This window comes from Amphiura filiformis, chromosome 18 (assembly GCF_039555335.1).
Source record: "Amphiura filiformis chromosome 18, Afil_fr2py, whole genome shotgun sequence".
Taxonomy (NCBI): Eukaryota; Metazoa; Echinodermata; class Ophiuroidea; order Amphilepidida; family Amphiuridae; genus Amphiura; species Amphiura filiformis.
The window spans coordinates 6782520-6852718 of NC_092645.1; the positions used below are offsets into that span (position 1 = coordinate 6782520).

Below are 70199 nucleotides of genomic sequence, written 5' to 3' on the forward strand. Positions count from 1 at the left end.
TCAAAACTATTAAACAGGTCGGAAGAAAATGGCCATGCGTGGCTGTGGATTCAACCTACCATGGCGATTTCTGCCATGAAGATATCGGGGCGATGACACTGTGAATCATTCCGAACCGATCTGCTTCCATTGGAACATAAGCGGAAGCATTCTAAAACTTATCCGCATCACCTTCCCAACCTTCTTCTAGTCGAAACACGCAAAATTTTTATCCCTCTTCAAAATCTATTGCTCGCGATTGCTTGGTACTCTGGTTCCAGGGTTATTGGTACTTTTAATCGAGAATTTATTTCAAGCTATAAGGAAATGATGTTTTGTAAAATTTATACTGAAAGGTACCAAAAGCTTAAGTTTCATTGAGATTCATTACAATGGAACAATAAACAATGCCATAATTTGATGTTTTTGAGGCCCAGCATTGTTTCATGAAAAAAGTGAAATGTTTTATCATCTGTGCAAGGATCTTGTGTGCGTTCTCACAGATTTTTTGTCCTGGGTGCCAAATGTTGGGCGTTGAAAGTGAAGGAAATCCAAGAAGCTGTCCCTTGATAGTGCATTTTGCTGTTGTGTCAGTTGGACAACTGCTTTTTTACTGACATGTTTTTTGAGTAGAGTATTAAGGTAATCCTGTGTGTAATTTTGGTTCATTTTGATTGACAGTATTTTAAGATATGACCTGGTGATTCACAAGTTGTAAAAATTATAAGTTTCTTTTTGAGCTCAGTTTACTTTTTATGATCAATAATCCCAGATGTACAGTTTTGTATGGTTTGATCAACATTTGACCAAAAATAAAATCTAATCAATTGGAAATTTGACCCTTGTGTGACCCTGTATAACTCCCTTTGGAGCAAGATCCATAAAGTTGTTCTGGTATTTCAATATTTTCAGCAGAGTTATAACGTAGTTCCCAGCCTTAATCACAAAAATTACACGACATATGAAAACTATACATTTTGCAACTGGACTACAACATTTAAATGCGAAAGTTTCTCATATTATTTGTTTTCCAGATATTTTTATTTCAAAAACCAATGCTAACAGGTGTTACATCGGGCAAGCCATTGATCCTGCCACCAACGTTGTCAAGTGGGGCATATCCTTTCCCAATTCTGTCTGTGAATGTACGGACATCATCCAAGGAGGAGGTGTGGCTGTGATAGATTCTAGGAAAGTTCGTAACTACTTCTGGTTTGATGATGGCATAGCATTTTTGTCAGCGGATCCTGACAGGGAACACATTTGGCGCCAAGATTGCGGTAATTTGAAACCTTCTCCGATAACTTAACCCTAACCCAACTAGGTCGCCAAAAAAAGACGGGTAGGGTTAGTGTTAATATGCATGTTTTTCCTAGATTTAGGCCTCCTTAACTCGAACCCAACTAGGTCTCACTAAAGCTCACTATTAAGGGTAGACGAGGTATTGTTGATCGAAGCAACCAAAAAAAATCGATTTTCATTATCTAAATCAATATATTATTGAAAAATAACACTTTGATCTTTTGCAAAAGTTCATTCTACAAATCATATACTTTGAAAACTTGCTTAACTTATTGCTGCTAATGAGTTATCTACGTTTTACAAAAGTGTTGTTGTTTCAGCCCTTTTTACAACATAACTCAAGAACCACAGGCCCTACAAAAGTATATCTGTGATATTTCGATTCTTCTACAAGCTCGCTATGAATTGAGCAATGCAATTTTTGCCAAAGGTCACTACCATTCGGAAGATGCTGTGAACTACCAAATCAGTTTAAAGTTGTTGCTAACCTTAAAACCACTCTGCGTGCATGCATTCCACGTGACTTGATGACGCGATCAGCCTAAGTCACATATACCCAGGGAATTGCTACCAGGGGCAGCCAAACTTCGGTAGCTACATGTCGGTCATCGTATGCGTGGCATGCGAGGGGTACCAAGTGGCTTCTTTCTTCATCTTCTCTCCTTTTCGTTTCTTCTTTCCCTTCCGATAGCCAAAAAAACACGGGTAGGGTTAGGGTTACTCTTTATAATTTTATTACTCGATCCAAGTTGTGTTTTAATTATTGAATGTAATTATGATAATGATGATAATAAGATGAAAGATGATGACAAGAACTCAAATTAAAACCCGTTTCACCAGCTGGGATCAGGTAATTATTACTGATCGTAATTATTGAACTATAAACACAAGCGTTCGTAGCCAAAAATAGACCCTATTCAATAAACCAATCAGAACGGTATAATAATTATATTGGCAGCCATGTTGGGAACAGGTTTATAGATCGATTCTACAAACATTCACACATACTACCCACTCAAAACGCTACTGACTACCCTCTATTGGTATGCATAGTCGTGCTGGAAGTCAATCGATACATATTGAAATCAACACAATTCTGATATACGCCTTTTTGCTTTGAAATTTATTTTCTCAGTCAAATAAAAACAATAATTATAATTTTTTCAGTAGTGTCAGATAACACCTTTTTAAAAATATCCCGGTGTTAATATTTCACCAGCTGGTGAAACGGGTTTTAATATTTATTAATCCAAAAAAATTATTATTATTATAAATCCAAAATTTATTATAAATCCAAAATTTATTAAAATTTATTTATTAATATTAGCAATGATAGTGTCCTTTAGTGTAAAAGTTTTGAATTTTACAGACCTGAACTTGGCCCGTGAGTTGTTTTTTTTTTTGGGGGGGGGGGGGTAGGGGTGAGGGGGCTATTTAGGGTTCCAAACTAATATAGTTACCCAAAGAAAGATTTTCCCAAAAAGCGCATCATACCGGCCTAAATGCTATAGTTTGTCAGAATTTATATTGTTGTATGCAGAATCATCAATCCATGGGCATATTCATGTGTTGATTTTGAAAAATTTGTAGTTCGAAGTGAAAATGGTGCAATCAAAACGGGTATTCAGACAAAACTATACTTTAATCAGCTCGTAATCGACGGAAATTATTGACGAAAAGTAGACCGACGTTAAGAATGGTATAGTTGACCTGTATGTTCTTCTATATCGTGCGTGTTAAAGAATTTTAGACAAAGTATAGGACTTCAATTAATAATGCTTCTGGCGAGATGTCACGATAAAATGTTTTTATATTAATCCGCGATGTTATAAGGCCCGCCGATAACGAGCTGATCAAACTATATGATATATAGCCCCATATGTGCTTTTTTATAATTGAGGTCTTTTTGAGATTGATGCGTACCTTCAATACGTCGGCTTTCCCTCCCAGCTACATACACTCTAAGTACATATCATTAAGGAGGATTTCGTGATCCTAACATCCTCTTTTTATGACATTTTCAAGTAGATATCCACGAAAAAATATATTGTGTTTTTAATTTTAGTGTTTTTATTGCAATCTTCTGTTTTCTGGAAATTTCTAATTGCTAAAACAAGTTGGACTTTCGTTTGTTAGGTGTTTGTTATCAATTTGCGTATTTACTTTTTTTCTGCAAATATCCAGACACAGAAGCGCCAACGATTGTTTCGTGTCCTGCAGATCAAGAATTGGAGACAAACCCAGGCAAAGCCACCGCCATGGTTGTATACCAGACTCCTACTGCTACTGATAACTCTGGTGAAGTGAGCGTAGTATGCGATCAACCATCTGGATCTGAGTTTAATGTAGGACAAACACATGTTACATGTGTAGCACGAGATAGCAGTGGCAATAGCGCTACGTGCGCCTTTCAAGTAAAAATTGAAGGCAAGTCTAGTCCAATTAATTTACAGTATCTTTTACCAAATCCAGTCATAAAGAACGTGTTTTTAAGAAGAACGTGTGTACTTTTTCCAGTCACATCACATTTCACCGAATCATTAATTTATTGATCACATTATTTTCTACACAAGTACTACATCATACTGCATGCAGCTAACAAAATTTCTCTCACATCCATTGCAATTTGATTGAAGACCGAATTAAAAAGATTAGTTTGCGTATGACGTCCTGTCAACCAGACCAAATTTGCCGTTCTGCGAAGATCACTAACCTATCACGCCGCGCCTTTTTCCGGTCTTCAATATAATTCGCAATCGAGTGACGATGTAACATTATAAATTATCATAGCCATATATGAATACAATTATTGAATAAATTACCCCGCATTACAACGTTCACGCGGTACCTATGTATTGAACGATAAATGTGAAAGAAATGTTGATCACTCTGTAAGATTGGTATCTTTGAATAAAGCGGCATTGTATTCAATATATGATTGTAGACATGCACAGGTGATGAGTGCAACCTGCTTGTAGTGCAGGGCGATATATTCAAAAATTGTATTCATTTATTCTTATGGTAGTTAATCCGATTACTACATAACTTCGACAGCGAATTGCTTTCAAAATGCATGAAAGTTTCATGAAGAATTGGATGCATATATGTTTTTTAAAAAATCCGTCTAATATCGTAAGATGACCTTTTTTGACCACTAGTGACCTTGAATTGACATCCATCATATCAGCATCACTAATTTGTCACGGGTATCAATTTTCATTCAAATTAAGTTAGTTTTAGAATGTTACTCCATTTGACCCTAAGTCGCACCACATTTAATTTTTTTACACAAGTGCAACATACTGAAGGTAACCATGGTAACAATGATATCCTCATGTTCATTTCAATTTCACTTCCTTGAATTATGTTCAACGTTATAAATACTAAAACAAGTTGAACTTTCGTTCGTTAAAGGCACACATAAAAATAACAGAGGTGAACATAGGAGTATAAACTGACCAGTAGATACCAGTTGTAGTCCTAATAATTCATGGCGTATTGGATGACCTGGGGGAAAGTTAGCCCATATTTGCAAGACTATCCTTGCCTTCAAGGTGAAAGAAACCTACTCATGTTACCCTCAGGCCATGGTCTGGTCTGCACTCAGATCTTACCCAGGGAAAGATGATATTCCAATATATGCCTTTAAGTTTTATTATTAATTTACCCTTCCCTCGATATTGCATTGTGTATTGTGTATTTAAGTTTACGTGTTTAATTGCAATCTTGTTTTTTCTGCAAATATCCAGACACAGAAGCGCCAATGATTGTTTCGTGCCCTGCAGATCGACAATCGGAGACAAACCCAGGCAAAGCCACCGCCATGGTTGTATATCAGACTCCTAATGCTACTGATAACTCTGGTGAAGTGAGAGTAGTATGTGATCAACCATCTGGATCTGCGTTTCCTGTAGGACAAACAAATGTCACTTGCGAAACACGAGATAGCAGTGGGAATAGCGCGACGTGCTCCTTTCAAGTCAAAATTGAAGGCAAGTCCAAATTTAATGGGCCGTATGGCACATTAACAATCTTGTTTTCAGTGACCAGTTTGGTATGGTTAACATAGTTTTTAGTGATCCGTTTGGTCGCGGTAATCCATGATTATCATAAAGCGCCAACCGTTATCTATAAACAGCAAATAAGTTATGAAAGCCATGTTTAAATTTCTGGACACGTTATTCAGTGGCCGGTCTTTCACAGGTCACTGTGTACAGTGAATGTTTCCTTACTAAAATAGAATGTGATCTGAAAAGAACTTACGCCAGGATCAGCTGACGTATCCTCTGGACTGTGTGTCGCACAATCCGATACCCTCGTTTTCTTTAGATTTCGTACTCCCAAGATAAAATTCGATTTAGATACGGTGGGTGGCTAATCCTGACCGTACCAACAGTAGTGAGCCATTTCTGTACCTTAACAGAAGTAGCCCGTACCTAGCCTTGTGTCATTGTGTCTTGCTGTTGATCATTTTTGGTTCTACTGCCGCCACACATACATCCGTTATGTTGCCCGCTGATGACTATTTTATACCCTTAACTGGAGGTAAAATATCTTTTAGCAGAAGCTGCATAATGGATATCCAGTGGCCGGTGGTATTTCTTCTCGTACGCCCTTTGCCGTTAGAAAATAATTTCTCCTCTGCCAAGGCAATGTACAATACCGAACTGACTTACTCCAAGGATATAAAGATAGCTAAAGATACAGGGTTTAGCATTTAGTTAAGTTGCTATCCATACTAGATCATATGGGGATACACATGAGACGTCGCCACTGAGGAGATCTGTGTGGGTGTGTGTGTGGGGGGGGGGCGCTCAACACAAATGACCATACGGGTATGTTCCCCCGGAAAGACCCCTCTTTTTGGATTTCGCATCTCCAAAACACCCCCTATATTTGACAAAAATAGAGCTCCGAAAGACTCTTGATTTTGATGATTTTAGCTCTTAAAGACCCACAAATTTTTCATTCCTCATATTCCTGGGGTTTTTTTTCAGGTGATTTTCAACCAAAAATCCAAGAAAGACCATTGATTTTTACTGTTCGCAGCCCCAAAAGACCCCCTTTTACCGGTACGCCGTCAGCTCCTAAAGACCCACCACCTCAAAATTCCGGGGGAACATACCCACCAAATTTTTTTTAATGTGCCCCCCCGGGTCTGTGTGTATGCACCCCCGGCATCGACGAAGTCTTGATTTTCACAAGTCTCAGGTGTCTCTACCCTACAAAATAATGAAGACAATGAGATAGCTTCGTAAAATTGTTAGATTTCAAGAAAGGTGTGACTAATTCCTCAACCATATCAAGTAAAGTATAGTTATGTTTGGTTTGGGCGTTACGTTTCTGACGATACAGTTCTTTAATGAACATATGTATTAATTTTTGCTGAAAATTGAACGTCTTCCTTGACTTGTAATGCTTGAAAAACAGCTTCTTTGACCCAAAATTACCATTGTTTTGGGGAGGACAGTTTTTATGGTCTACTGAGCTCAGCAATGCTTTGCTGTCTTCGATAGCGAATTGTATCGGAGAGGTACCTGGCTTTTATCAAAGCCCAAACCCATTAAAGCCTGTAGCAAACTCTTTTAGGCTCCGCTCAATTGACAACTCTGCTCCGATACAACGCATTGACCAAAATATCGATCGAATCAATTTTACGACCATGCTTGAATTAACAACCCCTTGAAACCTAATTACACCACTTTATGTAAACATAAACTTACACACATTATTTACTTTCTATTGACCGCAGACACGACCCGAGATATGCTTATTTAATGACCACTTGAGTAGTTGATGAGTGGGTCGTTATGTACTTACTGAACACAAAGGAAATTGATTTTGGTTTTACCATCGACCGTGTTTATAATCCTGCTGCTCTGCTGAACGCTCCGATAGATATCAGCAAACTCGTATACTGTTCGCTTGTTCCTATCGAACGCTCTAGCGTACATGAACCATTATCGAAGACAGCAAAGCATTGCTGAGCTAAGTAGACCATAAAAACTGTCCTCCCTTGGTCAATATGAGGATAATGGACATAGCCTATGCATTGCATTTTGAGATATTTCTAGCCCAAGAGGTACCGAAATACGCAATTTTAGGTCCATGGTGGACTCATGTATTATAGATGGTGCTCTATAATAGTTGGTGAATACTGGATTGTCATGAAACGTGGATATTGCCCGGGGATATTGTCAGGGGATGTGCAAAGTATCTTTTTATTTCTAAAAACCATATTTAACTAAACAAGAATGAAATTAAAGCCATATTATAACATTTTCATACAAAATAGATTAGCATTTCTTTGCCATAAAACGTTAACTCTTACTCTTAAGGCAAAGCAAAGAAAATGGGAATTTACTACCAGCGCCAATGTCGCCAATACGTATCACTCCTTCGGTCGTGTTTTCACACTGTTTTGGTACGATCCTTTGCTGTGTTGATCACCGTCTCGCACGCAATGTTCATGCTGTGTTATACACATTATGTATACGTTCAACTAATAATTCCATCGTAAAAATAAAATGACGGCTCCTGCGTTTTATTCAAAATCTCAGATTTGGACAAAATTAACTACAGCACAGAGAGTCTTGAATTTTTTGCAGGGTATGTTGGTTTAATCAAGTACAATATAATTGTGTAAAAATCAGCAAATGTTATATGGCTTTACGAGATGGAATTTTTGTTTGCCGGCTAAAAGTTTATGACACAATGGCAGATACTAGTATAAATGAATCATATCTTCCGATATGTAATTCACAGAGAAATATTGTTCAACGGGATGGGATATCATTGGATATCCTGATATTGATGTTGGCAGCTATATTATGGTATCACCTGATATGTACATCCTATGTAACGGTGTCGTCACTGAATGGCGGTTATATGCGAAAGCGGCTGGCATTCTCAAAGGTATTATACATTACATTGTAGATTAGTCTTAGACCCTTTATTTTGAGAAGTAATTCATTGGTAGAGCACCAGCGCAGTCACCTTCGGAGCCTTATTTCACCCTTATACATATGAGCACTCCATTATAATGCCTCTTTGAAGGTTTCTTGGGAAGTATTTCTTGATCTGCATATCGCCTTGTCTTGGGTAGGCATCAATCATTTCTCTCAGGTCTCTGGACTTAGGGCCAGACTCTGGTGGGTTAAACCGGTTTTAAGGGCCCAACCGTCCGGCTACCCTAGAAGCATATTCCAGTGCTGACATGAACTCCATCAGTCGAAATGATCCCGAGCACCTGCAAACACACAGGTGCAGCGAGCTCAAAAGGACATCCTCAGACGTTGTGTCCAAAATAACCAAAATAAACATTAAACAAATGTGAGCACCATATTGTTATCAACAACATGAACAAGGGGCAAAATTTTGATGACGTTAGTGTTAACTTGTTTAAAACTAAAACATATTACATGATAAATAACTTCATAGTAAATTGTGAAAATATTATCAATCATGTCAATATTCCTTTCTTGAATCAGAACAAACAATGCAATTTTGTTTATCATCGTTTGTGATATAGCCATAGTATGGAGACATAATCCAGGGGATTATTTTCAAGTGGTTGGTATCAATACTATCGGCATCTCAACAAATGAGATAAACCAGTCCGTAAGGTACCCAGTCGCTGAGAGTGAACGCATCCGAGTAAAGGCAGGAGATATGATTGGATGGGCTTCTCAGAATGGTATTCTGGCATGTGATTTCCATGGTGACGTCTTTGCTCGATGGATCTATTCTTCAGATGTTTCTTCTTTAGACGTTAATGTCCGCTATCGAATAGATGGAGGTAGTGGAATTCGTAATTACGCAATCCATGCTAATGTGAAGCCATTTGAAGGTTAGAATAAATTGACATTTTGACGATTTCTGCGAATCGTTTTTGATGTAATTAAAAAATTATATCATTCATAGGAATTATTAACTTTCTAACATATCATACAAGTGGATATTCATGCGTGGTGATAGAAAAAATGAATAAAGAATTTAACTTCGACAATACACTATTTTTTGCTGACATGGAACGTTTTCACTAGTTAGACTATCGTCTTCAACAGATAGTGGTGCTGGGCAGATATCTTGTCTACAATCGGGATATTCCTCACTGATGACTGCGCCGTGAACAAGGATTAGAAATAGATTCTATTTGGAGAAACCTGCTGATGCTCAGAGGGAGGCATCATGCAGTTATTGTTGCCTACATGTATGCACACAACACAGTGGCACTCACAATATGCAATTGACCCCTACTGGTAGCGCTGTGTTGTAGATATAGGAGATGAAGTATATATCAAAAAGTATAAAAGCTATGATTTTAGTACTTACTCTATGTTTCAATTACTTCTTCTTTTCAATATTCTGAATTTTTAACCCGGTACAAGTTTAATAACGGGGCACCATACATTTGTATGAGAAAAGAAAGAAATCTATCCCAACTCCCGTGTTATTCCAATACACATTTTGCTTCACCGGGCCGCCCTGACTTGGTCGCATTTGGAAGAGGGGTGTCACGAAACCGTAATAGGTACAAATTTAGTACTTTCTGTCAATCAAGCATGGTTTATTCTCTACATGTCAATTTTTAAATCGATAGCATAGTCCTTATAATTAGGGGGGGGGGCACCTTGATGAGTAAATGAAAGCAAACCAGTGAAAAATACCCAAAAACTCGGTCAGTGGAGCTCCGCCTGTACATGTCAATAGCATCATTATCGATTGGATTAGTCGACCGTAGCGGGCAATTCGATCGCTCATTGGATTAACATTATCACGTGGTAATAAATTTGCATTGGACAATCGATTACTATAATGGTTTAGTACTGCATAACTCGGTTTAATCTTCACTAAGCGGGTTTATGGCTGGAAAGGTCACGGTGAATTTGCCGTGGACATAACTGCACCATGGCACTACATCCTAACATCCTATGACGTCATACTGTGAATCACATGACCTCATCAGTGAGGAGTATCCTGATTGTAGACAAGATATCATCTCAGCACCACCATCTGCTGACGACGCTAATGAGTCGAACCAGTGAAAAAACTTTCCAGGTGAGCGAAGAATAGTGCAGTGTCGAAGTTAAACTCGTTATTCATTGAATTAATACAGTGTAATAAAAGAATGCATTTTTGATGTTGACTTGACCAGACGTCATCCCAAAAAAACTAAACATTAATATATTGACATAGACACTTGAATAAACTATAGGTTCATTTATATGAAGACGGGAAAATTATTAACTATGCCACCCAATGAAGTTTAACTCCCCCGGACCCCTCCAAAGCGCATTTGAGTGTCCTCCGCCTAACCCATGAGACGAATCACTGTATACGCCTCAACGGAACTGAAAAGCAAATATAATATGTGACCATCCAGCACAACTGAGCCCTGAAGTCGCCAATCATCATTTTTGAGATATTCAACCAAAATATTCTGCTTGAAATTAGCTTTAAAATGACGTATATCATGTCTATAGTACTTGACATTTAGGTAGTGAAAAATCAATAAAACAGTCAATAAATCCTTTGTTTCTTATTGTTTATTGTTAAGTTCAATGGAGCATATCTCAATAGTGGCACTGGCGACATCCGGGCTCAGTGGTGAATGGTCACATATGATAAAGATAATTTTGAATGCAATTGATACGTTTTCTGGTTTATACCATTTCATAACAAGCTACTTGCGAAAGTGATTGGGCGCTTTTTGGATATCATTGTTACCAAGCCACAATTGCAGACATAGATGCCGCGGAAGATGCATGTCAAAATCAGGGTGGCCATGCAGCGAGTATCCATAGCCGAGGCGAGCAGAAATTTATTGAAGGTAGGCCCAAAGTAGTTCTGAATATGATGATAATGATGCAGTCTAAATGATAATGATGTGCTTATAAATCACTTTGAAGAAATAATATTATATGAAGATTTCACTAATCAAATAGTTTAAATGAATGAAATGTATTTACATTATTTTTTTCTTTTATCAACTCATCTATGATACAACATGTAGTTTAAAATTGTGTTTAAAACTGAATGATTAATTGATTATTGAGTTATTTACTACAAATGTATGTATTTTCTTACAGGCCTTCACAACATCGCTGATAATTACTGGATTGGCTTCACAGATGCATTGAATGAAGGCACATTTGTATGGACTGATAATAGCACGGTAAGAGCAACAAAAACAGTCGTATATATGTTACTCATACAAAGATTCTTGTCATTGTATTGCCAATTATTATTTTGGAAGTGCCCGTTTCTATTAATCGTTATGTATTCTTCTCCTGTGCATTATTTTCGCGAACTACTTTATAATACGTGCACGCTCAAATACTAGAAATACTACTTTCATATTACTATAAAACTTATATAACTATGTTCGATATATATATACCACCAAAAAAGTACGAATATACATTCTGTGGTGTTAAAATAGTTATAGGGTATGGTATTTTTTCATGCGCACTTTGTAAATCATAGGTTACAAACTGTTCTATTGCAACTATCATTGCCATAAATTATGATTATTAATAATTAATTCTATTAATTAAAAAGGGCTAAAAACAGGCGGACCATAATTATACAAGATTATACACGCCCGGGAAACACACACTAGCGTATAATATCATGATCATGCTTTATAATACTGAACAAATTGAAAAATTCCACTGTCGTGTGTAGAGCAAATTGTAGAACTATAAAGTCCAGTTGATATTGATATAATTATAAGTTTATTCTCTCATCTCCATTCACCGTAGTACTACATGTAGTGGGACGTCAAAATCGATTGTTTCCAGGTCAACTGCTTCAGTGCTCTCTATGTTCGGAACCACGATATTAAATGATCACAACATAAAGTCAATTGGTTACAAATCATGCGTGAATAAGTTATTAAAGTTAAAGTATAACGTATGGCGCAATCGATACCAGTGATTGTTTTTCTTGACCAGTTACTAGTAAATGCTACCTGGTCAATAACCTGACGGTGTTTTTAAAATTTAAGATATTTTACCTAATATTCAAACTAATATAATGAATGCAGCAATTAATATTGCCTATTGTTTTAATACACTCAAAGTATATGACGGATAATGTACTCGTGCAAATGCATTCGTCAAGATAATCGCACTTGCCATGGAGTTATTGCATTTAGCTCGAGAGCCGATAGCAATAACTCCACGGCGCGTGCGATTATCTTGACTAATGCATTGCACTCAGTTCATTATCCTTATCATAATGCGCCGCTAGATAAGAAATCCATGTAGTAAGGCCGCATGATATTAACTGAATGTAAGTTATCTCTTTTGGATCTAGGCAAATAACATAATCGCATAACAATTACTAATCTGTTGTAGTCGGGGGATACCTTTATTCCTCTAGTATCACAATTCATAACCTTGATCATTTGTTATGCATCACATGTTTTAAAAAAGAGTTCAAATACCCCGGGCGTCATCTGTTGTTATGGCGGTCGTTAAGGACTGACGTAATAATTAGCTAATTAAGCACAGCGCCGCCACTTTTCCTATGGGGATTTGTACAGGAATTTCATGAGATCATAAGAAAGTTTGTTTCGTTATTTTCCAGCAATGTTTTGATGTTGAAAAGTTGATTAAAACTGATTAAAGGTATTACAGATGATATTGAATTAAATAAATAGGTTTCAAGTTAGTATTATTTACTAAAAATTCAACAATTGTTACTGCGGAAAGACATTTCGTCGGGAGAGTAGGTGCGGGATGTTGCTTCTAAAATAAATAGTATATTTTAGATATTTTCTTTATATGAGTTGTACAAAACAAAGATTGAATGTTTTTATTCGTTCAATGAAAATAATATTTTCATTCGGTTAAATATAAACTGTTCCATTCAACACGACAAAGTCTCGTTGAATGGAACAGTCCATATTTCACCTCATGAATATATTCTTACCATTGTACTCATAAACATTCCACACCGACATTTTCTCCTTATCTAGGGGTCTCTTCTATATACTAGGCAGTAGTCCTATCCTTCATTAGCGCGGCCACTTTGTTCCACCTGTTTCGCTTTATGTCCACGGAGTTCTGTTTGAGGGCGTGGTGATTCTCGATCCGCTAGTTCTGAGATTCAATTTGTTCTCATAACATTATCCGTATCGTACATGTAGCCTATAACGGAAATAATAATAATAATAAGACGTTAGGTGGGTGGGTGCGAGAGTTGTTGGGTGAGTTGAGTTGGGTAAAGGTCAATTCACATGTCTGACTGGAAGATGTCACTTTGCCGATTTGCATCCTATAATTATTATCTAAACTCCTCAACAAAAGTTTGGAAAGTTTTTTCAAGCATCTGTATCTCAATTTTTGTAACATATTCATATCGTGTTGCATATGAATGGATAGCTACAATACTCCCCTTTACAATGACACCCCATTTGAAACAATAGGTGCATTTGGATTTGAACTTGACACAGAAGAATTTTGTTCCAGTTGGTATATAATATGTGTGATTCTGAAATGATTGTGAATGTTCGTCAGTACAATATTTGTGATTCGAATATATCTTGAGTACATTATCATGATTATGCACATCAAATTACTCTGCTAATTATCGATGATTGATCATTCTGTAGGATCTCATCTGCCCGGCCATTTACGTATAAAAATTGGTCGATTGGTCATTTTAATCTGAGTCGCTGCTTTGTCTGAGACCAATTCTCAAGTCAATTTACAAATGTATCTACTTATATTACGTGCAACTGTCATCAAGTATTATGCAAATGTCGTTATTATCATGTACATGTATGAGGTTTTTTACAGTCCGATTTTCAAACTATTGTTGGTGATGATTCATTTGATTGATTATCGGAAACATGTGTCAGAAATGTAACCGTTTAGCCTGTTAAATTAAATTCAAATTTTATTTATTCACGTTTAGGCTATGTTCAGCCCTTGTGATCATCAGGAGAGCTATCATCTCGTCGGGCAGTGTTTATTTTCATCTTTATTTATTTATTTATTTATTTATAAAAAAAAAATTTAAAAAAAAATGTCTATGGCTCTTGATAGTCGGATTATGTTAGGATTTATTTTTGTCCATTTTTGGAGTGTGGTTTCAAATAAAATTGTATCTGTCCAAAAGTTACGTTAATTTTTTGTGTTGGTGGAGGCGGATAACGTTTATACTTCTAACAAATATTCATTTTGCAGCGCCAGTGCTATAATTAACGTATGTAGTTTAATTTTTTTTTTCTTTCTTTTTTTGATTTGTTTTGTTTTGTTCTGCTTTTTGGTAACGTATCATGTATTAGGCCTATACCGCATTATGCCAAATCGTAGTAACACCGTGCGTCAAAATTCTAGTTATGTTGATAGTGATATTTCAGCAAATGATGATATTGAGAATGCATTTAGTAATTTGGACCCCGAAAGTAACAACCACGAAAAAATATTGAAAGCAGCCTTGATGTATTGTTAGAAAAATATGATAAGATGGTCTTTAATCCACTTAAATACCAAATAAGCAGTGACGTGAACGAAATGAATACACCATTCCAATGCAATTATCTGACACCTCGTCAGCTAATGGAAACAAATCTACTTTCAAATGACAATTTCTCGATTATGAATTTGAACATCAGGAGCATGAGCAAAAACTTTGATAAATTTAACGAATGCTTGAAACAAATAAATCATCATTTTACTGTTATTGGACTATCTGAAACGCATTTAAAATCAAAGCCTAATAAATACTACAGTTTACCTGGCTATGATTTTGAATACACCAACAGAATAAACCGTGGTAAAGGTGGAGTGGGATTATACATATCCAATAAGGTAAATTATAAATCAAGAACAGACTTAAACAAAGGTACATTAAATTATGAATCTTGCTTTATAGAAATTGAAAGAGTCAATCAGAAAAATATATTAGTTGGGGTTATTTACAGAGCTCACACGCATATTGACCTTTTTATTGACGACATAAATCCAATAATTGATAAGATCATGTCAGAAAAAAAGGATACATATATTATGGGAGACTTTAACATTGATTTACTCAAAGACGAGGACCATAGACCAACTCATGACTATCTGAATATGATCTTATCCCATGCTTTGTTACCAACTATTACGAAACCTACAAGAATAACTGAGCACAGTGCAACTCTTATTGATAATATTTTGACTAACAAGTATGATGTTTCTTCTGGCATTTTGGTAACTGATATTAGTGATCATTTTCCAACAGTTATTTCAACAAAAAATAAAATAAAAAATAAAAAAGCGGGTGTTATAACTCATTCATACAAACGAAATTTCACAAATAGCAATGTAAATCATTTAAAAGAAAAGCTTGCAGAAGTGAATTGGTCTGAAGTTTTGCATGACCAAAATGTTAATGATGATTACAATAGGTTTGTATCAATACTGAATGATACTTTCCCTCATTTCAAATATATAGTTTTGGTTTCTCTTTTGTTCAGAAACCAAAAATCAAGGGATTAAAAAGTAGAGCTGATCTGATCTGCAATCATAACACTATTATGCTGGGAGGACACAGTATAGGGTATATAACCAGAAGTATACAATAGCCTATTGTGCTAACATAATTATTATCATGATTGATATCGGAAATCTATCCCGCGGACGACAGTTGATGCTCTCTGTCGAAGGTAGGTGGCATATTACACTCACGAGTTCTAGGCCTAGAAATCATATACATGCGAGTATACTGAAGGATGGGGTGGGGTGGGGGAATTTGTTTGTTTGTATGAAACATAAACGATGCATGGATATGATTTGATTATGAATTAGTTTATTATCCCCGGGAAGCACAACCCATACCTCTTTAAGAGGGGGCTCCCTCCCTATATAACCACCTCTTTCCTAAATTACCCCTTTCCCCCTCCTCCTCCCTACATTCGATATCTTCATCGCGAGCTCTCCTCCCCCTTCTCTTTCACTTCCAATGCTCTCTCTCATATGTTTCTCTCTCTCCCGGCCCATATCCCCCTTGCCCTCCACCCCCCCCCACCCCCACACACCCCAATCCCCCCTCCCCTCTCCCCCCCATCTTCTACTTTTTGCAGTAAAAATTGCTTCAGTAAAAGTCATTAGGTTATTAGAGGTCATATAATGGCCTTCCATCGATTCTGGTACATGGGATTAAGGACATGAATCGATTTTGTTTATAGCACCTATACAATTACAGTAGTGGCCCTTTTGTAATGTCGAATGCAAATATTTCGATGGTCTATATATTTTCACAGTGAAATCAGCTTAGGCTATTTCGTAGTCTCAAGCCAATGCTTTCAAACTAAATCAATGCTTTCAAATGTAGACTGTTTTGTTCGACTTCTCTGCTCGTGAATATTGCACTGCGAAATTTAAACATTTCTTTTGTATACTTAGATCAGGTACCTCGAAAATCCTGTAATTTTATTCGTCACGCCACTTATAAGAAACTGAAACCAAAACCGAAACTACCTGTCACAAATGTTTAGTTTTAAACAAAAGGTAGAAACAAAGAGTTCGATATCTTGTGATTCAAGTGGTTAGGCAGGACAATAGGAAACCACGTGACCAAAACCAAAACCAAAACTAAAACTATATATTTGAAATGAGGCAAAGGATGAGTGTATCCCATTAAGGAGAAATAAAATAAGCAATAAATCAGACCCACTCTCTCCATGGATATCAAGAGGCTTATTAAAATGCATAAATAATAAGAATAAGCTTTATAAAATTTATAAACATTCTCCTACTGACGAAAACCTACAAAAGTGTAAATCCTATAGAAACAAGCTGCATAATTTAATTCGTAACTCAAAACGGACATATTACGAACACAAATTTCATCAATCCAGGAACAATATGAAACTCACTTGGAGAAATATTAATGAAATTTTAGGACGTAACAGGCGAATGCAGAATCAGTCTAAATTTAAAACTAATACTGGTAATTATTGCACTGATAGTCAAACAATTTCAAATGACTTTAATGATTTTTTGTGAATATCGGTCCAAAATTGGCATCCGAAATGGATAATGGAGGCCTGAACTATCATGAATTCTTATCGAATCCACTGCCTTGTAATTTGTTCATGTCCCCTATATCTGAAAACGAAATTTTGAAAATAATTGGTAAATTGGATTCTAACAAAAGTCCTGGTCATGATGGCCTTAGCAACCTATTAATTAAAAGGATAGCCAATGAAGTATGCATACCTCTTACCAAGATATTTAATTTATCTACTATAACAGGTACTGTTCCAAAGGACTTAAAATTGGCTAAAGTCGTTCCTATTTTCAAAAAGGGCGATAGGGAATCATATTCGAACTATCGGCCTGTTTCAATTTTACCATGTTTGTCTAAAATTTTAGAACGTATCATATTCAACAGATGCCTATCATTTATGGATAAATATAAGATTTTAAATAGCAAGCAATTTGGTTTTAGATCAGGTTATTCAACTGAGATGGCAATTATTGAACTAGTGGACAATATTTACAGAGCAGTTGATAATAAGAAAACAACATTGGGTATTTACTTAGACCTATCAAAAGCTTTTGATACCATAAATCATAACATCCTACTACATAAACTGGAACATTATGGTTTTAGAGGAATCGTATTAGATTGGTTCAAAAGCTATTTAAGTGACAGAGCTCAATATGTATTATAATTGTTGTAAATCAAGTGTTAAGAGCATATCTTGCGGAGTACCTCAAGGCTCAATATTAGGGCCACTCCTTTTCTTACTATATGTTAATGATATCATCAACACTTCTTCTATCTTAAATTTTGTCTTGTTTGCGGACGACACAACAATTCTATTCGCACATGAGGACCTGGCTAGCAAAATTCAAATTGTAAACAATGAATTAATGAAAGTTACAAATTGGTTTAAAGCCAACAAGCTCTCCGTAAACGCGGTTAAAACAAATTACATGATCATGGGCACTCCACAGAAGACCTTTAAATTCAAAACCAATATTAACGTGATTCTAAACGGAATTTGTTTGTCTAGAGTAAACAAGACTAAATTTCTAGGAATAATTATTGACGAAAACCTATCTTTTAAACACCATGTTGAAGCTATTTCGAATACCATTTCCTGTACCATCGGTGTTCTAAATAAGCTTAAATATTTTGTGTCCAAAAGTAATCTTTTATGTATTTATAACTCTTTAATACAACCTTATATTTCTTACGGTATTTTGGCTTGGGGTAACTCTCATAATATTTATCTAGACAAAGTATTTAAACTTCAAAAAAGAGCAGTAAGAAATATAACATTGTCTCACTACAGATCTCATTCCAGTCCCCTTTTTAAAGATCTCAAGCTCTTTAAAATACAGGACATGTATAAATTTTATCTATGTGTATTTATGTGTAAGTATTCCATGGGAATGCTTCCATCTATATTCAGTAGCTATTTCAATCTAATGCAAAACATTCATAATTACAGCACTAGATATATCAATAATTACCAACTGGTTAGAAATAAAACCACTTTTTCATCCAAAGGTGTCAGAACCACTGGCCCTATTCATTGGAATAAACTTTTGTCTGATGCCAAAACTCTTAAATCTCTTAATATGTTCAAATCACACTTTAGAAATGCTATTATCATGTCTTACTAGATTTAATAGTCAGGGAAAGTACTTAGTATTTTTCGCGGGTCCATGCTTTTTATTTTCATGTTTATAATATTGCATTTTCAGTTGATTGGTTGATTATAATCAGTGATATCACTCTTTATTAGGCTTAAGGTATTATCTTTTTTCTCGTGTTTGTTGCAGAATTAATTTATAATGTAATGTAAGGTAATGTAACGTAACGTAACGTAGCGTAAGTAAGGGGGTCGTTCACTGCTGGCCTTTTGGCCTTTCGAACAGCTCCTCCATGTCATGATAAAAAAATAACTTGTACTATTTTTGTCTCATTCTTCATTAATATAATATAATTTAACCAATGTACTGACTTACATGTATAATGTTTATGTTTGTAATATGACATGGAAATAAATTTGATTTGATTTGATTTGATTTGATTCCAGAATAAGATTTGATTCAGAAATAAAAATAAAATACGGGATAATCAACTGTGACCTGATACATGACATTCATTTCATGCAAAGTAGTACGTAAACTTTGCATACGATTTTCATGTAAGCCCGTTGTATTCTGAATCAGATATTATCCAGGTATTTGTCTTCAGCGCTGAATGTCTAAGTACAATTTCGTCGTGTGGAATTGTTTCGGGAGGAACTGCGTCTTATTTCACAATGTTGGTGCATTGAAAACTGCAATTATATGAAGAAATTAATTCGTCTGTTATTTATATTGACATCCGTCATTAGTTATCGTCTAATTGCAAAAAGCAATTCTTATTACGTCATGTTTAAAATTTGATGGAAAACATGATCTGAATCACACCGACAAATTAAGTGTTAAGTTCATCACGCAAGTGTCAAGTTCAACGTCAAGATCAGCGTCAAGTACAGTGCAGCGAATGATTTCAAGTCAACAGCGCGCTGCGGCGGTGCAGCGGTGGATCTACTGGCCATGGATTCAGCGATTCAAGATTATGAACTCTAGGGTTAATTTAAGGTGTAGTTTAAGGTGTAGAGTAAGATCTTCGCACTTTCTGAAACACATGGAACTTGACATTGTAAATGCCCAGTTTGGGGATTGTGCAAGGTCTTGGTCGATGTCTTTCAGAATTGTGTTAGTTTGTCATCCCCTATTCCCTTTTTCCTTGTCTGCTGTACGAGCTTCAGAGTTTTAAAAGATGTTGTTTTAAAAAAATAATTTTCTTCCCATCCAATCGGGTTTTGGAGTTAAATGTTTCAGATTAAAAGATGCAGTTAATTATTAGTCATGCAGTTACTTGATGAAATGTTATGTCTGATGTTAAAGTTTGTGTTAAAAAGATATATATATTTTTAAATCATATGATGATCAATTCAAATTGCTATTTTAAAAAGTTATATTATTAAATTAGAATTGTCAGGCGCCAATTCAAGAAAGGCAGGGCGTGTGTTATGACGCTAGTTGCTTTCCATAGCTAATTTAAATATATCGCTCCGCGGCTCCCTCTCCTCAATTACTCTAGTCTATTATTCTGGGTAGTTTTCAGCCAGCCGCTGCGGAGAGAGGACGGGAGAATATTCAAATCATCTATATTATGTTGTGACCACTTGGTTGATGAGTAATTAAAGTTTATTTGTGAAGTTATATTTTGCTCTCCTTTTGTTTCTGTTTGAGTCTTTCCCCGTCTCAGATGGAAGATCCATTGGCCATGTATTTGGTTTAATTTCTAGTAATCAGATAACTGGCGAGTGGATCTTCACATCATTTTTGAGTCATATTAAAGGTGACTGTTCGCATCGCATTTGGGGGAGTTTTAGAAGTTTTGGTGGCTCTGAAACGAGCCGTTGATATGGTTTCATGAAAAGCGTCAAATAACATTCTTGAGGCCTTTAGAGTTGAATTCAGGTTCCAGTCATTGTATTCGGCCACCTCTTTTTCATAATTTATGATTCTTATTTCATTAATTGTTTTCTGCTTCCATGGAAAATGTAAAATATTATATATATAAAAAAGAACCACACATTTGAATGTACTTCGCATAACCGGAAGTGTGGCCTCCAAAATGAACAGGCCTCCTAAATAAAGAGGTAGCGTGTTCATTTTGGATACCCATAGAGTTTACACGTGGCATCCTGACCTCCCAAAGAATTGCATCTCGTTACTGGGTATATCGCATTTGGAAGGGGTTTTAGTAACTTTTGGTGGCTCTGAAAAGAGCCGTTTAATTATATCATAAAAAGGGATTTTTAACTGTACAATTATATCTATAGAGTAAGGTAGAGGTAGGGGTCATGTTAATTGCAGTCTTAACCCAATGTAAACATGGCAATACACTCGGAAGGATATTTTGAATCATCTTGAATTTGTTGTAGTTAATCTTTTGAATTGCTTAAATAATGAAATGAGGTGTGTGTCACTGCCAACAAAATCCTTTCAAAAGTCATTATATACACACCAGTATCTTGTGCGCCATATTGTATTAAAGACTCTGAAGAGTCGGGGGTTACGGGAGTTAGGGTTAAGGTTAGAGTTATGGTAAGAGGCTAGTAACCCCTGATCCTAATTAGCATATGGTGATGGTTGTCTTAAATGAGACATTTATCCCTAGCTCTGTCTGAATTTTGTGGAGCAAAATTCAAAAGTTGGCTAATTAGATTAGCTTAATGGCTAAACAGAGTGCACAGATAGCTGATCACAGTATTCACCGTAGAAGTGAGGATGTAACAAGATTAACTACCATAGCAATAGGGTAAAATAATTTTTGAATATATCGCCATGCACTTGAAGCAGGTTGCACTCATCACCTGTGTATGTCTGCAATCGTAGATTGAATATAATACCGCTCTTTTCAAAGATACTAATCTTACAGGTGTGAGTGATCAGCATGATATTGATATTCCATAGAATTACGATCCAGGTCTCTATCTTTGTTCTTTGACATCGGTTCAATGCAGAGGTACCACGTGAACGACCTAGTCCAATGCGACACATTCAAAAATTGTTTTAATGTATTCTTATGGTAGTTCATCCTGTTACATCATTATTTCTACGGGGAATTGAATCGCGTGTTCTACGCATTTATGCCATTGTGTCTTAAATTGGGACCCTTAAAAGGAAGGCTGTCGGCCTGACATTTTTCTTTAAAAAATCGAAGGATTATGATATTTTTTAATAAAGATGAATACTTACACCCTTCATATTAGTCTTGTTTTGTTTTAGAACCACTGCGCTATAGTAGTGTGGCGTAACATGGTGATGGGTGTGTGGACTTTACTTCTTGTTATTTTTCTATTAAAGGAGTATTTCGTGATCCTAGCATCCTCTATTTATGTCATTTTTCATTAGATATCCACGAAAAAACCTATTTCCAAAATTTCAGTTGATTCCGATTTTGCGTTCGCGAGTTATGCATGATTATGTGTATTACACTGCTCTATAGACAATGCGTTGTAATTTCGTTCTGGTGCACCAGAACGAAATTCAAATTTCACGATATGTTTGCTAAACGAATTAATCTGCAAGAAATATTTTGTACATAAACATTATGTAGCCAGAGGTTTCCAGTGATATAAAAATCTCAACTTTTTTTGAGATAAGTGGGGGGATGAGGCTGTGGATCACGAAATGCCCTTTTAAGTTAGATTTAGAGAATGAAGGTATTGTTTTTAGCCGCTGTCGTGTATCGATGCATATAACAGTTGCCGAAGCCGAGTTGTTTTACGCAAAAAATATATGATGTCGTGTATTATATGAAACGATAGATGCGCGACAGCGGTTAAAAACAATACATTGATTACCATTCTTAAACACTTCAATTCAAATAATATATCAATCATAAGTATATCAAATTTTAATCAAATTAAATACTACATTTTACAAGGAATTACCCAGGGATTAAAGCATTTTCCACCCGGATGTGGCAGTGACGTCAAAGCATTGATGCAGCTGTTTACCGCGTGGGCATCTATGCGGTGTCTTTAAGCACGTGCGTATATGTTTGAGCGAACACTGGCGTTACTGCTATAGCGCGCACCAGTGTCTCGTTGACGATATCACACGACTAAGAAGAATAAGATTGCCGGAACTTTCTTAAGTGTTTAAGAATTATTGGTAAAGTACAGAGTGTCTGTTAGTTCGATAAAAACATCAACAATAAAACAATAACAGAGACGTGTACCAGAAGCAGTTTCACATTCATTTATGCTTATTGACATTTAACGCCATAAAGTCAAATTCCTGTCAAATTTCTTTACCACAAATTACCAAAAATGATGAAATACCATACGTAGTAACTGCCATGAAAGGTTTCTGTCCGTTTTAAGCCGAAATAATGAGGTAAAATAAATATAAATATAGACTATTTGGCTGATACCAATTACAAATTATGGTGAAACCTAGGTATCGATAATGAATCGAGCTAATAACACAGTGACAAGTTGTCACTTACGAAGTGTTGCATTGAACGTTTACCAGCAGAATATGAAATAATACCAAACACAAGATACTAATCGTGAGTATGATAGCAACCGCAGTGCACGGCTCTTGTTTGGCCTTCTTACGTGTCCAATTTCGTGGCGAGAAGTTGAATAGTTAATCTTATAATCAAGGAATTTATGCTCAAAAATCAATTCCGTAGATATGTCATGTATGAGCAGAACTCAGCACTAAATTTGAAGATGTTAACAGGAAACATGTACTGATTGCATGAAAAAGTGATTTTCCTCGCTGGCTGAGTGGTTGGAGAAGTCTTTTTCGTGGGACAATTTGGGAATTTTGATTGACAAAATAGCAAGTACGGTAGTAGGCGTTTCCAAGCTTGCAAAATAACGCCGAATAAAAAAAAATCATTATAAGGCACATGCTTTTCGCCCAAGTTTAAAGTAAGTACCATAATTATTGTTTTTGGAGTGTTCAACATACCAAGGCAAAGTTATAGGGAAATCGCCGCACGGAAAATTTATGAAATCGTGGCTCCAAAAAAGTGTGTGAGTAAAATGAAACTTCAATTATACAATATATACAAGCCTATTTACATAATGTCCTATGAACTTACACAAGTGATCATGCTCTTTGCACTAGTATTTGATTACCAGAACATAGGCCTATGCTTTTGGCCCTTATTTCCAACAATTTACCAAAATATTAAAGGGTCGGATAACGACGTCTGACTTCGAATCTCTTTTCATCTTCATCTTCGCTCTCTTCGTTAATCTATTCGATTGCGATGAGGGACAAGCTCAGATTTAAAAAATCTTAATTTAATAGATTAAAATTGAGCTAATTTGAATTAGATTACTATTTTGTAATTTAATAGATTGAAATTCAAATCCATTAGATTTATTTTTAATTCTAACTTGGATGAGAATCCATTTAATATTTCGCGTTTTAACCAAAAAGGATTGTTGAAGGACAAAATATTCGCGAAATCACTAAAAAAGCGTTGCTTTTTACTTTAAAAAGTAATACGCCGACGATTTTAAATAAGTTTGATCAACGATGGAAAACTGTCAGATGGCTGAAACGATAAGGCACGACAAACACGAGATATCATTCACTGATAGGTCACGGTTTGACTTCAATTTGAACTATGAATTTTTGTACGTATACATTCAAATGTCATCTTATAAATGTAGAAATATATTGGAGTTAAAAAACTTTGTCCTGATAGATGAGAATGTTTAAAAACTATGAACATGATGAATGACAACTGTCTCTTGGCTTCGTCAGTATAGTTTCGTGAGACCTTTTATCTTCAGCGCTATGGATGTGCCATGGGAAGTTCTTGCAGTCCGCTTTCCGCTGATGCGTATATGGAATATTTTGAAAGCCAGGCACTAACATCTGCCCCCCACACGCCGCGTGTTTGGAAGAGATATGTGGATGATACTTTCGTGGTCATAAAAACTGTGCATATCGAGGAATTTACCGATCATATCAATAACATTGATCCCAACATCAAATTTACGCGGGAGGAAGAGGAAGACGGTAAACTTCCTTTCCTTGACACTTTGGTTTGTCGCCAGCCGGACGGAACTCTTAAAGTCAAGGTTTATAGAAAACCTACCCACACAGAGCAATATCTGAACTTTTCCTCTCATCATCCACTGGAGCATAAGCTCAGTGTTGTTAGAACGCTACTCCACCGTGCGGAAACCGTCGTCACCGACCCGGCAGATAAAGCAGAGGAAATAGCTCATGTGAAGAACGCGCTAAAGAACTGCGGTTACCAAGACTGGACTTTCTTTCGTGGTCAGCCCAAAGAAAAAGACAGTTCTTCTCAGAACCGAGACACAGAAACAGCTAACAAAGGATTTGTCACCCTACCTTACATAGAAGGTCTTTCTGAGAAGCTACGCAGAGCGTTCAGGACTGCGGGAGTTTCAACCACCTTCAAACCTCAAAATACACTGAGGACAGAACAAGAACACTCAAGACAAGACAGAACCCGTTAAACAATCTGGGATTGTGTATCAAATTGACTGTGCTGATTGTGACGCGAGTTATATCGGCGAGTCTGCCAGGAAGCTTGAGAAACGGCTTAGTGAACACAAGTCCACTGCTGGCAGCTCCAAATCAGCTGTCAGAGAACATGTAGTGAGATCTAAAGGTCACCAGATTGATTGGGAAAACGTCAAGGTGCTTGAACGGGAGAAAAAAGAATTTTCCCGGAGAGTTCTTGAAGCCATACAAATAAGGACTCAAAACCAAGACTAAATCGTGACCAAGGACTAGAAATAGATCCTATTTGGGATAACTTGCTGATGCCCAGGGGGCGGCGCTACATCGTAACATCCTATGACGTCATTCTGTCAATCATATGACGTCATCAGTGAGAGATATCCCGATTGTAGACAAGATATCAACACAGCATCACCATCTGCTGAAGACGCTAGTCGGACTAGTGAAAACGTTCCAGGTGAGCGAAAAATAGTGTAGTGTTGAAGTTAAAACTTTAATTCACGTCAGTATAGTTGTTTAGTAATTTACATTTAAACCGGTTATCAGGATTTTTCGATATAATGGGTATTATAGGCAAATGCATGGAGATGAACGCATAAAACAGTCGGTATCTAGACAATACTACAATTTACAGAACGGAATGTTACAGTGAGCAGGTGAGTGCAGCTCTTATACATACATGGTATCAGTGGCGTAACTTGGGGTCGGGGCAAGCGGGTGGGGGATGGGGATGGGGGTGTGGGTGTTTGGGGCAACGTGCCCCGGGCGCTACCACTAGGGGGCGCTAAATTGCCAAATCATAATGCCGATGCCATTCCTACACCCCGCGTCTAAGATGTTCTCGGGGGCGCTACCAACCCTAGTTACGCGACTGCAGGGTGTCCCATAAAAGAATACCGGGTGAATACATTTTGACGTAAGTCGGAAATTAGACATCGGAATCAAAAATTTTTAAATGTAGCTCATTTTATTGTGCATTTGTGCATCATATACGCAAATTTTATTTGATTCGGTTGACTGGTTGCGAAGAAATTAACGATTACATTTATTCCAAGTTTGATCAAAGGGTGCCTTTTTATATTCGCTCACCCTTTCCTAAAGTTTGTGGGGGGGGGGGGGGGGGGCAAGAAATAGCGCTGCCACTATACTTGTTGTCTCGCAAGTATAGGCAGGAAAATCAGAAATTATGTCGTCATGTATCAAAACCAAATTTTATGAGTACTAATTAAATTTTAAAGGCCATTTATGCCTTATTTTGATTTTTTCCTGGTGATTTATTTGGCGCACGAACTGAATTCACTCTTTTCTGACAGTCCTATTAAACACAAAGTGTATAGATAATTAATTTACTACTGAATTAATAACTATCATTATGTAATTTTCTTTCAAAATATTTTCCCCTTATCAGCCTGCATATCGACAGCTAGCAACGCAACCATGCATTTTATAAATAGCAGACGACTTGCACGTGTTATATTTTATCTTTTGGCGGGAATCTTGGCAGCTGCAGCAGTGCATATCTGTCTAATGTCAATCTCTCAACACTATAGTAGGGTTTCATATCTACTGCAAAATCCAAAGTAAGTCAATCATTCGATATATCAAGGAAGATATCAATAAATCAATCAATCAAACAAGTAGCCAAACAATCAATCAATCGTCCGTCCGTCCGTTTATTCATATAATTTCTGCATAATATATATAATATACATTCATTCATTCATTCATTCATTCATTTATTTATTCATTCATTCATTCATTCATTCATTCATTCATTCATTCATTCATTCATTCATTCATTCATTCATTCATTCAACAATTCATTCATTCATTCAACAATTCATTCATTCATTCAACAATTCATTCATTCATTTATTTATTCATTCATTCATTCACCTATTCATTCATTCATTCATTCACATACCGTCCCAGATAGCAACACTACGTTGGCCCAACGTTGGTACAACGTGGGCGAATTGACCTTACTACGTTGGGCCAACGTTGCTTTTCGACGTTGGCCCAACGTGATTTTGGCCGGGCAGCCAACCACCACAACGTTGGGCCAACGTCGATCCAACTTTGACCCAACCGCAATACAAATGTAATTTGCGACGTTGGGCCAACATCAAATCTTTGATGTTGGGCCAACGTTATTTGACCAACGTATGATAGCAACGTATGATAGCAACGTATGATAGCAACCATTGGCAAACAAGCCCAATGAGAGAAAAAAAAAATCAGTTACTTGTGTATACTGTGCTTACTTTAAGTCTTAAATTACCTGGCTCTCTATTTTACAACGAAGACAAATTAACTACCGGGTACCTTAAATTTACACAAGTCACAACTTAGTACCTACCGGGATTCGAACCAGGGACCTTCTGTTTATAAACCTGATGCTCTACGCTTACTGGGATTACATAGTTGAGTAAGTGTTTGAAGTTAATATAAGCTATATTTTCATGACTAAACTTGCCAAAGTGCATCTTTTTAGGGATATTTTACTGTGAATATTGATAACATTTGCTATAAATGTTGATTAAAAAAAAATAATAATATAAAAATATAATTCTTATTGTTGATTTAATTCCAAAGCAATATTGTTATTACATGTATTATAATTACATACCTAGTAGGGTATAAGCATTATCATTATTATCATCATCATTATTATTATCATTGTCATTATTATTTTATTATTATTATTATTATTATTATTATTATTATTATTATTATTATTATTATTATTATTATTATTATTATTATTATTTGATATTATCTAGTATGGGGCTTTATCTAGTTTATCTAGTATGGGGCTTTTATAGTCTTTATTTAATGTCACTCTTTAATACGCCTTAGTAGTAAAAAGAAAATAATTATAAACATGATCATTTCCATGACTTGAAGTTGAACAACAGTTTATACCATCGTTGGTCCAATGTTGGGATTCCAACCGTTTGTGCGACAACATTGTCAAGTCAAGTTAAACTTTATTAATCCATTTCTGGAAATTACATGCACATATGAGATCATAAAACTACATTAAATAGAGAACAAGCATTATACAAAAACAGTTATTATAAGCAAAATGTAATTCAAGGGAACTCCCTAGAAATGGAATGAAAACATAAATTAACGACGGTACTTCAAGTTATGATAAAAAATAGCTTGAGGAACAAATGAGTTCAGGTACCTGTCTGTATTTGCACGCGGCAGTTGCATACGACCAGATTTTGAGTTATGGTGATATGACAAGCGATGGTGGAGTGGATGTTGGGGATCCTCCATCACATCGGTGAGCTTTTTTCAACAAAAGATCGGTATACACTGTCTCGAAAGCCTGTCGTGGTGAGCCTATGATTCTACTAGCTTCTTTAATTACCCTTTCCACCCTCTGTCTGTCCCCTATGGTAATGTTCCTCCCCAACAAAGTAAACAATATCGCCAAACACTTGCTACAACTGAATCATAAAACAAAGCGAGAATACGAGAATTAACATGAAAGAAATTCAGTTTCCTGAAACAATACATGCGAGAGTTCAGTTTTTTAACCATGTGATCAACATGTTTATGCCAGTTCAGCTTGTCATCTATCATGATGCCAAGGTACTTGTATGATGACACACGCTCTACGTTACCTCCTTTTAAGACAACGGGACAAACGGCCCAACCTTCACGTAACAATCTTCATTTTACGCCTGGCTGGCTACGTTGGTGCAACGTTGGCATACCGACTATCATTTTAAGGTTGGCACAACAACGTTGGCCCATCCTCGGCGTAACGACCGTCATTTTAAGGTTGGCTTGCTATGTTGGCTCGACGTTGGCATATCGACCATCATTTAAGGTTGGCACAACAACGTTGGCCCAACGTTGGCATACCGACCGTCACTTAAAGGTTGGCTGGCTACGTTGGCTCGACGTTGGCATACCGACCATCATTTAAGGTTGGCAAAACAACGTTGGCCCAACGTTGTCATGCCGACCGTCATTTTAAGGTTGGCTGGCTACGTTGGCTTGACGTTGGCATACCGACCATAATATAAGTTATAGGTATGCTAGATGAATTCAAATTTGCCATCAAACTGCATCATTTTATATATCAAATTAAATCCCTTGAGTAAACAAAGCCAAAACTGAAAACCTCTTTTTCATAGCACTTTCCGTAGCAAAGTTCATCCCATCAAAAAGATTCAGCTAGCATTCCCCAAAACGGCATTTCAGGGGTGTTTCTAGATCTTAGTCTCATTATGATAGCAATTTTTTTAATGGAACTGCTATCAAAATCCCTCTAAAATTCCATGTGCGATTGTCTTATCACCATAAAAAATCATATATTTGGGTCAAGTGAAGTATAGAAAACATATTTATGTAGGTTTCCTTCTTCGGCCAGTTGTTTTAAATTTCTATGTAAATATGCATTGACATTGTCGGCGAATTTCATTGACTAGCAAATGTGTTAACTAAGGTTTGCCTGGGATACCTAATAAGGTTGGCATAGCAACGTTGACCCAACGTTGGCCTGACGTTCTCATACCAACCATGACTATTAAAGGTTGGCATGTTAATGTTGGTCCAACGTTGGCTTGGCGTCGGCTTACCGCCATACATGCCGACCATTGCCAACGTTGGGCCAACGTTGTCTTGGCGTCGGCTTACCGCCATACATGCCGACCATTGCCAACGTTGGGCCAACGTTGTCTTGCTATCTGGGGTATTCATTCATTTAATCATGGTTTTGTCAGGTAATGTGTTTTTTGGTACAAAATGAGATTATAGTGGGTGTAGAGTTGTCACCTCTGCGCAATTCAAGATTTCCAAGATCAAAATTGAGAGAGGGATCAACATTTAAAATTGATGAATTTCATTTTAAACCCATACCAAAGTGTTCCTGTGATCGCACGGATTCAGAAAATATTCAGAGTATAGTTTGACCGACATACCTCCTCCCTCCTCCGACTAAAAGGTCAAAGGTTAAATTTGGAGATCCACATGGGCTAAAATAGATAAATTTCTCAAATTTAGATGAGAATGGTCTCTCAATTATAATAAAACTACTTTTAACGACAAGCCCAACAAACACAAAAATGTTTTTAAAACGTTTTAACATTAAATGTCGGGTTATATAAATGTCATGGACACGTTTTAAAACGTTTTGTATGAAAATAGACTACAACAATATTTTTAAAATGTTTTAAAAATGTTATTGTAAAATATTTTTTGCAAACATTTTTTGCTAAATTTTTTTTCAAAACTTCAGATCTCACACCACCAAATCAGAGTTCCATAGAGATATGTGCTAAATTTGCCTTAAGAAAACGTCATTTTTCTTCACAGGAGTGACTCAGTTTTAAGCGACAGCTATGATGCCTGATCCCTCTGGCTGGGAAAAAATATAGGTTGACAGTCATTATTTTATACGACTGGCCCTCGAAGTCTACGATGTCCAGGAATTGCCTATTTTACAGACAAAACCATGCCAGTGTTTCTGTAAAGAAAAGGCTGCTTAAAATCATTAAAAGTTATTCGATCTCTCCCATCTGTGGTACACTTGCAGGAAATAATATTACCAATCATGACCAATCCAAATTTGGCTAAAATTATGCAAATTTCTGCTCATTTTAATGCTTAAATTAAGGGCGCACAACCATATAATTCTATTTGGTGGTATGAAATCTGAAATAACATTATGCATGTTAGAATTAGGCGGTTATCCGTATTTCATGCGGTTCTCGGTTGTCATGGTTATTGGCTTTTGCAGATCAAAGGGTATGTCCTTTGGCTGGGATCACTTTCCTCACAGCTGAGCTCAATTGCAGCTTTTTGAAATTTGACCTGACCTTTGACCATAAATGACCTAACGAACACAAATCTGAGCTTCCTTGGCCAAAGTTACACCCACCCAGCAAGTTTGATGAGCTCCATGAGTAATTTGAATTTTTTAATGTTTTTTGACATATGACCTCTCAACCGTAGGTCTGACAAAAAGGTCGCTGTATAAGCTTTTGTTTGTTAGTCCAAGGTCCACCCACCCACCAAGTTTGAGCTCCATAGGGGCAATTTGAATTTTTTACATTTTGGACCTATGACCTCTTAACCGTAGGTCTGACGAAAAAGTCACAGTGGAAACCTTTAGTTGTTAGTCCAAGGTCCACCAACCCACCAAGTTTGAGCTCCATAGGGGCAATTTAAAAGTTTTACCTTTCTTGACCTATGACCTCTTAACCGTAGGTCTGACGAAAAGGTCACCGTGGAAACTTTGTTTAATAGTCCAAGGTCAACACAATGGCATGGCTAGATTTGCCATTTAAAGTGTTTGAAATTAGACTTCAATTGAACTCGACCCGTTCTTGAACTTTGACCTTTAAAAATATAAACTTGTTCTTCCTCATACCAAGCTGCACCCACCCACCAAGTTTGAGAAACGTACGATCCCTAGTCTTGAAGAAAATAGGCGGACAGACAGACACACACACCGACAGAGTCACAGAGTACCAGTATTATTAACATTGTATACCCTTTATATGTCCTTTATATAACCCGATATTTAAACGTTTTCTGGCAGCCTTTTCTAACCTTTTGCGAATGATGTTGGAAACGTTTTGTGTCTGCTGGGTAGGTAACCGTTCAAGGAAACCCCGGGGAAATGCCAGTATGTCATCATAAATATGACTCAATTGGCAATGACCTAGGTCATAAGTCATTCTATGTGGTCCAAATCATTCTTTATTTAGAGTTGTTATCACAGAAAGAACAATTTGAGACCATTTTCATCACAAATTATTTCACCCCTGCGGCGCTCTCTATTTAATCTTCGACCTTTTATTTCATAACTCCACAACGATAATTCATAGACAGTCAAAACTATATATTTTCTCTGAATCCTTATGATGAGAGAAATAATTTGGCATTATATTTGGACAAAATCGGACCAGTTTTTGGCCACGGTTTGGTTTGTTGTTGAAAGGTGCATGTCCCATTATTGATGATCTTTTGGACTGTCATGAAATATGGTAGATGAAATCGCGAAAATGTCATAGATTGTCGTGAAACTTTACTTGATGTTATTTACAATCGGAGCGCCCACAATCTAAAGTCATGTCAAGGTCATATGTGGTTAATTGAGCATTTCATGAAATGTGGTGGATGTGATCATCATGAAGCGCCAAACATATTCAAGGTCATGTCAAGGTCATCTGAGGTCTGCTGTTGGATTGTTGGACAGTAATGAAACTTGGTGGGTGTTATCATCTTGCAGTGGGGAACTTTTTCCAGGTTATCTGAGGTCAACTGAATATTGATTGTCGGATTGTCAGGAAACTTGCTTGGAATGATATGCATGGAGATTTTTGTTATACAATTCTGAATTAGATATGCTTAGCACACATTTTAAGAGTAAATTTGTATTTCCTATATCCTTGGTGGTATTTACCAATAAATACCCATATGTCCCATCCGAAAATTAATTTACACATAAAACAAATTACCAGCATATCATGGAATATCAATGCAAATTATGAAACATGGTCTTCATCCGTGGCATTGTCTTTTTAAAGACATTTCTTGTTCATTTTGACCCCTGTATAAACTTTGACCTTGGATATCTCGAATTGCCCGGGGGTGACAATTTTAAACCCTTATCTTATTTTGTACCACCCATAGACCCATAACTAATAAAGAAAAATACATTAATTGGCAAAACCAACCTACCTTGCTCTGCCACTGGACTAATTTCTAAACCAGCACTTTGTTTTATTCTCATAGAAGTGCTGTAAAATGGGCGGAGCTGAATTTTTGGTCTTCGTACAAAATCAGTGATAAGGACAAAACAAAGGTATGAATTAAAGGGAGTCTCCGGCAATCATAACATTATGCCTTATATGTTAGAAAAATAATTATCAAACACGAATCACATCGTTTTATTTAAAACAAACTCATATTGACCATAAAAACGAATAAAAACAGTCGGCTCTCAACATGCGATATTCAAAATTCCCGCGCCAAAATTGTCTAAGTGCATTGAGGTAATAGTTATTTGTGCTCAATTATGATGCAATCAAGCAAAATCAGTCGGAACTCGGAAATATTGATTTTAGATATAGCTAAACAAAGGAAATATTTCCTTTTGTTTCCTCTTGTTTTGGAAACTCTTTTTAAAATTGCTCATATCTTCGGAACTGGTTGTTCAATTTCAATGGGTTTTCTGCAAAATACAGCTTTGTAAATGCTTTTTACTATTCTATAAGAAACTGAAAATTAAATATTTCCGAGTTCCGACTGATTTTGCTTGATCGCATCACAATTGTCGTCAGTCTTCATTGGGCTATTCCAAAAAAAAAAGAAGACACACACCCCCTATAGAGGAGTTCGGATTTCCAGACTTTTTGTCCAGTCGTGATTGTTGGAAATCCAGACTTTTTAAGTGTCCGAAGGCTAAACAATCCAGCAGAAAAATAGTCCAAAGTCAGAAATCCAGAATTTGAGACTTCATTTTACAGTGTTTTAGACGTTTCTGTGATTTTTCCTTCATTTAATTGGATTTCCAAGCTTTTCCAAGCGACATTGGCAACTGGAATTCCATTTGTTTTCAGAAAGCAGACTTTGGAATCCAGACATTTATTTGATTAAAAATAGCCCATTGTATTACTGGGACGTCATTGCACTCGACAATTTTGGTGCCCGGGAATTTTGAATATCACGTGTTGAGAGACGGATGTTTTATTCGTTTTTATGGTCACTATGAGTTTTTTAAAAATAAAATCACTTGATTCGTGCTTTATAATTATTTTTCTTACATATGAGGCATAATGTTGTGATTGCCGGAGACTCCCTTTAATTACCTATAGCTGAGAAAGGTCATAGTCCAACGTGTTGAAGTTTTCCGTTGCAAAAAACCAAAACAACCCCCCCCCCAAAAAAACCCCACAAAACCCCACAGATTTATTGTGCGCTAAGAACACACATCATATTATACATCAGTGACATAGCAACAACAATCAGGGACTTGCATCCAAGAAACGCGCGTCCTAACCATACCACAGTAAACCACCGCAGCCATGATCCATTCCCCAAGTTTTCGTACGGATAGCCGAGACAATAAAGCAGTTATTGATAAGAAAAAAAGCTGCCATATGTCTATCGTCTCGTATAACACCATTATGTTTGCCGTAGAACAACTCGGCTGATGCCTCGTTGTTCTTCTTAAAATGATGCTATCGCCCGTGTTATATGAGACGATAGACACACGACAGCAGCTGAAAACATACTCTAAATATCGTTCTAAATAATGAATAATTGCCATTTGATGTTATAGTAAACTAGAAAAACTACCATATCTCAAACAAGTAATCAAGTAATTAGAGAATAAAGGTATTGTTTTAGCCGCTGTCGTACATCTATCGTCTCATACAACACAGGTAATTTATTTTACGTAGCGCAACGGGGCAAAAAGCCGAGTTAATTTTCGTCAAAAGATAATGATGTCGACCATGTTATAATATTATCTTACGATAGATGCACGACAGCGGCTAAAAACAATACCTCATTCAATTCAAATAAAAATAGTAATCACGAGTATTCCAAATTTTAATCAAATTAAATATTATATTTTACAAGGAACTATCTAGGGTTTAGAATCGACCAGTCTTGTCATTGCTATGCGCCTTTGATTGGTTCAAATAACGAGTGCGAATATCGCGTCGACTCGCACGCGGTGAACCGTGTTATAATCGTCTCAATTAACACGGCTAAGAACCGATAAGAATGCAGGAACTTACTGAGATGTTTTTTTAATTAACAGGTGCTCTCAGAATCCAATTACCGTCGTAACGACACAGCGGTGAAAATTAATCCTTGCAAACCAAAAAAGAACATCGTGTTTTTAAAAGTTCACAAATGTGGCAGCAGTACGGTTCAGAATATATTGTTCCGATTTGGTCAAAAACATGACTTGGATTTTGTGATGCCGCCAAAAGGAACTACCTTGGCAACTTGAGGAACTCTACATTTAATAAGAAATATATGATCGAGTTACCAGTTGAGAAGTACAACATTTTGTGCCACCATACGAGGTATAACGAGCAAAGTAAGTTTTTAACCATGACACTTTGGTTTGTTATTAAATGTACCGGGTAAATATCAGATTAATTCAATATTTTTCCAGGTTTTTCTCAACAAAACTTTTATGTAATGTGATCAGTTGAAGGTGCTAATCTTAACACCATTTAGCATTCAGATGTAGATTATCATTATTATGGAAATGCTCGATTAGAAGAAATGGTTCGTTATTTTGTGTTTTCTTATTTTAACCAATAAACGGCGCTAGATGTTTTTGAATATAGTGATTAAAATAATTATGGCCTTAAAAGCCGAATAATTTTTCAACATATTATTTATACGTAAATTCTATCACTACGAATTCAGAGGAGGAATTATTCAGAAATTATCTGTGAAGCACAGGTTCGTCACGGACAGGACAGCAAAAATTAAATGCGATGTACCCCAAGAATCCATTCGTGGGCCAGTAATACTTATTGGCATATGAATGATATCTGTCACACGTCAGTTTTTGTTGTTTTCTTTTGTCACGGAAATATTGCAACATTGTGTAAAAATTAGATAGATTAAGGAAGTTTGCTACTGGTTCAATCAAATTTCCATCAATGGAAAAAGATCAGCTTCAAGTATTTGGGTATACACCATAAGCGCCAATCTGGCTTGAAATGTGGGGGCACAATCGGCAATAAATTGTCAGAAAGTGGCTGAAAAGAACAAAAATGGGTGATTTTGCCGAAAGATGGGGGAACACGTCGACCCAGTCCCATCGGGATTGACGCCCATGGTATACACTCGTTAATAGAATCAAAATAAGGATCTGATTTGAATTGAATTAAACAATTTACACTATTCTTTCTCTTCAGATATTGCTGATATAATGGCACCAGACTCGTTATACGTCACAATTCTTCGTGATCCCGTCATTATGTTCGAATCCATCTTCACGTACACGCACTACGAGCAAGTCTACAACATAAAGGGAAACAACCCAATCACGAGGTTGAACAAATTTCTCAAAAATCCGTCATATTTTTATAACACAGAAGACGCTAAAAGCTACATCGGCCATGGTAAGAACCCGATGTTGTACGATTTTGGTCTGGAAAATGATGAAAAATACAACGGCAGCCGAATTGATGAATTTATAAAACATTTGAGCGACAAATTTGACTTGGTAATGATTTCGGATTATTTTCACGAAAGTTTGATTTTGTTAAAAGAATTGATGTGCTGGTCCCTCGATGATATCGTTTTCTTTCCTCTGAATTCTCGTACTAACGTCACAGTCCCATCTAGCATTACGTCCTCAATGCGAAAGAAGATACGACAGTGGAATAAGGGTGATGTTAAATTGTATAACTATTTCAATAAAACTTTCTGGTGGAAAGTGGAGGAATTCGGAAGAAACAGAATGGAAAGAGAAGTTAAATTACTCAAACAACGAAATGAGTATCTATACAAGTTATGTATTGAGAAAATAAGTGATGATGACGAAAATGTTTGGCATCCACACGACATATTTGTAAATACATTTAAAGTAAAAGACGAAATGAAAGATGATTTTGTATGCGCTGCAATAGCAAAATCAGAACTTTTGTATACGGCACATCTTAGGACACTAACAATGCGAAAGTATGATCTGATTGAGGTGCCTCCTGGGTAAATTGCTGGATTTCTTGGTACAATACTAAGCATATGTTAGATACTACCGTGATATTTATGTTGATGCCTCACAGCGTCATCATCCCTATTATCTTCATATCAAAAATTGCCGTGATAGTACGGCAAATCCACTCGTTCTTCATTTAGCTATACGCCGAGATAGGCCGAGCGACTCAGGCTAAGCATATCACTTACACGATATGAGATACCGCAGCGTTTCCATTCATACACGTTTATACGATCTTCGCATGCTCAGAACCACATATGGCGTTGCCATTACAAGAAAATTCGATTTGTTGTCAGGTAAAACGCAGGTTTTGTTTTCAATATACTAACTGGAAATTCAATACACTCAGCTGCGATTGCTATTTTCTTTAAAATATTGTACTGCATTTTCACCGAAATGTTTTTATATCGTACGATAATAATGTGATATATTAAGCTCAGACCACGGTGCTGTACCATGTGTACAGCACTGGCTATAGAATATTAAATCACAACTCTATAATAAATTACAATACAGCACAGTGGACAACTATACATATTTCTTTATCTGCGTTAATAATAGAATATTGATTTAAATGGAATTGATTACATATCTACATCTGAGTTTGTACACTCATCACTGAGCGATCTAGCGATCAGTTTCTAGCCAATCAGATAGGACTCCTTTTCTTGCGTTCGGAAAGGCGAGCTATCTTATTGGTGAAATACCAATCGCCCGTCTCTCACCAACGGAGTATTCCAGAATAGTCGACCGCAGATCCGTCGGATAACGCTTTTTTAATGGGAAATGAACTTTGCTGCTTGGATGATGTCACGATGAGGTTAGCATTTATTCCGTATTGAAAAGCGTGTTCCGACGGATCAGCATTCGACCGGCCTCATTAGGACGTGGTTCATTTCAGGGAAAAAGTAATTTGGCTGTCGACACCGTGTGCCTATCATCCAGAACGCTACTGACCGCCCTCTATTGTTATTCATGCTGCTGGAAGTCAATCGATACATGCCGAAATCAATTCTGAGATACACCATTTAAAGGAGTATTTCGTGATCTTATCATCCTTTTTTTATGACATTTTTCAGTAGATATCCACGAAAAAAGCTTATTCCCAAAATTTCAGTTGATTCCGATTTTGCGAGTTATGCATGATTATGTGTATTACATTGTTCCATAGACAATGTGTTGTAATATCAAATTCAAATTTCACGATATCTTTGATAAACGAATTAATCTGCAAGAAATTTTTGTACATAAACATTATGTAGCCAGAGGTTTCCTATTTGGGGGTCAAGTGTCCGAACGGTCGCTGACATCTAATTCGGGTTGCCAGTGTGTTGATGAAAGTCGAAGTGTCGACTGAAAATTTGTCTCACCAATACAGGATTCGGAACACTGACCCTTACGGTTTGTCCGTGGCATGGAATGAAATAAACCGGCCCGCTATGTCCTTCTTCTCGGTTTTGTCTTTTGGGAAACAATCAGTTGTCTTAGCGTTTGGGTAGGCTTCCGTGGGTGCCAAAAGTTCTTCTAAGCGCCTTAGATGTACCCTTTATATACGGCAAAACCACTTGTCCCTTTGTCTCAGTGTTTGTCTAACAGTTAACCTTTTCCGTTTAACTTTTTCATTCGAAGTGTCGAAATTCCAGGTACGCAAATTTTTGTGTTGTGATCAAAGGTTTAAACCACTAAATTATCTTCCTTTTCATCTTCATCTGTTCATCTTCCTTTTCATCGTCGTCTTCGAATTCCGTTTCATCTTCATCTTCCTTTTCATCTTCGTTTTCCTTTTCATCTTCGTCTTCGTCTTCCTTTTCATCTTCATCTTCGTCTTTTCATCTTCGTTTTCCATTTCATCTTTATCTTACTTTTCATCTTCGTCTTCCTTTTCGTCTTCGTCGTCGTATTCCTTTTTTTATTTTCATCTTCGTTTTCTTCATCTTCCTTTTCATCTTCATCTTCCTTTAATCTTCATCTTCCTTTTCATCTTCATCTTCGTCTTCCGTTTCATCTTCATCTTGGTCTACTTTTTTAACTCACCCTCGTCGTTTTCGTCTTCCTTTTAATCTCCATCTGTTCATCTTCCTTTTCATCTTCATCTTCGTCTTTTCATCTTCGTCTTCCTTTTCATATCACCTTTTCATCTTCATCATCCTTTTCATCTTCGTCTTCCATTTCATCTTCATCTTCGTCTTTTCATCTTCATCTTTGTCACCTTTTTAACTCACCCTCGTCTTTTTCGACTTGCTTTTCATCTTCATACATGTATTTGTCTTCCTTTTCATCTTTATCTGTTCATCTTCCTTTTTATCTTCGTCTTCCTTTTCATCTTCATCTTCGTCTTTTCATCGTCGTCTTCCTTTTCTTCTTCCTTTTCATCTTCATCTTCCTTTGCATCTTCGTCTTCGTTTTTATCTCCATCTTCGTCTTTTCATCATCGTCTACCTTTTCAACTTTATCTTTGTCTTTTCATCTTCATCTTCCTTTTCATCTTCATCTTCATCTTCCTTTTCATCTTCATCTTCCGTTTCATCTTCATCTTCCTTTTCATGTTCGTCTTCCTTTTCATCTTCGTCTTCCTTTTCATCTTCGTCTTCCTTTTCATCTTCATCTTCCTTTTCATCTTCGTCTTTCTTTTCATCTTCATCTTCCTTTTCATTTTCATCTTCCTTTTCATCTTCATCTTCCGTTTCATCTTCATCTTCCTTTTCATCTTCGTCTTCCTTTTCATCTTCATCTTCCTTTTCATCTTCATCTTCCGTTTCATCTTCATCTTCCTTTTCATGTTCATGTTCATCTTCCTCTTTTTATCATCGTCTTACTTTTCATCTTCATCTTCCTTTTCATCTTCGTGATCCTTTTCATCTTCATCTTCCTTTTCATGTTCGTCTTCGTCTTTCATCTTCGTCTTCCTTTTCATCTTCGTCTTCCTTTTCACTTCATCTTCCTTTTCATCTTCATCTTCCGTTTCATCTTCATCTTCCTTTTCATCTTCGTCTTCCTTTTCATCTTCATCTTCCTTTTCATCTTCATCTTCCGTTTAATCTTCATCTTCCTTTTCATGTTCATGTTCATCTTCCTCTTTTTATCATCGTCTTACTTTTCATCTTCATCTTCCTTTTCATCTTCGTGATCCTTTTCATCTTCGTCTTTCTTTTCATCTTCGTCTTCCTTTTCATCTTCATCTTCCTTTTCATCTTCATCTTCCTTTTCATCTTCGTCTTCCTTTTCATCTTCCTTTTCATCTTCATCTTCCTTTTAATCTTCATCTTCCGTTTCATCTTCATCTTCCTTTTCATCTTCGTCTTTCTTTTCATCTTCGTCTTCCTTTTCATCTTCATCTTCCTTTTCATCTTCATCTTCCTTTTCATCTTCGTCTTCCTTTTCATCTTCATCTTCCTTTTCATCTTCGTCTTCCTTTTCATCTTCATCTTCCTTTTCATCTTCGTCTTCCTTTTCATCTTCGTCTTCCTTTTCATCTTCGTCTTCCGTTTCATCTTCATCTTCCTTTTCATCTTCGTCTTCCTTTTCATCTTCATCTTCCTTTTCATCTTCATCTTCCGTTTCATCTTCATCTTCCTTTTCATCTTCGTCTTCCTTTTCATCTTCGTCTTCCTTTTCATCTTCGTCTTCCTTTTCATCTTCGTCTTCCTTTTCATCTTCGTTTTCCTATTCATCTTCATCTTCCTTTTCATCTTCGTCTTCCTTTTCGTCTTCATCTTCCGTTTCATCTTCATCTTCCTTTTCATGTTCATCTTCCTTTTCATCTTCGTCTTCCTTTTCATCTTCGTCTTCCGTTTCATCTTCATCTTCCTTTTCATCTTCGTCTACCTTTTCATCTTCGTCTTCCGTTTCATCTTCATCTTCCTTTTCATCTTCGTCTTCCTTTTCATCTTCATCTTCCTTTTCATCTTCGTCTTCCTTTTCATCTTCATCTTCCTTTTCATCTTCATCTTCCTTTTCATCTTCGTCTTCCTTTTCATCTTCGTCTTCCTTTTCATCTTCGTCTTCCGTTTCATCTTCATCTTCCTTTTCATCTTCGTCTTCCTTTTCATCTTCGTCTTCCTTTTCATCTTCATCTTCCTTTTCATCTTCGTCTTCCTTTTCATCTTCGTCTTCCGTTTCATCTTCATCTTCCTTTTCATCTTCGTCTTCCTTTTCATCTTCATCTTCCTTTTCATCTTCGTCTTCCTTTTCATCTTCATCTTCCTTTTCATCTTCATCTTCCTTTTCATCTTCGTCTTCCTTTTCATCTTCGTCTTCCTTTTCATCTTCGTCTTCCTTTTCATGTTCATGTTCATCTTCCTCTTTTTATCATCGTCTTACTTGTCATCTTCATCTTCCTTTTCATCTTCATCTTTGTCTTCATCTTCCTTTTCATCTTCATCTTCCTTTTCACCTTCGTCTTCCTTTTCATCCTCGTCTTCTTCTTCTTTTTCATTTTTGTCTTTTTATCTTCGTATTCCTTTTCATCTTCCTAGTCGTCTCCATCTGTATTTTCATCTTTGTCTTTCTTTTCATCTTCATCTTCCTTTTCATCTTCATCTTTGTCTACCTTTTTAACTCACCCTCGTCTTTTTCGTCTTGCTTTTCATCTTCATATTTGTCTTCCTTTTCATCTTCATCTGTTCATCTTCCTTTTCATCTGCGTCTTCGAATTCCCTTTCATCTTCATCTTCGTTTTCCTTAAAGCTTAGCTTAAATATTCTTAATCTAATATATAAAAATGAGCTAATCTGAATTAGGTTACTATTTTGTAATCAGATTGAAATTCAAATCCATTAGATTGATTTTTAATTATAATATCCGCATAATTTTTCGCGTTTATTCGTGAAATCACTAAAAAGTTGTTGTTTTTTACTAAAGTATAAATAGGCATATACAGATAGAGATCCAGTGACGATTGTAAATAAGTTGGATCATCGATGGGAACCTGTCAGATGGTTAAAACGATAAGGCACGACAAACACGAGATATCAATCACTGAAAGTTGACGGGTTGATTTTTCGTACCCAAAACATTCAAAGGTCATTTGATGAATGTGGAATGTGGAGTTGAAGAAATGTGTCCGGACAAATGAGCATGTTTAAAATCGATCTAATTTACATTTAAACCGGTTATCAGGATATTTCGATATATTGGGTAAATGGGTAGATATAATTGGCAAATGCATGGTGATGAAAAACATAAAAACAGTAGGCATCTGGAAAATACTGCAATTTATACTATACGGAATGCTATAATGAGCAGGTGAGTATAGCTGTTATACATAATGTTATCAAATCTGAACCATCCGTTTTTCAGTGGCGTAGCAGGATTTATTCAGACGTGGGTCTTAGGAATATCTGTGACGTATAAAAACGTATAAAGATGTTGTCTCAGCAATTACATAGGCGGCAAAAATCTTGTTGCGTCGGACAGCTTAGACATTATTATTGCGTGTTTGTAGATAATTGTTAGTATCTGTTTAAATCTACTTTATTTGCAGAAGACAAAGTTGTTTTGTCCGACACGGCGTTTATCCGACACTTTACGGAAAACAACTTTTATCACATACTTTATTTGCAACCTTTTTTTGTTCATGAATTCAAAAATACCTGTTCACACTCTCTTTATTTTAATGTTTGTGCCCCTTGTTTGCACTATGCTTTAGAGCCTACAAACCGATCACAGAAATTATGTCGTCATGTATCAAAACCAAATTTAATTCAGTACTAATTACATTTTAGATGCCATTTTTGCCTCATTTTGATTTTTCCTGGTGATTTATTTGGCGCGCACTTGTCTCTGTTATAAACAACGCCTCTCTGGGATTAAATCCCTGGCATCAAATTAAACACAAATTGTATATATTAGATAATTAATTTACTATTAATTAATAACAGTACTATCATTATGAAATTTTCTTTCAAAATATTTTTCCCTTATCAGCCTGCCTATCGACAGCAAGCAACGCAACCATGCATTTTATAAATAGCAGACGACTTGCACGTGCTATATTTTATCTTTTGGCGGGAATCTTGGCAGCTGCAGCAGTGCATATCTGTCTGATGTCAATCTCTCAACACTATAGTAGGGTTTCATATCTGCTGCAAAATCCAAGGTTAGTCAATCAATCGATATATCAAGGAAGATATCAATAAAACAATCAATCAAACAAGTAGCTAACCAATCAATCAATCGTCCGTCCGTCCGTTCATTCATATAATTTCTGCATAATATATATAATAAACATTCATTCATTCATTCATTCATTCATTTATTTATTCATTCATTCATTCATTCATTCATTCATTCATTCATTCATTCATTCATTCATTCATTCATTCATTCATTCATTCATTCATATAATTTCTACATAATATATTCATTCATTCATTCATTTACCCACCCATTCAACAATTCATTCATTCATTCATTCATTCATTCATTCATTCATTCATTCATTCATTCATTCATTCATTCATTCATTCATTCATTCAATCATTCATTCATTCATTCATTCATTCATTTCTGACCTGTTTTTATCAAATGGATATAGTCCGGCTGCAAACTACTATTAATCATGTTAGGTAGTTTTGTCAGTTAATGTTTTTTTGTTTTTTGCTGATTATGATTCTATAGGTGGTATAAAATGAGATTATAGTGGGTGTAGAATTGTCACCTTTGCGCAATAGAGGTTATCCACTTTAGTCATGCGTGACTTCTAACAAAAGGCAATGGTTCCCGTAGTATTCCTCATTCAAACTAATTCAATGCACGACCTCGGAGTTACCTACATGACTTTGGCGGGCTATTTTGAAATAGTCATGGTTGCACATGCAGGTACTTCTTTTGAAAGTCCTAAACAAGGTATAGGAGTCGCTGGTAGGATATGCAGCTTATAGAACACGGATAACCTCTATTCGCAATTCAAGATTTCCAAGGTCAAGTTTAGAGAGTGGTCAACATTTTAAACTATTTAAATATCTTTTAAGCCCATACCAAAGTGTTCCTCTGATCATCACAAGGAATCAGTACATAAGGGAGCACACCACCATTAGATTCCGCGGTCAAATGTGTAACCCGCAAAGTGGTCCTCATAAAACGTAGAAATTGAGCTTTTTGTTACATTTTCAGCAAATATATGTCTGAGATACGTTTGTTTGATGCCATTCTAAAGCTGAAACGGTTTTGATGAAATTCCGTGCAGAAAAAATGATTTTAAATGTGTTCTGGCGGACTAATCGTGCATATCATGTATCGATGTCAAATCCCAAGAATTGAGCTTTCAACAGCTTTGAAATCACGGGATGGGGGTAAAAATGTCCAATTTGCAAAAAACTGACATTGGAAATCTATGTGCAAAAGAAAATATATTAAAGCTTAAGGATCGTCCCATAATCATGCCCAGTTTCATTGCTCTATCTATTGCAGGGAAATAATTAGAAGAGATTTCCGAAAGGCTTTTTTGCACGTATTTCAATGGGGAGCGTAATGGTGGTGTGCCCCCATAAGTATAGTTTGACCGACCTACCTCTTCCGACTAAACGGTCAAAGGTTAAATTTGGAGATACAGGGACTAAAATAGACACATTGCTCAAATTTAGATGAGAATGGTCTTAAATTGTTGGTACTGTTATCTCAATTATAATAAAGAATAGTAATAACTATATACATGTACTTTTAACAACTCGTTACCTAGGTAACCGTTCAAGGAAATACCGGTATGGTATCTCGAATTGCCCAGGGTGACAATTTTAAACCCTCATCTTATTTTGTACCACCCATAGAACAATAACTAATAAAGAAAAACACATTAACTGGCAAATACAACTTCCCTTTTCTCTGCCACCGGACTAATTTCTAAACCAGCACTTTGTTTTATTCTCATAGAAGTGTTGTAAAATGGGCGGAGCTGAATTTTTGGTCTTCGTACGAAATCAGAGATAAGGAAAAACAAAGGTATGAATTAGTTACCTTTTGCTGAGAAAGTGTTGCAACTCCATCCAACGTGTTGCAGTTTTTTAAGTTGCGAAAAAAACTAGATTTATTGTGCTCTAATAATTAATACACATCATATCGTAATATACATCAGTGACATAGCAACAACAATCAGGGACTTGCATCTGAGAAACGCGCGCCCTAAACATACCACAATAAACCATCGCAGCCATGTTCTCGTACGGTAACCGAGACAATAAGCAGTTATTGACAATAACCTGCCATGTGTCTATCGTCTCATATACATTTTGCAAGGAATTACTATCAGTCCATTCCTGATCAACATGACTGTGAAAGCCAATGCCGCTCGATCAGCACCGCTCTCTGCTCATTGGCCAAAAATCGTATCCTGTCTCATACATCAGACTTTAACTTGATTTCAACTCCTAGTGAAGTGTGCCGCACGGTGTCATCGTCCCGATATCTTCATGACAGAAATCCCCATGATGGTAGGTCGAATCCACTAGTTCTTCAACAGCCACGCATGGTCATTTTGTTCAATCCGACCTGTATATTAGTTTTGAGATTATGGGCTGGGGACCCCGACTAAGGCTATTGACAGTGAGCCTGGTACGTCATCTTCTTTAGACTAACACCACCAGTCATCTACACTGCGCAAGTACTGCGTTATGCTCCGTAATCATGCGAGGGTTGACGAATGAGGGCAGCAGTCATTTTTTTCTTCTGCACATATAAAATCCGAATTTTTGTTAGTTTTTGATTTCAAAATGCACGGTAGATTTTCAATACGTACACGTAAGATTATCATATTCTTTCAACACATATATTCAAGTGCAAGCCTTACAATTGGTTTTTATAGAAACCAAAAATAACGGGAGATATTCATCATTTTTTACCCCGATATCCAAAGATCTATCGTCTGAATATCAAATAGCAGATACACCACCAAGCATAAAACCATCCCATAAGATTGCAGGATCTTTCTAAAGTGTTTAAAATTTTTTAATTAACAGGCGCTCTCAGAGTCGTACTACCGTCGTAACGACACAGGAGTGAAAATTAATCCATGTAAACCAAAAAAGAACATCGTCTTTTTAAAAGTTCACAAATGTGGCAGCAGTACAGTTCAGAATATATTGTTCCGATTTGGTGAAAAACATGACTTGGATTTTGTGATGCCGCCAAAAGGGAACTACCTTGGCAGCTTGAGGAACACTACATTTAATAAGAAATATATGATCGAGTTGCCAGTTGAGAAGTACAACATTTTGTGTCACCATACGAGGTATAATGAGCAAAGTAAGTTTTTAACCATAACACTTTTGTCTGTTATTACATTGTATCGGATAAATATCAGAGGTTAATCAATATTTTCCCAGATTTCTCAACAGAACTTTTGAGCAATGTGATTAATTTAAGGTGCTAATCTTAACACCTTTTAAAATTCAGATGTAGATAATCATTATTATGGAAATGCTCGATTAGAAGAAATAATTCATTATTTTGTGTTCTCATTTTAACCAATAAACGGAGCTAGATGTTTTTGAATATGTTGATTAAAATAATAATATGTTCGAATAATTTCTGAACATATTACTTACACGTAAATTGTGTCACTACGGATTCAGAGGATACCAGGAATTATTCAAAAATTATCTGGGAAACACCGGCTGGTCACGGACAGGAAAAATGACATGTGGTGTACCCCAAGGATCCATTCGTGGACCAGTAATATTATTGGCAGAATGATATCTGTCACACGTCTAAGTTACTAAGTTTTTGTAGTTTTCTTTTGCCACGGAAATAGTGCAAGATTGGGTAAACAGTTAGTAATAGATTAAAAGATGTTTGCTATTGGTTCAAGCAAGTTTCCATCAATGCAAAAAGATCAGCTTCATGTATTTGGGTACACACTCGTCAATAGAATCAAAATTAGGATATGATTTGAATTGCATCATACACTTTACACTGTTCTTTTTCTTCAGATATTGCTGATATAATGGCACCAGACTCTTTATACGTCACCATACTTCGTGATCCCGTCAATATGTTCGAATCCATCTTCACATACACACACTACGAATATATCTATCATATAAAGGGTAACAACACAATCACGAGGTTGAACAAATTTCTCAAACATCCGTCATATTTTTATAACACAGATGACGCTAAAGGCTACATTGGGCATGGTAAGAACCCGATGTTGTACGATTTTGGTCTGGAAAATGACGAAAAACTCAACGGTAGCCGAATTGATGAATTGATCAAACAGTTGAGCTACAAATATGATCTGGTGATGATTTCAGATTATTTTCACGAAAGTTTGATTTTGTTAAAAGAATTGATGTGCTGGTCCCTCGAAGATATCGTTTTCTTTCCGCTGAATTCTCGTACTAACGTCACAGTTCCATCTAGCATTACGTCATCAATGCGAAAGAAGATACGACAGTGGAATAAGGGTGACGTTAAACTGTATGACTATTTCAATAAAACTTTCTGGCGGAAAGTGGAGGAATTCGGTAGAAATAGAATGGAAAGAGAAGTTGAATTACTCAAACAACGCAATGAGTATCTATACAAGTTATGTATTGAGAAAATAAGTGATGATGACGAAAATGTCTGGCATCCACACGACATATTTGTAAATACATTTAAAGTAAAAGACGAAATGAAAGATGATTTTGTATGCGCTGCAATAGCAAAATCAGAACTTTTGTATACGGCACATCTTAGGACGCTAATAATGCAAAAGTATGACCTGATTGAGGTGACTCCTGGGTTACCTAAATTGCCGGATTTCTTGGTACAAAACTAGGCATGCTACTACCTTTTTTGTAATAATGTGACGCGATCAAGCCAAATCAGTCGGAACTCGGAAATATTGATGTTGAGATATAGCCAAACAAAGAAAGTTTTTCCTTTTGTTTCCTCTTGTTTTGGAAACTCTTAAATTGCTCATATCTTTGGAACTGGTTGTTCAATTTCAATGGGGTTTTCTGCAAAATCCAGATTTGTAAATGCTTTTTACTATCCTATAGAAAACTGAAAATTTATTATGGCCGAGTTCCGACTGATTTTGCTTGATCGCATCACATATACCCATGAGGTTTATGTTGAAGCCTATCACCCAGAACGCTTCTGACCACCCTCTATTGTTATGCAAAGTCGTGCTGGAAGTCGATCGATACATGTTGAAATCAACACAATTCTGAGATACACCTTTTTACTTGGAAATTAATCTTCTCGGTCAAATATAAATTAGTTATTGTATTTTTTTCAGTAATCTCAGATAAAACCATAGTCCTTTCATATACCTTTCAATCCTGGTGATAAAATTAGGCATGAAATTGCATCTTTTAGTGATTTTTGATTTTTACAGACTTGAACTTTACCCGTAAGTTTTTTTAGGTGTCACGATGCAGTCATGTCTACAGTAAAATTCACCACGACCTTTGCAGGACTTAAACCCCATTAAAAGCTATTAAACCAAGATAACACTCATTGAAAACAGCGCAACTATGTTAAATCAGATCTGGTTAAATCCACATTGCACATGTTTCTGTTTTACCTGTGCAATGAGCAATGAGCTGGTATTATAGTTTCAGTTGGGTGAACGATTATAAAGCAAACGCAAGGTAACAATACTGTGTGGGCCTTTGTTTACGAAATGAGGCAATAGTCTGCATATTGTTAACCAGCATTCTTGAAAATGAGAAACATAATGGTTGCAGACTTAACACGGTTTGGAAATAATTTCTTCATATTTTTTGGTGTTATCTGTCGTTTACATATCCTTCCTAAAACACCAAAGTGCGAATATTTCTAAACACTTTAATTAGCTAAAAATTTAGGACATGTTACAAAACTATATTTTCTAGAATTTCAGAGAGTTCTTTAAATATTGGCCGGTTATTTTTCACACAGTGACGTTAACTAGGCAATGCCCATATACCTATAACATACACTGTTTGTAGAGGTCACACGTCAATGGTGAGAGCACTGTGTATTGTGCATAATTCGGTAAAGAAAGATTTCTCCACCTCTATAAAGCACATCATAGTGTTGTCAGAATGTCCGTTTTGATTTAACCGTTTTTTACTTATATTCAGATTGCTAAAACGTCCACTCAGTACTTGTATTTCGAAAGCAACCAGAAGAAATATTTCTATTAAGGCTTGAGGATAGAATTATAAATCCATGGGTATATTCACGAGTTGATTATGAAACATTTTCAGTCGGAAGTGAAAAATGGTGAAATCAAAATGGAAATTCTGACAAAAGTATGATATATAGCCCCCGACGATGTGTATTTGTGGGTTTGAAAAAAAAACAAAAAACAAAAAAAAAAACCAAAAAAAAAAAACCAAAAAAAAAACCAAACAAACAAACAGTTGAAGCCTGTCAAAGTCAATAATCTGACACTAGAAGAGTAAATTTCACGCCTATGTTTAACACCAGGATTAAACAAAAATACAGTATCAAGCATTATGTTTTTTTCTGACATTTACAGAAAAAAAACATTGCTTTTCATTTGGCAAAGACAATAAAAACTATTTTAAAGTGAAAAGGTGTACCTCCAAATTATGCTTATATCAACACCGAATTCGATCGTTCCAGAGCCTAATTAAATGAACGAGCGGGCCTTGTATAACAATAGCCAACGAGTAACAAGCGCTCTGAGTGGTCATGAAGTTTTCAATTTTAAATGTTGCAAACTTCAGCACAAGTATAATATATGCTATATCACGGTTGTTTGATGTATATAGAATTGGCTTTATTATTAACTAAATGCAAACTATAGATGGCGCTTATCAAATAATAAAAGGAATTATTTGTATAAAAGCTTGAAAGGATAATTTCCAGTAACTAAATAGCGCCACCAATTTTGTCATTAATAGATACATTTTATATCCGAAAAAACTTTAAAAAATACTATAAAAGTGAATAATTTTGTAAAAGAGGGAAAATTAAAGTTGAGAATGACTCAAAAGCATCTGTATACATTAGCACGATATCACTTTTAGCTGTTTAAGCCTAAAATTTGGTTATACATGATGTTTTGTTTGAAAAGCTAATAAATGATCCCATCAAACAACCGTGTACGCAGATAATTACTTCTCAATAGGTGTCGTGTAATGTCAATTTGCTATATGACAATACATTAATTATCTGTACACGTTCGTACAAGGATTAATTGTGGGGGTTATTTGATTGATTCATTGATACGTTTCATCTCAACAACGTCGATTAACCCATTATATAAACAAAGGCATCTTAATTATGAGGTTGCAATGATGTATTAATATTTCAAACTAATGAACAAGTATTGTTCAAAACAATTAAAATTGATAGTTATCGTTGACCAGCAATTTTTTATTAAGTTTTATTGTTTTTACCGTTTCCATAGCAATCCTGCCATTATAATCGTAATCAAAGAGTATAGTATTAATGGATGTGTTTAAAGAATGGTATAAGTGCTAACGGCGGATACAATAAAATTGACCGATATTCAGTTAAAATATAGGCCATCCCTAATATATAAATGCAATATTAATATAATGCCCGCCTAATGATACAAATGGCAAAATATTAAGTATATTAATATAACGTCACGTGATATTGCTATAACCAATCGGCACTCAAATCGTCAACAAAACTCAACAAGTCGCGGAACCGACATTTTCCAGCTGATTCCGATGATTCCACTTAATAATTTGTTGTCTATCAGCATTATAGCGTTCCTAACAACTAACCGCATTTCTAATGACGTTTAATTTTTAAGAGGATGACCAGAATATGAGCATGGAATTTGACATTTCTTTCATTTTCACCATCAGCATAACGTTAACAGGTGGGTTCATTCTAAACACAAGCGTTAAATACGGATAACACTTTTTTAACACTTAAACACGTTTTTATCTCTAATCCTATTCTTTTACGTCACGTAAAACAAATAGGAGGCGTTGTTACGATTAACACCACAACACGTTTACAGGGGCATTTTTCCGGCTAACGCTCCAACATGTTAATATTGCTGGTAATATAAACATGTTACGGTGTTAAGGTGGTACTACACCCCTGTCCAATTTTGTGCCTATTTTTGCATTTTTCTCACAAATTAAAGCGCATTGGTGACAAGCAAGATATGTATATTATAGGGGCAAGGACTACAACTACTGCACTGATAATTTTACAGACAACAGTTGTGGAGTTACAGTCAAAAATGAGGGAAACCAATATTTGATCAATAAATCAATAACTACTTGTCTTGAGTCACTTAAATTTCAGTGTAGTAACTGGATTCCTTGCCCCTATAATATACATAACCTTTGTTACCAGTGTTTTATTAAGTTTTTGTGAAAAATGCAAAAATAGTCACAAATTTATCAAGGGGTGTAGTACCACCTTAAAGGAATATATATATATATTTTAAACTATTCATCTGCACTTACTATAACTGAGCTGATGGCTACAGGAGGGATACCGTAATCACACACCCATCTAACTATTCAAAATCACTCATCTGTGACTGGGCGAGGTCGCTTATGTTTATTTTGCTGTATTGAAGATTCTGCGAGTACAAAATGAACGCGCGGGCGAAGTAGAAACTTTGACCGTTACAATATACAGGCAGTCAAGGATATTGAGCATACGAAGGAAAAACTACATATTAATGTGATCCATTTTGTAACAGTGAGGTGTTGAAAAGTTGACTTCATTTATACGTGCGGTTCATACTAGTAGATGCAGATTGTCTATTGAAATGCGTGTGGATCGGCTCTATAAAAAAGAGAATGCGATTTGCATCTTCGATACAAACTTCCATGTGTAACGCACGCAGGACGTTGAAATTGACAATTTTGTATTGCGTCACGTGATTCATGCAACTTGACTAATTTCCACCACGAAAAAGTATATGCATGTTATGTTTCTTAAACTGACCCCGGTCCCCTCAAATGGGGGTGGGGTGATACCAGTCATGGGGGCAGCTGCACACAAAGTTGCATGACAGCAATGGAACCGGAGTAACTTTTGGGGGAAAAGTTGATCGAACTTAATACAGAGTGTCAAATTTTGATACCATGCCAATGTATTCCTCATTCAGGAAATGTATAGGTGCAATCCTATCTTTAGTTGATTTGTTATATAAAAACAAACATTTTGACAGCCCTTTTGTCACTTTGATATTTGTGATCCTCATAGATCCAAAAAATGTAACATTTGACCTTTTTTTTAAAGATAACTCAAGACCGGTCCATCCTAGAAGGTCAATATGCTGAATCCTACTGACTACATGGACGAGAGGAATATTTTAGAATGGGTTTTTAACACAATTTGACCCTGTGCAAAGATTGATGAGCTTTTTCCGTCAAAAGCTACTCTTGTTCAATTGCTCTCACGCATTTTTGTGTAGCCCATTATGTCAACTACCTATGGTAGCAGTGCAGCTTTGCCTCCCAGGTGGTACCTCCAAACCCCGGGCTCACCCACTATACCGAAATATTTGCTTTTTGCAACCATAATACTAAAAAACTATCAAAATCAGGCCAAATTAAAAATTGTTATATAGAGACCACTAAATATCTTGTTTGCCCATCCTTTAGCCAGCTGAAATGTTGGTCTTGGTCCTAGCCGCCGTGTGCTCGTTCGTGACGCGTGATTATTAAAATTGACATTAACAGCTCACCTAGCTGTGGTGCACAGTAACCTTTGTATGCTTAAAGAGAGACCAGACCCTTCTAGAGGCGGTGTCTTAAGATGGTCTCTTCCATATAAGGAAATATGTTATTGCCAAGGTGTGGTAGCACCTAAACGTGCAAAAACGTGTCCAAGAAGGGAAGATGAGTATGAAGATGGCGACTTGTGGTTTGTCGATGACCCAAGTCTATTAATTATGAGACAAAATTGGAGGAAGGACATACTTGATGAACTTATGAACCGCGCTTCATATTGTGGTAAGAATCTAGCACTTTATCATCATCATCATCATCATCATCATTCGGTAGTGTCGTCAATGCTTTTTTGTGTGTACACGCAGAGCGTTTAACTTTACGCGAGCGACGTACGTCACTGCCGAACATGAGGTAAACCAAATTATAATAGGCTGAGTAGGAGGATGACGAAGGGTAGAGGGGCAAGCAATTTTGGACAGGTCGGGGTGGGGAGGGAGGCGATTTTTGGCACACATTTACGGGACACCTTTTCAATAAGACGCTCTAAAAAGAAAACAGTAGAGAAACGTTCAAATATGAGCTGATATGCAAAATTGTTTCTCAGCCACAGATGAATCTGACGCAAACTGATAGGAAGTTTTGTTTTAGGTAGTTTCCTACACTTGATGGCCAGTTATCACAAATCTTCAAATCCACGTTGTTAGATCTGGAATGTCATTGCATTTTGTTAATGTATCTGGAATGTTTAGAACTACTATCACAAATAGCACGTTTCTGTTTTTCTGTTCATCGTGTTCATCCAGAAAAACGACAAGCACCAGTGACGGTTTCATGTCCTGCAAACGTTGATATGCAGACAGATCCAGGTAAAGCCACCGCCATGGTTGAGTACCAGAATCCCACAGAATATAACACATTATTATATATTTTTACTTTGTTAGTGTTAGTGTTAGTGTTAGTGTACTTCGTGATCCACAGCCCCCACTGACTCCAGTTGAGATACAATAACTATACAATAATTACAAACCTTGGACTATCATGTTTGTGTGCATAACCAGACTTTTTGCTGACCAGTTGGTTATTGATCATTTCCTTTCAAAGCGTTCCCCCGTTATTTATATCTGGTGCTGTCACATATTTTTTGGGGTGGGGTGGGGATCAGGCATTCAGAGCATGGGGGGAGGGGGGTTATTTATTACTTACAATAATGTTTGTGACAAACATAGTGGAATGTTCAGTTCATCACTTTCTTCATCTTACAGATCTCCAGTTTTCTTTATGAAGACATGGTAATGATGGCTTAAGGTATTGTAAAATATGTCCAACCAAAAGAATTGGTAACATTAATAATTATTTTTCATTTATCCAGACTTAGAAGTACCATTGATGGTTCCATGCCCCACAGACCAGGGAACTGAAACAAATCCAGGCAAAGCCACTGCTATGGTTGTGTACCAGAATCCTACTGCTACTGATAACTCTGGTGAGGTGAGCGTAGTGTGTTACCCACCATCCGAATCAGAGTTTGCTATAGGACAAACAATGGTCACATGCGAAGCACGAGATAGCGGTCAGAATAGCGTCACATGCGAGTTTCAAGTCGACATTAAAGGTAAGTCCAATTCATCAATAGACCCATTCATTTCCACCAAAAATGTATCATTACGTTTACGGGCCTATTTACGAGTATTTACCTCAGAGCTACATCAAAACATAGATTAACAGCCTAGTACAAATAAAATCACGATCATTTATGTTCTTCTAATCTTAGACGTAGAACGTAGAAGCACCAGCAATAATGTTTTACCAATCTGATGAAGGTTTCTCCTACTTTTACATGCTTTGAATGTTATCCTTGCTCGAAAGAATCACTGTCCAAATGACACAGGGTACGAACATTATGGCCGAAAGACGGGCCTCAAGAGTTCTATTTTTATCATATTACACTGCACAAAAAGAATCGAGCCAAGTAGAATATGGCACTTCAATTATGGTGACAAAGTTTCGTGAAACCTAAGAGTCCCCGTGAAGTTCATCGTCTCTTTCCACCAAACCTTTAAAATTAGCAGATAGGCGAGATCTGATTGTTCTCTGTTGACAAGGGGCAGTCTTCAGTGAACGGCTCTTTTCAGAGCCACCAAAACCTTTAAAATTAGCAGATAGGCGAGATCTGCTTGTTCTCTGTTGACAAGGGGCAGTCTTCAGTGAACGGCCATTAGTAGGCAAGGGCGGCCTACATGCCTCATTCTTAGGTACTTTGTCAGTCTTTTGTCCTGAAGAAGTCAGAGCCACGTGTGACGAAAGCTAAACTTGTCCGACGGCGCACCCGCTAAAATCCCACTAATTATTAGTTAACAGGTTTACAATTTTAAATAATATGTTGACCATACAATATATTATGTAGTAAATCGATGGAATTATGACGGTGAGTGTTGAGGTATTATATGTTTGACAGAATTAGACCGTCTGACCAACTATAGTATTCAGCGTGATTCCAGTCACTCCCACATAGCGTGTTGCGAAGGTGGAGGAGACTAAAGCTAGTTGACGAACACACATGCGTTAAAAATGATTTGTCTTAGTTCCAGCATTGTTGTAACCACTCGACCCGACATTGCTTTTATAAACTCTCTTCCTCCTGATGTAATTCACAGAGGAATATTGTTCAACTGGATTGGAGATTACTGAATATCCTCATATTGATACCAGAAACGTGGCTATGGTATCACCTGACATGTACATCCTATGTAACGGTGTCGTCACTGAGTGGAGGCTCTACCCAAAAGCTACTGGTATTCTTAAAGGTATTACTGCACAGGTTGTCTCATTGTTTCATCCAAATAAATATTTATTGGTGATTCAATTTGCCGTAGAAGTAGTAATGTAACAGGATTAATTACCATCGCGATGGGTTTACACTATTTTTGAATGTATTGCCCTGCACTAGACATATTACGCCGTTTCTCTGCATTGTACAAAGAACAAAAAAAAAGAGCTGCATCGTAATTCAAAAGAATTTTCACATCGTGTTGATCGCTGATAACTCGCACCTATAATATTAGTGTCTTCGAAAAGAGCGGTATCGTCGTCAATCTATGATTACACACATACACAGGTGATGAGTGCAGCCTGCTTATAGTGCGGGGCAATACATTAAAGATAGTGTAAACCGATGATTGCTATGGTAACTAATCCTATTACATCACAGATTCATGCCAGATCTCGTTCTCTATTTAGTAAAGATTAGGGACCGGATATTGTTTTCTACAAGGGTGTCTGTAAAATAGAATTACGGAATGACAATAATTTTGAAAACTATAATAAATAATATGAAAAATAACATAGCTGGAAATACTACAGTAGCGCATGAAAATAACGTGTTCCCCATTTCTTGAACAAGTATACAACTAATTTTATCTTCTTTTTCGTCATAGCCATAATATGGAGGCAAGAATCCGGCGATTCTTTTCGAGTCGTCGGTATCAACACTTTCGACATCTCGACAGATGAGATAAACAAGCCCGTAATTTACGTTATCTCAGAGAGTGAACGTATCGAAGTACAAGCTGGAGATATGATCGGATGGGCTTCACAAGATGGTGTTCTGGCATTTGATTTTCAAGGCGATATCCGTGTCCAATTGAGGTATACTGCAGATGTTTCATCTTTAGCCGTTAATGGCCTCTACCAAATAAATGATGATATTACAAATCGTGATTATGCTATTCATGCTACAGTGGAACCATTTGAAGGTAAGTTTATAACCATTTATCGTATTTTCGTAGTTTTGATAAATTGTGAAATGGGTCAAATATACTACATCTGCAAATGATGAATGATACAATTATCGTGAAAATTTCCACTTTATTCCACTTATATCCGACATTCGGTTATGATTTTTGGAAGTGAAGAAAAGATGTAAACTTTTGTGAGAGACTTATGTATTATACTCATTGCATATTAAATCGCCGGTCGCAACACATAGTGCCGTAGAGTGATTTTCCGTTTCACATAGTGACGTATAAGTTTAGAGCTAGCTATATCCTCTATTAGTTATCCCTTGTAACTATTAAAGATACAGTTTAATAGTTTGAACCTTATACTTCAATTTCAAATGGAATCGGCCCACTAGGAGGTAACAGTGGAGGAGTATCAACTCCGTTATTAGTAACGTGTTCTTCAAACACGTTTTTCACGGAAACGTATTTTGTCCTTCACGTACACCACCATGTGCTACGACCGACGACATGTAATTATTTTCAAAAGAGATATTAAACGTTTTCAGTAAAAATAAGTACAGACCAATTAATATATTTCTTTGCTAAACACCTTTTATTCGAGTTCGCTCAAAGATACACAATTAATTAAACACTGTTCTATGCTCTTTGCATATAAATCGCAAATCCAAAATAATCACTGACAACTAAATTTAGGATTATAGTACAGGTTACGACAATTACATGTATAATAGTACTGATACTCAACAATATAACTTGTTATGGTTGCTGGATCCATTTCACAAAGCTCACTATTTGCCGATCGCACGGTCATCTCAAAATGCGATTCTACCCGCAAAGTTCGTGTTGCGTGTGCGTACGCCTGCCAAACGCGCACGCTTTGCAAAAGCCTTCTGGCGCGTTGCTAGAAAAGCGCGAGAAGCAAAAATGCAGTTTTGCGCATGAGTTTGCAATGAGGACCTCGTTTTGGTAGCAAGATCCGTGCAAAGGGTGAACAGACTTGAAGACAACTGGAGAACTTACATAAATTCTTGCGGAGAAAGTGACAAACTCAAAACGGATTTACTTCATCTTTCTACAGGAATAGACTATAATCTGCTCTAATCGACAAGAAGACCAATCACTAGGATCCACAACATGCGCATCTATCAGGGCACAATTCATTAACCCCAATACATTTGTACATTCATTGAATGACCTGAAAACTAAAACTCATACTCTGCAACTTGAGGTCAAATTTTCACTATGATTGTTTAATTGAGGTTATTGAACTACGCCACTGGGATGAGCCATTGTGGTCCATAGTGCATAAAAATCTATTTTGGGGAAAGAAGCGCACTTTGGCGTAATACACAATCTCCTTCGTTCAGTGGCCAAATTAGTACGGTTAGGGCTAGCAAATGATCTCCTTTTTGTAATTCGGGAGTACGTCACATAGTTGTCAGCGACAATCTGTAAACGATACAGGTCTTTCAGGGGACATCCTGTAGGTCTAAATTGTGGATTTAGCAAACTGGAATGATGTATTATAATTATAAATGAATAAGGCTGTTTTTGTTTGTTTGTTTTTAATGAACAACAAGCTACTTGTGAAAGTGGTTGGAATCTGTTCGGAAATCATTGTTATCAGGGCAAAAATATTGTCTTAAGCTTTGGAGAAGCAGAAAATACATGTCAAAATGCTGGTGGTCATTTAGCTAGTATCCATAGCAACGTCGAGAACAAGTTTATCTTTGGTAAGTAAGATTTTGTTGCAATAATTGTGTGGGATTATAGGATATCTCACATCGCCATTGAGGGTTCGTAATTTAACTGATGTTTTTTTTTTTAATGCATCCGCGGTATAAAATGTTTCGAAATGGTTTCATCTCTAAGCTAAAAATCGGCAACATAAAAGCGTAAATTTTGTTCGTCGTATATACTTACCAACTGGTCAGCACATGTTAGTTGCGGATCAGGGTGACGATTGGGACATTTGGATCGTTGGCCCCGGTACGCCCCTGTTACCTTACCGGTCAGCTCTATCCAATTGTTGCACCCGCTGTCTGACGTTTGAGAAAAGTCCAAATCGTGCCTGCCCTGCCACTTATCAGCCTGTTCCTGTGAATAAAAGGTCACGCTGTGTTGTGATTTCCAAGATTACTTTGGTCGTCCTGCCCTTCGTTTCCCTACAATAGGTTCCAGTCAGTCATACAATATTTTATTCGTATCCATACGCTGGAGGTGTCAACCTACTGGAAGCTCCTCTTTCTGATCACATGCGCATGGGCGTCAATCCTGGTGGGACAGGGGGTCCCAACCTTTCGGAAAAATGACCCATTTTTTGTTCTTTTTGGCCACTATTTGACAATTCAGACTGAGTGCCCCCCTCCCCACATTTCAAGATGGATTGACGGTAATGTACATGGGTGAGCTGTGGCTGCATTGGTTTGGTTCTGATGCTTTGGTTAGTCACAATGCTGTTTCCAGGATATTCGCAGATTCTTTCTTTGACTCTACATATCAAATTAATCCAGTGCTATATTTCCAAATAATTTGGGAAAGATTTATATTTTGTCCATGAGGTAGAATCAGAGAGTAACGACTCTGTCATGTTTAAGTGTCAATCGTGGATTAAGTGCCGTTGAAGCCCGAATGCTCTTGCCGATAAATGTACTGGAGATATATTATCTGCCCTCCATGAGCGACAAACCAAAATGGTTGATCTACCATAGCGTTATGTACATGCAGAATCATCGCATGTTGCCTATGGGGATCGACGCTAAGTCAGGTACTGCGTGAGCAAACTCAAAAATAGTGCAAATAGCGCTAGTATACAGAAAAGAAACTTCGCGCGTAAGATGAGCGATCTTCAGCGATGTCGCCAGGTCTGAACGCTGTACCGGCGTCCGCTGAATTCGAGTACGCTTAGAGGGCACAGGCATGGACAATTCCAATCTGTGTGTTTATTAATCTATGGTTACGTATTATGGTGCAATTTTGGGTCGGTTATCTTTGGGTATAATATCTTTGCTTTGAGTACATTAGATATCGTTAATATGACTCACTTTTAGTCATGTGTATGATCCTCTCCTGGCTGATAATACGCCCTCTTCAGTCGGGATACGTCCAACCGGATGTAAGGATCAACAACCATCATTCTGATGATGCCTACCGACCATGATAGGCGAAACCGTCAAAAGTGAGTCATATTTTTGGTTTTGTTCAAATGAAATAATTTATAATGCATCAAATTAAATTAAATGAATTTGATTTTGTATTAATTTCTTTTTCAGATATGTGTATAATAAATACAGCAGAATGGTATTGGATTGGATTAACAGATACAGTGATTGAGGGCACGTTCGTATGGACTGACAATAGCCAGGTACGATATTATATGGGTGATAAAAACTAGACAGATCCTTAAAGTGGATCAACCAGTTGTTAACCCCTTCTTTGTGGATGTCCCTCAGTTGTCCATTAAATTGTCCATGCATTTCGTCCATTGATTTAAATTACGCTATGTGGACGGACCTCATATTAATTGTGGACATGTTGACTGGTTTTCTCTTACTATTGTCCCTTCATGAGGTTTTGAGGAAATTTCGTCATTTGATTTTGTTACATCAGCGTCTTATCCAGGAGGTGACGTATTGTAGTTTAGGGACTTTATAGGTTTGTCTTCAGAGCTTTGTCTCATATTATGCCTATAGTCTAGGTAGTGGTCGCAACTTCTACATATTGTTTTGATTTTCGAGGAAAATCGTTCATGTATATTTTCCTGATTCCTTTTGGATACATATTTTTTAATTCTTTTCAATTGTACTTCTTGCGTATATCCCGTTAGTTATATACTGCTCCTCCCTCACGCACGTTTGTTAGGCCTACGTAGACCTAGGAAAATGGCGAAACAAATGGACGGCCCCTAAAAAACGTTATTTCTATTACATTTACAGGTTGATTACCATTCCTGGAGTATTGGGGAGCCCAACAATTTAGGAACCGGCGAGGACTGTGTCGTCACCTGGCTTACTAATGATTGGGTTGACCTGCAGTGCGGCGGTACTAGTTACCAATTCGTCTGCAAGAAAGACGCCATACAGCGATAAACACCTTTGTCGATATTGAAGCGACCGAGAATAAAGAAAATAGTTAGCGCATAGAAATAGAACAAAGGAAACTATTCTCAGTGGGCACACCTGACGTTGAAATCACGTTGAAATTTCGACGTTGAAATCAGGTTGAAATCACGTTGTATTTGCAAATGGACTTTAACCTGATGGACTTTAACCTGATGGACTTGAACCTGATTTCAACCTAGAGATTAGTTGAAATCAGGTTGAACTTTCAACGTTGTATTGTATCAACGTTGAAATTTCAACCTGATTTCAACTAACCTCTAGGTTGAAATCAGGTTAGGTTGAAACTTCGACGTTGTATCAACGTTGATTCAACGTCGAAATCCTAACATGTGCCCACTGGGTTACCTTCATGAAGTTCATTTGCATTATTAGTTAAGAGTATGGTATGAGGATTGTATTGCAAATATTTGTGATCCGTTCTTATAAAACAAAGAACATTGCAAAATTTACTTATTTTGAGAGTTTAAAACCTGTAGACTTTAGAAAAATATTTAGCTTCTGCATTGTATACCTTAATGATTATGTTGTAATTAGGCCAAGGGTTTTGTAAACTATGAAGCTATATGATGTAACAATTTATTTAACATTAAACATTAAATTTACTTATTTAAAGAAGAAAGGCGAGAGTGAGTGAAAGGGTGTGGTGTGAGGGTTGGGGTGGGGAGGTTTGTGTGTGGAGGGGGTCGAGAGGAAGAGAGATAGAGATAGAGAGTGAGGGATGGTACAACAGTAGTTGTTTAACTTTCTTTTAACATGGGGGTGGGGGTGGGGGTGGTGGATCTCATTTTGTGACGGAAAGACTTTCCGAATTCATTCGTTCAGCAGAACAGCTAAAAAAAAAGTACGAAAGCTCCGGGAGGAAAACTTGTTTACTTTTTAACGAACTCTCCCCCTTATACCATTTCTAGGTCTCGGACCGTAGAAATCGTGGTGTAATGCTTTTCGGTAATTACGGTGACATGAAAGTAGGCCACCAACGACAGACATATCAGATTTGATAGACAGCATCAAATACCGCTCGCTCGGACAGATTTCCGATAATAATTATGTTTAGCACAATAGGCTATTATTTATGGATGGTAATTTGGTCATAAAAACTTGTGTTTGTTTGTATGAAACATAAACGATGCAAGTGTCTCTTTCTCACTCCTCATCTCCCCTACACTCGATATCTCCTATCCCCTACAATCTATTCCACTGCACTCTCGAGCTATCCTCTCCCCCTCCTTCCCTTCCCACTTCCAATGCTATTTCCCTCTGTTTCTTTCTCCCTCCCCCTCTCTTCTCTCTCTCTCTCTTATCATTTCTTTCGAGTAATAAATAAATCAACTAGCCTATATTGGAAGTCATATAGCTTGATATCGACCCTCTTGCATGCGATGATCACATGAATAGATGTGTATATATCACTCGAGTGTCGTAATCTCGTTGGAAATATTTCGATGGTCTATATTTTTTCACAGCGAAATAAACCTTGGATTATTTCGAAAACTAAATCACGCTTTCAAATGTAGATTGACTAGTTCGACTTCTCTGCTCGAGAATATTAATTGCAATGCGAAATTTAAAAACTTCTTTTGTATACTTTGATCAAGGTAACTTCAAACCTGATAATCTGCGGTCACACGATTATAACAAACTGAAATGAAGGCCAAAACTGCTTTCTACAAGTTTCAAGTTTCTAACGAAGGGTACAGACAGAGGTATTTGTAATGACGTTAGTCAAGAACTTAGGCAGAATAGTAGGAAACCACGTGATCAAAACCAAAACCAATACCAAAACTTATTATTTGAAACGACCGAATGCATAACAATAGAGGATGTTTAGTAGCGTTCTGAGTGATAGTAGAAAACCACGATATAATACACATTTTATGAGAAAGTATTTAAAATTAATATTTTTGACATTTCACAGTCCTCGAAGTAAATTAGTCAAATTAGTAATTTTTTCCTCCTAGCTACATACATTTTAAGTACATATCATTTATAAATTTATTTATAAAGTTTAATTCGAGAACTGTTAAATTTCAAAAGTATAATTCTTTTTAATAATTTCAAAATTCAGAAGGACATTCCTCGTATTCAGAATGCAATTTGCTGTGTCTGATGTGCTCTCAGGGCCCACAAAAATAAAGTGCAAAGGTGGATGACCGACGCCTTAATGAAGAATTTTAATATAATAGTAATATAACATTTTAATGCATAGCTCTGAATAATTAAATGTATAGCTCTGAATTATTAAATAGATGCAAAATTTTACTGATCATTAAAAATCTCATTTAGTCTTATGTTAATTCATTAATCATTGCAAATTTGACAATGACAACAACCAATATAACACATATCACGTGATATCACTGTATCCAATAGGCACGCAAGTCGTCAGCCAAAATCGATACATGACATTCATCGTAGAACTTATAATTTTCAAGCTTATTCCGATGATTCCACTTTAGCATTGTCAATTGATCAGTATAGTGGTCTAAGAAGTTATTAAACAACTATCTGATTTTTTTTATATCAACGTTGAACTGTTATGAAAATGAAGCAAATATAAAGAATATGAGAATGGAATTTGACGTTTCCTTCATTTTTATCACCATTATATCATTAACAGGTGAGTGTACTTTTTTATTCAATTTTATTAGTATTGGGCAGAAAGCACAGAAAAAAGGGAAGGCGGTAGTTTACAGCTCAAACGAAAAAAAGAGATTAATATTCAATATTTATATTCAATATTTACTTTTCTTTCATGCATTGTTTGTGCTTTTAGGATACATTTTATGATCTTTTATACATGTATATGCTTCATCCATAATAATATTCTTCTTAACCATATCACCCTTGTTTCACCGAGGTATTTTTGCTTACATACTTACCCATCCCTTCTGGATTTATTTACCCCCCCCTGCAGCTCCGAAAAACCCTTAAACTTGACCGAAATAAAGCTCCGAAAAACCCTTGATTTGGACAATAATATTCAGCTTTAAAGGCCAGCTAAATTGTTCATTCCTCATATTTCTTGTTTTAGGACATTTTCAATCAGAAAGCTAAGAAAGACCCTTGAATTCGACTGTTCGCATCTCCAAAATACCCACCCTTTTACTTGTTTGCAGCTCCAAAAGACACCAATGTTACCGGTATATCGTCAGCTCCCAAAGACCCACCACCTCAAAATTCCGGGGAAAGGTTTGTCGCAGAATCGGTTAGTTAGCAAAAAGGCAATGTACGGGTTTTTGCACTTTGGCTGTTATATATAGCTCTGAATTATTAAATAGATAAATTGAAAGGAGCGACCACATTAATTTTGATTGATAATTAGTAATTTAATTTAGCTTTATGGGAATTCATCAAGCATGGACATTTGACAATGACAATATAACAAATTAAGCCTAATGATATAATGTCATGTGACGTTTCTGTAACCAATAAGCACCCAGATCGTCAGCCAAATTCAATACGTGGAATTCATTGCATAGCTGAAATTTTCTAGCTTATTCCGATGATTTCACTATAGCATCATATAGCAGCAAGAACTTCTTTAATAACCATCTGCTTTATGTATCAAAGTTGAACTTTTAAGAAGATGAACATATTTGTTGATAAAGAATATGAGAATGGAATTTGACGTTTCTTTCATTTTCATCATCGTAACATTAACAGGTGAGTGTATATTTTATTCCATTTTGTCAGTCTTGGGCAGGCTAGAGAGATGAAACGAAAAGACGGTATTTTACAGCTTGAATGGAAAACTTTAATATTGAATTTAATTCCTTGTTATTTTATGAGTTTTTGTGCTTTAAGGATACATTTTATGTTTTTTTTTATATAAAACTAGATTTCGCGGTTCTCGGGTCGAGCAGTTCTTGTTATAGGCCTATCTCTAATTGCCCAACACCCGTTACCAATATACCTGCCCTGACCTTTTTAACTGCTATGATATAGGCCGAGCGCCTAGGCCTACGTCTTCCAAGGAGGATTCCGAAAATACCCCGAAATTAGTAAACGCAATAACGCCTAATATAACGGGTTATAATGCCTTAATAACTGATTATTTTAATCTGGATGACCCCGGAAATAGTCATGTTCTACTGAAATAGGCCTATGCACGCGTTCCGTATTGTATATGTCGTCAGCTGTATTCCATAGTGGCGTATAGTGATTTTTGGTAATTTTTTGAAAATTGGTACATATGTTTTTAATGATGTTCTCTTTCATTTTTTCTAAGTCTCATCAGTCATAATTAGCTAATTAATTAGTAATTAATTAATTAAATGTGGCGTATAGTTACAAAGTGACATTTTTTTATTCCATAGTGGCGTATCGACCATACGCCACTTTTTATACACATTTTATTATTATGAAATATCGGCAAAAATGAAAAACATCGTATGTCATAGTGGCGTACGCGTATCGGACCTATACGCCACTATGGAATACGAACGACGAAAAGTAACGCCATAGGGATTACACGGCGACCGAGGTGGCGTACGGTTAACGTAAGGTTAGGGTATTGCGTTTTGTTCGTTTTCCATAGTGACGTATAGTTTTATTGTCAGTTTGCCAGCAATAGTATGTATTTATTTCTTTTGAAAAATATATAACAATAAAATCTATTTAGTTTACTACAGAAATTTCACATCATTTACAAAATATAATGAATGTCTTGATTTACACAACTCGATTTTAAATTGGCATTTCTTCAAACCTGATTTTCTCGAAAAGTTGTTTATTCGCGGCGCCCCACTATACGCCACTATGGAATACGGACGACGATGTGTTTAAAATAGGCCAATTGGTCCGATGAGATGCACCTGGTAGGCCTAATGCTTTCAGTTGCACACACTGCGCCCGTTGGTACTCAGCGAAAGCGATCCGCGAGCACGCGATAGCGCGTGGACTCAGCGCAAGCGATCCGCGCGACGCAATAGCGCGCGGACTCAGCGCAAGCGCTCCGCGCGACGCGATAGCGCGCGGACGGACGGACGGACGGACGGACGGACGGACGGACACTCTGTAAAATAATAGTATTATGATATCTATAACAAATTACCGAGTTGCAAAACTTTTTGTGATAAAAACTCGAACGGTGGTGATGCAACTGCAAATTTCAATTTTGCAAACCTAATCATTCACCGAGTTACGCTGCATATTCACCTCATTTTTTCCAATCTTAGTGAATAAAGTCTAAAAATTAGCAAAAATACCTTTAAAAAATATCCAAAATTGTGAGCATCAGTTATTATATACTTCATTAATATATTCTTGTTCATTGATTGGTTAAAAGTGGATCACATGACCAAAAGTAGTTTTACCATCAGTACTCCTATCCGTAAATAGTACCTCTAAGCCGTAAATAGTATTTTCAATGTCCCGGATGAGCCGTAAATAGTACCTCCAAGCCGTAAATAGTACTTTTAACCATGCCTTCCGCGTGCGAGCATTCGATGCGACGGAACAGTTCACGCACGCGAAACTGCCATAGCGTGATTTCTCGCTGCTGTAATTGGTTACACCGATTTTAGCCTATTCGATTTTTTTGAAGGGGAAAATATAGATTGTGCTTAAATTGGTCGTGCTGTTCACTCAGGATAGAAGCTGGAGAGTCAAAACGTCAATTAATTTTTCTTTTAACCAATCAATGAACAAAGAACATATTAATGAAGTATATAAAATAAATATATACTGCCTTTATTCGAAGTTCTGGTTAAAACTATGGTCCCTCGTTGAGATCAATTAATACTATTTTCCTTCGGGGCTGCGCCCCTCATGAAAATAGTACTATTGATCTCACCTCGGGCCCATAGTTTAAACCAGAACCTCTCATGGCAGTATATATTTGTATACTTTGTCCGCCAAACAACTACATCGCGTCAAACAAAAAAATCTTGCGTCTTCGCGTATCAACACGCCGCGTCAAACAAAAAAATGCGTATAATTTAATTCGCGTCATCTCGCGACATCGCGAATCAACACGCTGCCACTAAAGCAAGTGGGAATAATAAACACGGGAAAATCAAAATGAGTGAGGAGAGTGCATAGGTGCCATGGGTTGGCGATATTATTTAATAATCCGCGATGCATGGGTTACCATCAAACTTTGTGAACATGCCAAAAATACAATTAATAGCCGTTATAAATGTTTTGAGCATTGGACCTACTTATACTGACTTAAAAACTGTACATTTTATGTTTCACATTCACAAATTTTTTAGCAGTTGACTAGCAAGAAGTTCTAAAACCATGATACTAGGGACAGATAGGTGGCAGAGCGCGAATAAGAGGGTGGAGAGGGATGTGAGCTAAAGGGGGAACAGTGGAAAGAACGGGAGGATAGGGAATTACACGGGGTGGTAACAAAGAAGAAGTTGGTTAAAAGGAAGTCTAAAAATGAGCAAAAATACCTTAAAAAAAGTGAGCATCAGTTAATATGTCTGCCTAACAACTACGCGTATCAATACGCCGCGTCAAACAAAAAAAAACGCGTAACAGTTCGCGTCAGCTCACGACATCGCATATCAACACGCTGCCTCTAAAGCAAGTGGGAATAATAAACACGGGAAAATCAAAATGAGTGAGGAGAGTGCATGGGTGCCATGGGATGGCGATATTATTTAACAATCCGCAATACATGGTTGACCATCAAACTTTGCGAACATGGCAAAAATACAAATTAATAGCCGTTATAAATTTTTTGACCTACTTATACTGACTTAAAAATTGTACATTTTATGTTTCACATTCACAAATATTTTAGCAGTTGAAGTACTAAAACCATGATACTATAGGGACAGATACGAGGCAGAGCGGATAAGAGGGGAAAGAGGGATGTGAGCTGCTAAGGGGGAACAGTGGCAACAACGGTAGGATAGAGTACAACACGGGGGGGTAACAAAGAAGAAGTTGATTGAAATGAATTAAATGAAACGACTGATCAATCGGTAATAAATTAGGGAGTTGGTAAAATTGTTCGCAATAAAAACTCGGAGGGTGGTGATGCATTTGTAAAATTGCATTTATTTACGAACCGCGAAAGACGGGTGACCGCTAGTTTTAACAATTGGACACAAAATGTGATGCGATCAAGCAAAATGAGTTGGATGTAGATCAAAATCCAAATTCAGTTTTCAATATTATTATTACATAAACCACTCTCAGAGCTATATTTTGCTGAATATCCCATCATAATTTGATTTACGGTTCCAGAGATATGGCAATTTTAGTGTTGCTCAGAACAATAATACAAAGGAAGTTGAAATATGCTTCAAACCCTTGTTTCCAGTGGCGTAGCTAGGGAGACAGGGGGCAGAGTGCCCCACAGAAATTTGTCAGGGATAAAATGGGGACGCAAAGAGTAAAGTGTCATTAAATGACTAAAAATGGGCATTGGGGACGAAAATGTGGCTTTGTCTCCTATATGGGGCAAAAATAAATATCAGAATGTTTCCTGTACTCTCGAAGGTTGGTCGTCTCAATATGTTTTCGCTTAAATGCGCGTAAGGAGTGGTCCTAAATAATATGTTTTGGGAGCGGTCCTAATTCAGTTTAGGTTAAAAGTCATTTGATCGCTTATCCGGTCGCTTTTTTGACCGTTTAAGTACACCTGGAGGCATGGGCGTAAAGTGGGGGGATGCACCCCACGTTTTTATATGGAAGGGACACCATATCAAATCCCCCCCCCCACACACACACACACCCCTACACACGTTGTGGCAACTTTGGCAACTTTAATCATAAAGTCACAAGCATAATATGTTGTTTGATATGAGCAACTGCGAAATAATAGTCTATATTAGACCACATTTCGTGTAACCAATAACCAACAATAGTATCAAATTATGCACCAAATGGCTTAAATTGGCTTCTATTTACGTTTCATGTTGAAGGAAAAAAATAACCATACATCGCGTAAGTCTATTAGACCCACATAGTGAGGTATGTCTTACTATAAACAACAATAGGGTAAAATGCACCAAATGCCCTAAGAACATCCCCTCACACATATCTCTCCATCGCAAAAACGCGACATGCAGCGCTCACGCACATATCTCAGAATGGATTGACGCCCCTGCCTGAAGGGATAATGCTGGAGACTGGAACCGCTTTAGAAAGACCAGGGTTGATGATTTACATGTATACATTGTCTTGAGAGTTTTTATAGGGCATTCCCTAGTATAAATTTGCTTTATTTTTGAAATGTTTATTCAATCATATGAAACACATGCTTGAGCAATTGTAACAACTCGTATTGTATTGTTTGGTTCATATGGAAATGTTTGGCTGCAAAAGCGATTCTCTTATAAACCATCTATGAACAGTTTCCACCTCGATACACCTGAGCACACAATTTCATCCACAAGCAAGCAGCGAATTGTCTCTACAGTCTTTGATATCACCACACGGTTGAGTGCATAGCATCATAAGAGCTGTGTGAGCTTCTAGCTGGAAAATAGGCATCTGTGATTGGTTTTTGTTAAAACCTCAAGTGTTCCCTTCATCCAATCAGAATTTTTTTAATCGAACGAAAGCTAACACTTCCCCCGAAAAACACTTTTTTCATTAGGTCAACAGATTACACAATTCAATGTTTATAGCAAGGCGAATGTGGTAAATCTGTTGAAAACGACTCTATCTATTAAGCACGATTTTGACCAAAATGTAGGTTTTAAAAGTCAAAACCTCAAGTGATCCTTACAATATTTTTCAGATTTTATGCCATTAAATGAAAGAGAACACTTATATTGTCCATATGTAACCAGCTCCAACAAAACCCGGAACAAGTCGCCAGGCATGTTTTTGAGTTATATGCCTATAACAAAGATGACATTCGCATTAAAAAAAATCAAAATTCGGAATTCTTAATTTCATGGTACCTTGGGACTGAGTGGACTTTCAAATTCTTGAAAGCATTGATTAAAAAGAGGTTTATTTAATCAATAATTGACAGTTGAACTATGATAATCCATATTAAATCCTGTGTAAAGCAGGAAACTAAAGAAATAGCAGTTCGGTAAAAAAATCAAGGTATCATTTACAAAATCATCCATATCTTGAGTATTCATGCTATGTATATAACTTTTGTATCATTTTGAAGCTTATTCAAGTTCCCTTGCTTACAGTTTTATTCAAATCATGAAATGTCAAAAATGCAACTTGTTCCTCGTTTTGTCAGAACGGTTCACATATACTAGCTTCATTTCAATGGGCAATGGCTAATTCTCTTTAAATTGCAAATCTTGTGCAAAAAGTTATTATTTTCGCATGTTTTGGCATACGGTTAAAAATTCAATGAACAATGACTTTGCTAAAGAGCGCTTACAAATTGATATGCTTAACCAAGCATAAAGTTCATGCTGCAGTGTACAATCAGGAGGTTCACATTATCTGATTTCTAATCATCTTCTTAGTGCAAGAACTATGTATCAATCTGCATATTTGTCATTTTACAGGAGAAACATTTTTGTGCGTCAAATTTGTTTACTTATTTTTTGTTTTTAACGTTTGAATTTTTTATTTCGCAATGTATGCATTTACCTATAAATACGACTTACGATGTTTCTGCACTGACTCGACGAGATAGCTGCGCGCCAGGTTTTCTGAGGTAATTGGTTATTAACCTTTTAATAATCTGAAAAATTGGGCCCTTCTTAAAAGTGATATATAAAAAA

At 36.6% G+C, this 70199-nt stretch overlaps 4 protein-coding genes across 4 annotated transcripts in view; all 4 read left to right on the plus strand.

Annotated features, from left to right (window-relative positions):
• The window catches only part of LOC140139706 (hyalin-like), a 7185-nt gene extending 871 nt beyond the window's left edge, over window positions 1-6314 (plus strand). Inside the window, exons 2-5 of the mRNA XM_072161408.1 lie at window positions 1014-1259; window positions 3466-3708; window positions 5031-5191; window positions 6279-6314. Of these exons, the coding sequence (XP_072017509.1) occupies window positions 1014-1259; window positions 3466-3708; window positions 5031-5191; window positions 6279-6314 (686 nt within the window). The remainder of the gene's footprint in view (window positions 1-1013; window positions 1260-3465; window positions 3709-5030; window positions 5192-6278) is intronic.
• An 18329-nt stretch (window positions 6315-24643) lies between these two features.
• Window positions 24644-25324, plus strand: LOC140139707 (uncharacterized). The gene has a single exon (XM_072161409.1). The coding sequence runs from the start codon at window positions 24644-24646 to the stop codon at window positions 25322-25324; it is 681 nt and encodes a 226-aa protein (XP_072017510.1).
• Window positions 25325-45317: 19993 nt separating this feature from the next.
• On the plus strand, window positions 45318-47812 carry LOC140139708 (galactosylceramide sulfotransferase-like). The gene is made up of 3 exons (XM_072161410.1): window positions 45318-45377; window positions 46008-46293; window positions 46980-47812. The coding sequence occupies exons 1-3, from the start codon at window positions 45318-45320 to the stop codon at window positions 47810-47812; spliced, it is 1179 nt and encodes a 392-aa protein (XP_072017511.1).
• A 4899-nt stretch (window positions 47813-52711) lies between these two features.
• Window positions 52712-60697, plus strand: LOC140139710 (uncharacterized). The gene is made up of 7 exons (XM_072161412.1): window positions 52712-52952; window positions 53474-53536; window positions 54040-54282; window positions 55325-55474; window positions 56105-56422; window positions 59683-59774; window positions 60346-60697. Exons 1-7 carry the CDS (start codon window positions 52712-52714, stop codon window positions 60496-60498), a joined length of 1260 nt encoding a protein of 419 aa, XP_072017513.1. The 3' UTR covers window positions 60499-60697.
• Window positions 60698-70199: the final 9502 nt, after the last annotated feature.

Excerpts from the sequence above, each read along its gene's own strand:
- LOC140139707 (XM_072161409.1), top strand. The coding sequence starts at position 24,644 with ATGGGAAGTTCTTGCAGTCCGCTTTCCGCTGATGCGTATATGGAATAT.
- LOC140139708 (XM_072161410.1), top strand. The coding sequence starts at position 45,318 with ATGACTGTGAAAGCCAATGCCGCTCGATCAGCACCGCTCTCTGCTCAT. Across the intron at positions 45,378-46,007 it reads CTGCTCATTGGCCAAAAATC|GCGCTCTCAGAGTCGTACTA; the intron begins GTATCCTGTCTC and ends TTTAATTAACAG. Across the intron at positions 46,294-46,979 it reads TACGAGGTATAATGAGCAAA|ATATTGCTGATATAATGGCA; the intron begins GTAAGTTTTTAA and ends CTTTTTCTTCAG.
- LOC140139710 (XM_072161412.1), top strand. The coding sequence starts at position 52,712 with ATGCTTAAAGAGAGACCAGACCCTTCTAGAGGCGGTGTCTTAAGATGG. Across the intron at positions 53,537-54,039 it reads TGATATGCAGACAGATCCAG|ACTTAGAAGTACCATTGATG; the intron begins GTAAAGCCACCG and ends TCATTTATCCAG. Across the intron at positions 59,775-60,345 it reads TATGGACTGACAATAGCCAG|GTTGATTACCATTCCTGGAG; the intron begins GTACGATATTAT and ends TTACATTTACAG.